The sequence below is a fragment of the Diabrotica virgifera genome, chromosome 5 (assembly GCF_917563875.1).
Source record: "Diabrotica virgifera virgifera chromosome 5, PGI_DIABVI_V3a".
NCBI lineage: Eukaryota > Metazoa > Arthropoda > Insecta > Coleoptera > Chrysomelidae > Diabrotica > Diabrotica virgifera.
The window spans coordinates 264,174,505-264,246,593 of record NC_065447.1 but is presented as its reverse complement, the minus strand read 5'-3'; the positions used below and the strand labels follow the sequence as shown (position 1 = coordinate 264,246,593).

At 33.4% G+C, this 72,089-nt stretch overlaps 3 protein-coding genes across 3 annotated transcripts; 1 reads left to right on the top strand and 2 right to left on the bottom strand.

The window, feature by feature from the left end:
- Positions 1 to 8,632: 8,632 nt before the first annotated feature.
- LOC114330009 (junctional adhesion molecule C-like) lies at positions 8,633 to 18,715 on the bottom strand. The gene is made up of 4 exons (XM_028279303.2): positions 18,319 to 18,715; positions 13,570 to 13,701; positions 10,118 to 10,229; positions 8,633 to 8,943 (listed from the first exon to the last, which is right to left on the bottom strand). Exons 1-4 carry the CDS (start codon positions 18,580 to 18,582, stop codon positions 8,768 to 8,770), a joined length of 684 nt encoding a protein of 227 aa, XP_028135104.1. The 5' UTR covers positions 18,583 to 18,715; the 3' UTR covers positions 8,633 to 8,767.
- A 6,811-nt stretch (positions 18,716 to 25,526) lies between these two features.
- Positions 25,527 to 47,127, top strand: LOC114329988 (beta-hexosaminidase subunit beta). Its single transcript, XM_028279284.2, has 9 exons — positions 25,527 to 26,084; positions 36,643 to 36,871; positions 39,302 to 39,417; positions 39,527 to 39,732; positions 41,386 to 41,498; positions 42,221 to 42,419; positions 43,609 to 43,825; positions 46,390 to 46,534; positions 46,625 to 47,127. Exons 1-9 carry the CDS (start codon positions 25,905 to 25,907, stop codon positions 46,837 to 46,839), a joined length of 1,620 nt encoding a protein of 539 aa, XP_028135085.1. The 5' UTR covers positions 25,527 to 25,904; the 3' UTR covers positions 46,840 to 47,127.
- A 445-nt stretch (positions 47,128 to 47,572) lies between these two features.
- Positions 47,573 to 68,182, bottom strand: LOC114329999 (alkylglycerol monooxygenase). Its single transcript, XM_028279293.2, has 9 exons — positions 67,791 to 68,182; positions 57,941 to 58,068; positions 56,888 to 57,039; positions 56,511 to 56,614; positions 56,295 to 56,457; positions 54,724 to 54,875; positions 52,917 to 53,051; positions 49,540 to 49,653; positions 47,573 to 48,014 (listed from the first exon to the last, which is right to left on the bottom strand). Exons 1-9 carry the CDS (start codon positions 68,007 to 68,009, stop codon positions 47,745 to 47,747), a joined length of 1,437 nt encoding a protein of 478 aa, XP_028135094.2. The 5' UTR covers positions 68,010 to 68,182; the 3' UTR covers positions 47,573 to 47,744.
- Positions 68,183 to 72,089: the final 3,907 nt, after the last annotated feature.

The following is a 72,089-nucleotide window of genomic DNA, read 5'->3' as shown; positions in this document are numbered from 1 at the left end:
GATCCCGTAACTTCCTCCTGCTATTGCTGTTACTTCCGTTGCCTTAGGCAAGGCAACTCTTCTTCTTATCGTTTCAACTAAAATATTTACACTTATAGCTTCCAAAAGCTGCAGGTTTCAAATACTTAGTGATTCCATATAAGTTTCATCATCTTCATCATCACGTAGCGCTACAACCCTGGGTGGGTCCTGGCTGACTTTCTTCCAACTTTCTATACAACTTTCTTCCAATTTCTTCGGTCTTCTATCAACCTAGGGTCAAATGGAATGTTTATTTTCCGGAGATCTGCTTGGATGTTATCTCTCCATCGCATTCTGGGACGTCCAAGTGGTCTTTTGCCTGTAGGAATCTCCTCCCATACCAGTTTTACAAGTCTTTCGTTATGAAGTCTGTGCACGTGGCCTGCCCATCTTAGTCGCTGTGATTTAATTTCTTGAACAATATCGGTGTCATTGTAAAGTGCTTTTAATCCGATGTTGGTTCTGATCCTATACTGGTTTGTGTTAATGTCGTGGTGAGGTCCGAAAATTTTTCTAAGTATTTTACGTTCAAAACGTCTGAGTTTTTCTTCGTTTGATTTAGTACTGGTCTGACGATGGATTTATAAATTTTGATCTGGGAACTTCTTGTAAGATTTTTTGATTTTATAAGCTTATCCAGTGCGAATAGACAGCGATTTGCTGATTGGATTCTGTCTTTTATTTCTTCAGTAACATCGTTGTCACCTGTGATTACGGCCCCCAGATACTTAAAACGTTGTACTCTTTCGAAATTAAAGGTGTTGACCGTCACATTTTGTCCTATCCTGTCTCTTCGTGTCGTTCTATTTATACAAATATATTTCGTCTTCTCTTCATTAATCCTCAGCCCTACTTCGCTTATTGCTCCTTCTACCGCGTTGAAAATGGCTTTTGTTGATAGGATGGAGTCTCCAACGAGATCAATGTCATCTGCGTAAGCTAGTAATAACTTGGGACCTTGAACCGATAGCAGTTCTGTCCTTATTTCGGCCGACCCCATGGCTTTCTCTAATACAAGGTTAAAAAGTAGTGGAGATAACGCATCACCCTGTTTGAGTCCACTGTTGATTTCAAAGCTGTCAGACAGTTTATTATTTACACGTATTTTTGATATTCCACCCTCCATACATACTTTAGTCATCCGAATGATTTTCTTTGGTATTGAGAACTGCGCCATGGCATTCCATACTTGGCTTCTTTCTACGCTATAATATGCCTGTCGAAAGTCTATGAAGAGATTGTGTATGGATCTGTTATACTCCCATCCCTTTTCTAGAAGCTGTCTCAGCGTGAATAGTTGATCTATTGTGGATCTGTTTGCCCTAAAACCGACTTGATATTCTCCTAGGATATTTTCAGCATAGAGGGTTAGTCTACTAAGAATGATGTTTGAGAGGGTTTTATATGCCGTGTTTAGGAGTGAAATTCCTCTATAATTCGCACATTTTGTTTTGTCCCCTTTTTTGTAGATGGGCATTATGATGTTTTCCTTCCATCTTGCTGGCATCCTTTCTTCTAACCATATTTTTGTTATTAAGTGGTGGATTTGGCGATGTAGTGCGTCTCCACCATATTTCAGAAGTGCTAGTGGTATCTCGTCCGTACCCGGCGCTTTGTGATTTTTCAGCTTATTTAACGCTTTTCGGGTTTCTTCAAAAGAGGGATGTTCGACGGGCATGTCCGCTGTGATATATATCTCTTCTTTGTGCTGTTCTTCCTGTATGATGTTTAGAAGGTCCCTGAAATACCCTTTCCATTCTTCTGTTAGTTTTTTATCGTCGATTATCATATGACCTTGATTGTCTCTCAGTTTATAGATAGAATTGGTTCGATGTCCTCTTTTCTCAGTGGAAATTGCTTTATAGAATTCTCTGGAGCCTGGTTTGGCTCGATCTCTCTCCATAGCTTCATATTTTTGTTGTTCATAGTTTCTTTTCTTTGTGCGTAACATTTTTCTTGTTTCTTTTCCGCAGTCGTTGTATTCCTTTTTACTTTTGTCTGTTTGTAGTTGTATCCATGTCTTCCTTACGATTTGTATTTTTTCCAGCTGTTTCCGACATTCCTCGTCATACCATGTTTTTGCCCTCTTCTGCCTACTCCTTCCAAAGATCTTGTCGGCAATCTTGGTTATTATTTCGGCAGTCGTTTCTCACAGCTCTTCTATATCATTGTAAACTATTTCAGAGTTCAAGGTTTATTCAAGTTGTTCTATATATTTTTGATGTTTCTATGTATTCTGCATTTTCGTCCATGTTCCATTGTGGGTTCGTTGTTGTTTTGTTGTATTTGTGGCTAGATATTCTGGATTTGACTTTTGCTCTGACTAAGTAATGATCTGTGTCTCCGTCTATTCCTCTGAGGCTTCTTACGTCTATAATATTGCTCCCATGTCGGGCATCTACAATGATGTGGTCAATTTGGTTTCGCGTAATATGGTCGTTTGAGATCCAGGTTTGCTTATGAATGTCTTTATACGGAAACATAGTTGACTTTATTAACATATTATTAGCTGCTGCAGTTTCTGTGAGTCTTAAGCCATTATCGTTGGATATATTGTGGAGGCTATGTTTACCGATTGTTGGGTGTAGGCTAGGCTCTTTGAATATTTTAGCATTAAAATCTCCGCAGAGTATGCGCATATCTTGTTTGGGCATCGTATCTATCACTCTTTCTAGGTCATCGTAGAAGTCATCCTTGATATCTTCTTCCTTCTCTTCTGTTGGTGCATGAGCTGAGATGATTGATATGTTGTATCGTTCTCCCTTCATTCTGATGTAGCATATCCTTTCATTTATAGGTTTGAAATTTAGTATATTCTGTACTAGACCGTCTCTAATTACAAAGCCCGTTCCAAATTCATGTTTTCCGTTTTTGTTACCGCTGAAGAAGATGGAGGATTTACTTATTTTTATATTTCCATCGTCTGGCCATCTTATTTCTTGGACTGCTGTTATATCCATTCATATGTTCTCCAGTTGTTCCACAGCATTTGTGGCAGCTCCAGGCCTGTACCAACTCTGGACGTTCCAAGTTCCGATATTCATATTCCTTTTACATTGCATTGTCGTTTTTTGTGTTTATTCGTCTGGTTCCGAGGCAAAGTTGCAGTTTTCATAACTAGCTTCTTTTTTCGAGGGTGGGTAGTTAACCCTCCGCTCAACCCTCCTCTTTTATCCGGGCTTGGGACCGGCTGCACTAAGGTGATTTCCGAGCTACTCAGTCCACCCGTTCCTCACTCTACTCCAGGCAGAGTTCCGTATAAGTTTGGTTGAGTACATTTTACACCTATTCATCGTATTGTAGAGCTTCTCCAAGTAAATTAGAAAGTTATACCTACTGAAATTATGGCATCTCCTGAAATAAAATATTCCGGGAGCAAAGTAAGCCTCCAAACGGATTTCAGGTGGAACACAGTCTTGTCATATAGATAAGAGTGTGGAGTAGTAGATGCTCTTAAAATTAGCAAGTACAAATTGAGGGCATGCAAAAGACGAAAAGTACAAAGGACAAAAGATCTAGGTGAAGGATGCAAATTGTGGTATGAACAATAGATACTGGGACAAAATTTTAGGTAATGATATAGGAGATTATCCAACTATGGATATCCTAGGTACAGGGGTACCTATTCGTCTGGGGTAGAGAGTGAGACAGAGGAATATACAGCACTCTTTTCTCCCAGTCTTTATCATAGCATTTCCTATGAACATTTACCATCTTGAAGTAGGTCTTCCTCTCTGTCATCTTCCCGGAGAGTCCCAGTCCAACATTATTTTCGGCCACCTATACTCTGATATTCTTAGTACACGTCTGTATCAGTGCATGGATCTATTTTCCAAATTTTTTGTGACTGAGCATTCTACTTCCATTTTCTTATGTGTTGATTTTCATTCGTTATACTTCCGCTCCACCTAGGGTAATATTCATGACTATGCTCCGAAAGATCTTTTTGTTTTTGTTAATTAGTGTTTCAAATCACTCCATGGAGTGCTAGTGCTTTCGTGGCTTGTTTTCCTCGTGTTATTTTCATTTCTATATCTTTCAAGCTAGCTTCATATATACCTACTTAAAATCAAATCAAAATTTAAATTAGTACTCGTTTGTTTAAATTTTTACATAATTTTCGCATCCTCTACTGTATTTAACAACAATTGAAGTCGTGTTAATGATACAATAACCACATTATAATAATTAACATACTGCATGCAATCGATACAAAATAATATAATTTCTTACTAACACTCAAAACACGGCGAAGAACCTGACCTTGCTCCTGGCATCAATATAATCAATGCAAAGCATAATGTGTAAGTCGTAAGTCAAGTTCAACGGCGGTTAATCTTGACCAGTATCTCGAAGGCTTGTAACTAACGCCTTATTAAAGAAGCTTAAGTGCATGTAACTCATTGCAATAAACCTACCCTTTAAAATTATTAAAATATCAGGGATTATGGTTAAATAAAAAAATTATATAGTCCATTCTTTCACGGTTTTTGCTCTAAATTTTAAAGAACCGCTTGGATTGACATGAAATTTGGCATACGTATAGCTTACATGTCAAAGAAAAAAGTGATATTGTGCTAATGTGTGCTTTTGCCCTGGGGGTGATTTTCACCCCCTTTTGGGGGTGAAAAACTATATGTCCAAAATAAGTCCGGAAATCGATAAACTGACTAATTTTAAGTAACTTTTGTTCTATAGATCTTTTTCGCCAAGTCAACACTTTTCGAGTTATTTGTGAGTGAATATGTTCATTTTTCAACAAAATAACCACATTTTTAGACGGTTTTTCGCAAATAACTCAAAAAGTAAGTATTTTGTCGAAAAAAACGTTCGTAGCAAAAATATAGCCTATAAAAAAGTAAACAAAATGTTAGAGTTATAGCCAATGAAAAATAGATTAATATTCACTAAATTTCAAATAAAATATTTCGACGTGAAATATCCAAAAAATTTAGCACTTTTTGGGAAAAACTCATTATAACTTTTTTAAAGTGTTTAAAAAAAGCTTTATTTCTGTTTTTACAAAAAGTTTCTAGCATTAAATTTAAGCAAGTTACGCTCAAAATAAAGTTGGTCCCTTTTGTTTTTGCAAAAAAAAAATCCGGAAAACCACCCTCTAATTAGCAACTTAAATGAGATTAATCGTTACCGCTCCACAAATTATTTTACTTATGTTGTGTTTATATGATCTGTAAGTTTTATCGATTTAAAGTGCTTATTTTGAAAAAATTTGGTTTCAAAATAAAATTTTTAAAAATTTAAATTTTGAAAAATATGCTTTTTTTCAAAATAACTTAAAAATTATTAGAGATACCAAAAATCTAGAAAAACAAAAAAGTCAGATTTGCTTTTCTGAATATCACGTACTTTTTTGTTTTTCTGTTAGAAAAAAATTGATTAAGATTTGGTGTTTCTAAATTTGCATACATTCGTGATCAGTGACTCGTTCAACACCTTTTAACTACAGCCCTTTCAATAATCAGGACTTTGAACCGATCAAACTTACAGATCATATAAACAATATATACAGGAGTCAAGAAACTTGTGAAGTCGTAACGATTAAGTTCATTTAAGATACTAATTAGGGGGTGATTTTCTCGATTTTTTTACCAAAACCAAAAGGGACTAACATTATTTTGAGCGTAACTTGTTTAATTTTGATGCTAGAATTTTTTTTATAAAACAAAAATGAAGCTTTTTGTAAACACTTTAAATAAGTTGTAATGAGTTTTCCCCTAAATGTGCTTCATTTTTGGTTATTTCACGTTTGGAAGTATCCCATTTGGAATTTGACGAATATGAACCTACTTTTGATTAGCTATAACTCTGCTTCTACTAAGTGTAGAGACGTGATATATACACCATTTTTTTTAAATATTTTATAGGCTATATTTTTTCTAAAAATGTTTTTTCGACAAAATAGTTACTATTTGAGTTATTTGCAAAAAAACCGTCTAAAAGCGTGGTTATTTTGTTGAAAAAATGAACATATTAACTGCCAAATAACTCGAAAAGTATTGACTTAGTGAAAAAACTCTATAGAACAAAAGTTACTTAAAATTAGCCAGTTTATCCATTTCCTGACTTTCTTTGGACGAATATTTTTTCACCCCTAAGAGGGGGTGAAAACCACCACCAGGGCAAAAGCACATATCGGCACAATATCACTTTTTTTCTTTGACTTGTTAGCTATGTGTATGCCAAATTTCATGTCAATCCAAGCGGTTCTTTAAAATTTAGAGGTTTTGCAATATTTTACCGTTAAAGAACGGACTAATAATTTATACAAAAATTAACAAATACTGTTCACCTGTATTAGGCCTGGAACCCGCGTACCAAAAAAAGTTTATTAGTAGCCAGCTGAAAATTTGTTAATAGCTTAACGGTGTCTAGTTGGACAAACTTTGATGTATGGGAACACTGGAACAGTGGAAGTTTTAATTGTCGAACGTGATTTTAATTCTAGGACTTGTCATCCTGACAAAGGGCCTAGCCGGGTAAGATGGTGAAAAGTGAAATGATGGTGAAAAACCCAATTTAAATTCCATATAGGCCACTTTTTAGCACATATAGAGGAACTCACTTTCTGAAATTTTTAGCCCCCTAGGTGGTCACGTGACCCCCCTAGAGCCTAATTAGGCTTTTTACGTTTTTATTTTTTCTCTCAGCCGCATCAAGAGCTAGCTAAAAACTTTATTTAAAAAAGTTGTAAGTTTTAAAAAGATCTAGATGAAAAAAAAATCTTTTATTTTTTTGGCGGGAAATTCGAATTTTTAGAACAATTTTAAACTTTTAAATAACTCTGAAAAAAAAACTAAGACACTCGTTTTTACGAAAATTAATTATAATGTGTATTTTTGAACAATATTTCACCCTTAATTTTTTCAGATTTTTAAAATTGGTGAAACGTACCTTTAAAAATAAAAAACCGCATTTTTTCGGTTTTTTTTCGTTTTTTGATACAATTTTATACATATTTTTCAAAAAATTTAACACCGTCACTAGAATAGGTAAAAAACTGAAAAATAATTGGGGTTTGCTTAATAAAAATTTTTTGTAACGTTATCCATTTTCAAGATACAGGGCGTTCAAGAAAACAAAATTTTACATATTTTTTACGATTTTGCCGAAACTACTGGCAACATTGTAATAAAACTTGGCGGATTTTAAGAGGTAGTTATTGTGCATGTTTTGACATACAACTAAGGATTTGATATTCATCATTGGCGCGCATAGGGGTAATGGTCTGAATTTTCAAAGAAAAAAAGATAGTACGCCACTGACATATTTCAAATTAACAATCATTTTTGAATTCCTCGTTCAATTTTCAATAAAAAATCTATCTTCTCATTTTCTCATACGACGCGCCGTTTTGCTGCAAAAAATAAAATATCTTAACGCTTCCAAAGTATTCGAATTAATTTTGATAATAATGGATGTACAAGTTTATTATGTAGATGTAGAAAGTACTAGAAGTTCGAATACTTTGTAAGGGTTAAGATCTTTTATTTTTTGAATAAAAATGGCGCGTCGGATGAAAAAATAAGAAGATACATTTTTTGTCACAAATTGAACGAGAAATTCAAAAACCATTGTTAATTTGAAATATGTCAGTGGCGTACTATCTTTATTCTTTAAAAAGTTCAGACCATTACCCCTATGCGCGCCAATGATGAATATCAAATCCTTAATTGTATGTCAAAACATGCACAATAACTACCTCTTAAATCCCGCCAAGTTTTATTACAATGTTGCCAGTAGTTTCAGCAAAATCGTAAAAAATGTGTAAAATTTTGTTTTCTTCAACGCCCTGTATCTTGAAAATCGATGGCGTTACAAAAAATTTTTATTAAACAAACCCCAATTATTTTTCAGTTTTTACCTATTCTAGTGACAGTGTTACCTTTTTTGAAAAATATGTATAAAATTATATCAAAAAACGAAAAAAAAAAAACCGAAAAAACGCGGTTTTTTATTTTTAAAGATACGTTTCACCAATTTTAAAAATCTGAAAAAATTCAGCTTGAAAGATTGTGCAAAAATAGATATTATAATTGATTTTCGTGAAAGCGAGTGTCTTAGTTTTTTTTTCAGAGTTATTTAAAAGTTTAAAATTTTTCTAAAAATTCGAATTTCCCGCCAAAAAATAAAAAAAAAATTTTTCATATAGATCTTTTTGAAACTTACAATTTTTTTAAATAAAGTTTTTGGCTAGCTCTAGATGCGGCTGAGATAAAAAATAATAACATAAAATGCCTAATTAGGCTCTAGGGAGGTCACGTGACCACCTAGGGGGCTAAAAATTTCAGAAAGTGAGTTCCTCTATATGTGCTAAAAAGTGGCCTATATGGAATTTAAATCGAGGGGGGGGTGGCACTTTTCACCATCTTACCCGGCTAGGCCCTTTATGATTGTGAAAACTAGCAGGTTGGTAGGAACAATTAAAGCTTCCCATCTTCCAATGTTCTCATTCATTAAAGTTTGTCCGACTAGACACCGTTAAGCTATTAACAAATTTTCAGCTTGCCATTAATAAACTTTTTTTTGGTACGTATATTATTACGTTACACTAAAGTTGTAATGTGTTGGTTAGCATTAGAGTATAGAGAAATAAAAAAACTAGATTTATTAACAATATTACTAAAAAATTTCCATGCTAATACTAAACATTAAATATTTTTTGATAAATAAACAACTTCACAAAAATATTTTAAATAGGTATCTAAGTCAAATAAATAATTTCAGTTTAACTATTAGTCCTTTCCAGGATACTTTTAAAATCAGTACTGACTGAATCTCCATCTATAGGGTGCGAAATAGTTCTTTCTAAAATTATTCTTCGAGGACTTCTAGAACGGTTTAGCCCAGAAGTTGTTGGGGACCTATAGATTTCTTCAATGCTTTCGCTTTCGTCTTCATGACCTGAAATTAAAAAAAATCTTAATAAAGACCAATTAAGACTATGTGTTAGTGATATTAGTAGACGAATATAAATGAATTTTGAAAAAATTAAAACACAGGTTTAGCGTAGGTACCTACCTAAACTATAACGTGCTAAAAATAGATGGAGAAATATATAATAATATGTAGGTACCCCGGAACAATTGGATTATAAAAATAAAAATGGGGATAGCCAATCTGGTAATGGAGCAGAGGAACAGAAGACAAAAGGGAGAAAATAGAGTGAAAGATCCCCAGGAAGCGAAATACAGCAGATACCAAAAGCAATAAGAACTAGCAGGCACCAAAAACTACAAAGATAAATACGACAACGAAAATGAAAAAGGGCAATGGAAATAATTCAAAGGAAATAACATTAAAAGGTACTTGAAATATCACAAGTTTTTATGGTAAAGAAGTCGAATCGACAGAGGAAATGACAGCATATGGAATTGACATTCTAGGACTGAGTGAAACGAAGAAAAAAGGAAAAGGAAATATGAGATATGACGATGGTTATAATCTTTTCTACTCAGAGGTACAAGAAATGGAAAGAGCAAAAGAGGGAGTGGGCTTTATAATCAAGGATGATTTAAGCAAAAGAGTTGTGAAATACCAAGATATAAACTTTCGAATAATTAGTTAAGTCTAAAATTAGAGGAGATAATTAGCATAATACAAATATATGCGCCAGTCGAGGGCACAGAAGAACCGAAAATGACTCAATTTTATAGTGAACTCCAAACAGCGTTAGACGAAGTTAGTGAAGATAGTGCTAACATAATTCTTATGGGGGATTGAAATGCAAGAGTTGGAAATGACATCAACAAGGGACTTGGAAGTGTTGGGCAGTATGGGGAAAAAGTTGAGAACAGAAACGGTAAAAAGATGATACAATTCTGTGTAACTAATGACCTAAAACTTGGAAATACATTCTGTTATCAAAATATGGAGGACTGAAAATACTTTTGAAGCACAAAATGTCCTTTCGCATACCCTACTCTGATGGTTGGTCTATTATTAGATACTAACACTTTTAATGGATTTTAGACTGCGATGGAGAAAGCAACGGGAAAATACTCCATTATTCTTCCCTAGTATAATTGTCATGACAATTAAAATACAAGATAAGGCTACTCTTCATAAAGGTACTTACCTAAATAACTTGGGTAATAATATCGTTCTCTCCACATTCTAAAAATGACATAGCCTCCAATAGCAACAAGAACTAATGTCGCAACTATGATTAACACCCTTATTAGGTTAATCTGAAAAAATATCAAACGGCACAATTAAAACTGGGCAATTCTATATCTAAACCCATACATATAAGAAGGGGTGTTCGACAGGGATGTGTACTTCCCCTCTTTTATTTAATATTTATTCGGAAGCCATATTTCAAGAGACTTTCGAAGATGCAGAGATGGGATAATCAACATAGTCGATCTTCAGCAACTTGTCACTATAATCGAAGAATAAAGCAAGCGAATGGGATTAGAGATTAATACCAAAAAGATCAAATTCATGATCATCTCCAGAAACTTGGATGCACTTAAAACTCCACCATAAACACTGAATACCAAGTCCATTGAAAGAGTGAGCAAATTTAAATACCTGGGAACGTGGCTTTTTGAAAACTGAGCATCGGACAGGTAAGTAAAATGTCGCATTGAGCAAGCTCGACAAGCTTCCTTAAAACTCAGGAAGGTTCAGAGTTCAATATTCAACTAAGACTAAGGTTTACTAATGCTATGTATGGCTAGTGCTACTAACGTTGGACTGGGCACTCAAAACGAAGGATATAAACAGATTGGAAGCTTTCGAAATGTGGCTTTATCGCTGTATCCTAAAGATACCATGGACGGCGAAAGTCGCAAATGTAGATGTCCTTAAAAGAATCAATCAAGAACGCTAACTTTTCGAAACCATCAAGAAAAGGAAAACGGCGTATCTGGGTCACATCATGCGAAATGAAAAATACCAGCGCTGAGAGACATATTTAGAAGCAGTATACCGATTTAGTCCAGAAAGCCACACCGCATCCGCTAGGAAAAATATTCTAATTCGGATTTTTTGCACAATCTTACTCAAAAAGGACCCCTTTTAACAAATTTGCATGTTGCCAGGACCAAAAGTGGGTCAAAAATTTTTTAAACGTTTTTTTTTTGAAGTTATACTTCTTTACGGGCGTAATGACGGTGAAATTTTATATGGGAAAACCTAGCGACCGGGCGCATGCGCATTATAACTTTGTTCTGATTGGATGTTCAAATGACATGACAAAAATTATCCAATATGGCAGCTGTGGCACAGCTGTGGGACTGTGCATGGTTTGGTTATAATGTATGCTTGTTGCGTTTTAAAATTTGTAGGAAGAGAAACAACAAACAAAAAGTTAGTTAATGGTTATACTGCCTTTTTAAATAGTTTTCATATTATATTTTTGGACTTATTTACATAGAAGAGATGATTGTTGCATGCCAATGTGAAAGCTCATCAAACTGTGCCTAGTATGAGTGCCGCAGATCTCGCTTATTCAAAGCTAAATAATCTTTCACTGGTAAGTGTTTTATAAATAGTTGATCAAATTTTGTTATGATATTTGAACATAGCCACTTCGCACGACGCAATTGATTGCGAAATTTATTAGTCGTTATACGGGCTCCGATACCTACCTTGAACCTACCAAAATACATAAGTAGTATGTAATACTTTTATTTTACACCTTAATATTCACCTAATATATTGTCTTCTTACCCTATGTTTTGTTGTATTTTTTCAATTCTAAATCATTTCAATTCAAAATCAAAATAATTTGATTTACATAAGTTAAAAATGTCAAAAGGTTAATCTGTTTAGTTAGACGATCTTCGCACATAATGACAAGCTGTGTCTGTAGCGCAGTTTTAATGCGGGTGAATCCCAATACAACGCAAATACCAGCCGCGTGGTAAGTTGGTTCGAATCCCAATAGAAACTTTTATTTTTTTTATACATTTTATGATTGTAAGTATATTTATTATATAATTTTATTTTCAGAAAATACGTATTTAGTTAAAAAATTTTCCGACAATTAATGTTCAGAAATCATTTGTGGCATTTTTAATGTGTTTGTGTGTGTTTTATTTTTTTATTATTTTAATTTTTGGCACTGTTTTAATAAAAATGTTTGAGAAGTATTAAGTATAAATTAATTTAATATTTAAATAAAATATAAATAAAAAGTATATTAATTTTGTTTATAATCATATAATCATATAATCATATAATAGAAGTATAACTTCTTACGTGCGTACAAAGTACACACACATTCTTTTTGTTTCTTTCCTAAAATTATTTTTTTTGCATGGAACAATTTTTTTTAGGCTTTTTGGATCATTCCAAACAGAAAAGGTCTTTAGTGACTTTTCTCTAAAGTTGATAGTTTTTGACATATAAGCGATTAAAAATTGAAAAATTGCGAAATCGGCCATTTTTAACCCTCAAGGGCCTCATTTAAAAAATCATCGATTACGTCATCACGCCCAGATGGATGACGTCACTAGTATACTATATATGCCACAATATCATAACTTAAAAATGAAAACCGACCTGTTTTGGGATTTTTCCTTAAGGTCATCGGTTTACGAAATAACGAATTTATTCCTTTCATTTGTACCAATACACATGTAACGGTGGAAAATAGTGTCGCGCACGCTTGATTGGCAATTAAAAAACAAAGGGGTTTTTGATATTGTATTGCAAAAAACTCTTCGGGATTTCATCAATCGATGTTTAAAGAATATCTACCTACCTTGGCAACATTCATATTTTCAGTTTTTCACATAGTTTTTGAGGGTTAAAAATGGCCGATTTCGCAATTTTTCAATTTTTAATCGCTTATATGTCAAAAACTAACAACTTTAGAGAAAAGTCACTAAAGACCTTTTCTGTTTGGAATGATCCAAAAAACCTAAAAAAAATTTGTTCTATGCAAAAAAAAATAATTTTAGGAAAAAAACAAAAAAAAACGTTTAAAACATTTTTGACCACCTTTTGGTCCTGGCAACATGCAAATTTGTTAAAAGGAGTCCTTTTTCAGTAAGATTGTGCAAAAAATCCGAATTAGAATATTTTTCCTAGCGGATGCGCAGTGGCTTTCTGGACTAATTAGTTTAAACGAGTATTTGAACAATGTGTGCTACCGGTAATGACATATGGAGCAGAGACACTAACTCTAACCAAGGCAATAGCGTCGAAAATAAGGGTTGCTCAAAGGCATATGGAAAGATCCGTGCTGGGTGTAACCCTACGGGATAAAATAAGAAATGAAGATCTCATACAAAGAACCGGTATCACAAATATTATAGAACGTGTCACCAGCTCAAATGGAACCAGGCTAAAGGATTCAAGATGGACGCGAAAGCTAATGGAATGGAGACTAAGAGAAGATAAACGCGGTAGAGGAAGGTCGCCTACACGATGGACAGATGATATCAGGCGGATTTGTAAAAACTGACAACAATCAGCACAAAACCGTGAAGTGTGGAAACAATTGGGGAAGACCTATGTCCAGCAGTGAACGTAAATTGGTTGGATGATGATGATAATAAATTAATCTTAACTTACGTTTGAATCATGTTCATATACATCTTCCCAGTCTTGGTCTACAATTACTTTGATTCTTTCCACTCGTCTCTCACCTGTTGCAGCATTTCTAGAAATACATGCATAGAGTCCTTCTTGTTCCTTTGATATAGTCTAAAATATCAATTAAAACGAATGAGATTTTATGTATACTCGTACATACATATGAATTATTTTCTTTCCTTAATTTTACACCTTCATAATGACTTTTTACAAGTGCTGAGATACATAATACATTTCAGCCTTACACACTTGGTCGAAGGATTTCTGAACGTCTAAGAAAACTGTCTATAGAGAGTTTTCTGTTCCTCGAGCGTCGAGTCACCGAACTGGACGTAACCCAGAGCGGGAACTCGGCGCTCAAGCAAGCAATTACAGATCGAAGATAAGTCACTAAAGATAGCGGGAATAGAGCGCCTCACGCTGGCCTGCATTGATTGGGGTAGGATTTCATGTGGGAGTCCGTGTACCCAGACAAGACCGAGACGGTACGGTTGCACTAGACGGTACTTATCGTGTCTCAATATGTGGCCTAAATTAATATTCGAGTTTTTTTTTGTTTAATTGCGCTCACGACTCCTTTCTCTTTTTCGATTCTGTGGATTACCTATATATGTAGTGATATGTTCGGTCCAGGATATACTAACAATGCGTCGGTACGCCCACATTTCGAATGCTCCTAGTTTTTTCGTGAGCGTCTCTGTCAGCGTCCAGGCCTCCACACTCCACACCATATAGTAAGATCGGAAACATGTAGCATTTAAATAGACGTAGTTTTAGGGGAAGGGCAAATCATTGCTTATACACTCGTTCTATTCTCGCCTTAATTTCTGTGCCCTGTTCCCATTTTGCATTTACGTTGGTGTCAAGGTAAGGATAAGATTCTACATGGTCGTGGTCAATTAGTATGTTGTTTATCCGTAACTGTCAAGCAGGTTTTTGCTTATCAGCATCCATTTTGTCTTCTTAAAGTTGAGGCTTAGGCGTATTGAGGCCATGTTAGTATTGAAACGATATAGACATGTTATTATTGAAAATTTACTGACAGGAAATAACAAACGTAACTATTTTTATCTACCCTGTCATATTATGTGTAAGTTTTTAGTTTGTGAAAACTGTCATTAGAGATAGCAGTGCGTGAAGTGTTTAAAGTGTGCGTGAAGTAACAATGTATTTTAAAGGGAACTTACTTTTTCGCACTGTTTTTGACACACTTTCATATAATTAAATATCCTTTTTGCACGATTGATCATTTTTGACTGTTTACCGTGACAGATTTTACGTCAGTAGGTGACATTTACTAGCAACTCGACGGTAAGTAATCCAACTCGACGGTAAGTACTCCAACTCGACGATAAGTAATTCACTTACCGTCGAGTTAAAAAATCTCTTAATTTTAATTTATTTTTTGAAAGAATAAAGAAAACTAACGAATTATTTATTAATATTGAAACTTATGCTACAATTTGTTAAATTATTTAATGAAATCCCACTTGTTTGGGCTGTGGTTTCACTTCTAACAGAAACTCCTGCAGAATCGCATACATTAGTAGTATTACTAGTATTAGAATAATTGCGGAACACCCTTCTTCCCAAGCCCGTTCAATTTCTTCAAATTCACTTTCGCTCATATTTTAATTTATAATAATCAAAATTGTACTTAAACTTATTGACAACTAAATAAAAACTCAATTCTCCATTGTTGTTATGCACCCTAGTTACTACCTAACAACCAAAGTATCTATCTTGATAAAATGAATGATAGTTTCATTCATAGTCAATATGACGAAAATGTTTAATTTTATAATTTATAATGGTATCAATCGTGCAAAAAACGTTATAAGCATGTCGAACGTTAAGTTAAGGGTAACCGATCTCAGACAATAATTGGAGTCGTCGCTCCGCTCCTCCTCCAACTACTATACTACTCCAATATAGGTACTATAACTTTCGCGTTGTCATGGTGATGACATAATGAGCAATAAATTACGACAAAAGTTTTGAGAATTATGTGGTTTGAAAGAAGTTACAATTTTAAAATGTCAAAGTTCAAGAATTGTAGAATAGAAATAAATTCCAGTGACGAAGAGTTGCAGTTTTTTTATTTGTTTATGGTAGAGTAGATAAAATATTGTATGAATCTGTGCGTGAAGTACTTTTTGCGAACTTACGCGATGTATAGCACTCGCGCCGCTGTCGCTCGTGCTCTAAATATCGCGTGCCTTCGCAAAAAGCATACTTCACGAACTGTTTCACAAATAACTATTAAGATTTAGTAAACCTATGTCATTCTTAGCAAAGAAGATTTTTTCGATTTCTGTCTATAGAATGTGTTGTGGGCAAAGGCAGATACATACTTATTTGAATATAGTGCATCTTTATTAGTGAGATAGTTACGTAATATATGTTTACATCAAACCATTTAAACAATCAAAATACCACAATTAATATAAAGCAAATCATAACATTATAATAAACGAAGCAATAAAATCAATAAAGTCATGTCTGCTATTAGCAGCCAAGGATATTCTCCAATTACATGTAAAAAAATTATAAATCAAAATGTTTTTGTTAATATTAATAGATTATTAATATTTCATTATTAGTCTTTTAAATCATTTATTTACAGTTTTACAAAGTTTACAAATGTGGCAAATCAACTAGGACTTGTAAACGAGGGAAAATCAAATTTTGGTTACTAAAAACCTTCAAAATGTTCCACAGACAAACCAAATTAACAACAATACCTTTGAGCAAGTCAAAGAATTCTTGAAAGACAGTTTATATTTCATTTCTGTTCAGAGATGATCATCATCCTCTTATTATACATTTTACCGTCTCAGAGTCGTAGAGGGTAGCTCATTATAGCCTCTCTTAAGATCCGTAAGAGGGTGAAACATAAATTGTCATTCGTTTTCATAGTTTACTCATATTGTGAAGACACGGAATCAACGACGAATTTTTGCCTAGACGAATGGACGAAAGGTGACAACCTATTGTAGAATCTCTTTCGTCTGCTTTATTCGTCGTCTGTTTGCTTTGTAAATTATAGAAAAAAGAGATTGAGGGTGTACAGGAGAAAGGAACGATAGCTAATAAGACAAAACATTACCATAAGCAATCATAATTTTGAGGTGGTCAAAGAATTCAAATACCTAGGAACAACAATTACCAGTGACAACAGAGGAGCACGGGATGTTGAAATACGAATACTGGCGGGGAATAAATCTTTCTCTGCCGTTTAACATCTAATGAGGTCAAAGCTTCTATCAAGACGTGCTAAAATCCAAATGTACACAATAATAATATGACCAGCGGTAACATACGGAGGTGAAACATGGATATTGAGAAAGAAAGAAATCAATAAACTATTGTTATGGGAACGCAAAATCCTGGGAGTTAGATATGGTCGTTGCAGCGACAGTGTGACAAATGATATTATATTCAAGAAATTAGAGACACTCTTCGGGCAGGGAAACATCTTGAGATACATAAAAGCCAATAGACTAAGATGGGCAGGCTACGTGGTACTGTGGTATGGAGTGATGACGACAAACTGATTAAAAATGTGTTTTGGGAAAGACCAGACTGTAGAAGACCGACAGGACGGCCTAGAAAAAGGTGGAAAGATGCAGTCAGAGAAGACCTGGAGAAGATGAAAGTGTGACCATGGGAAATAGTACCACAGGATCGGAACCAATGGAAGACAATAGTAAATGCGGTAGAGATGATGATAGCTTTTAAAAACATCTATGAAATAAAAACCTAAAACGTGCAGTAAAGCTTAACTTTAAAAGACTTTTGATATATGAGACTAAAACAAGGAGTTTATCCCAAAACGAAGATAGACTAGTTAGCATCTTAGTAACGTTTAAAGAAAAGAAAACTTTTTATTACATTTTAAGTATAAGAGAAATCCGATATTTTATTTCTGGTAGTTAAATATACATATATTACAAAAAAAAATGGTTGAGAAACTAAAACGAAAAGCGACAGAGGTGGGTCTAAATATAAACAACTATAAGTAGTAAAACCAAGATTATGACAAGCCAAGAAGACAAATTAGAAATAGTAGTCAAAGAATAAATTAGAGCAGGTGGCAGAATGCATATACTTAGAACAGATAATAAAGCTGAACAGGGACAATCAAACAGAAGAAATAAAAAGAAGAACTAGATTAGCATGGGCATCATTTGGTAAACTATAATATTAATCTAAAAAATTAAAAGTACCCTCAATATATGCGAGCGAAAGTATTCAACCAGTGCATATTACCAGTTATCACATAAGGCTATCACAAACATGGACTTTTACAAAGGAGAATATCGACAGGATAACCAAAACACAAAGAGCAATGGAAAGACAGATGCTGGGTATAGGTCTTAAAGACAGGAAAAGAATCTCATGGATCAGAGAAGAAACAAATATTAACGATGCATGAAGACAGGTAGCAAAACTGAAATGGATCTTCGCCGGTCACACTCTGCGGCAAAAAGATGAAAGATGGAATAAGCAAATTCTACGCTGGCGACCATGGGAACAGAAAAGAAAAAGAGAAAGACCACAGATGAGATGGACGGATGACCTTAAGAGAACTGGAAAGGACTGGATGGAGATCACCCAGAATAGAGACCAATGGAGATTACCAGGGGAGACTTATGCCCAGGAATGGGCGTTTAAGTCTGATTATTTAGATTAGATAGTTAAATATATCAGATAATACCTACTTACCCGAATAGTTAAGTTTCCTGTAACAGGTTCCAAAGAAAACGTTTTATTATCAAACCTAGGGTTAGCTATACTACTATTATCTATTATCACATTATTATCCAAAATCCAAGAGTCAAAATTGTAATCATGATCACTACTTTTACATTTTAATACTGCAGTTTCCCCAACAGGCACTTCCTGGAAAAAATATTCAGATCTATTCACGCTCCCGATACATTTACGTAAGAGGACACACACAAAAATAATCAGAGATATTTTCAACATGTTCTAATATTTTTAAAACTAACATCAACGCACAGAAAATGTATGATTTTCTTAATGTAAAGTGAAATTGTTTGAAAGCGAATGAAAAGCGTTTCAAGGGTGTCGCTGCAACTGATCAAAGTCAAAGTGTGTCCTGATTTCAGAAACGCGTGCCACGACGACGTCATGATTTTCAATTGTAAAATTAGTATCGCTACGTCACTGGACGCTCCTCTCAGATTTTACGAAATCCAGGATCCAGGTATTGGATACGCAATGTAAAATGTATTTAGGTATAATGGATGTAAACGGACTAATGCGTTTTAATTAATTATTGTGGAAAAACATTTTTTTAGTATACAGGGTGCAGCATTAGTGCGAGGAAGTTCACTTACTCATTTGTCGTAAAAGCTATGAAAAATTTTAAAAATATTTTCAAATGTACAGGTCCACCCATACAGACAGGACAGGGAGGAACAAATTTATTTGTTTTTAATAGAACACCCTGTATATTTTTGATTTTTAAATTCTCCTTAATATTCTCCTTTTCGTAGTAATATTAATTAACACACTGTAGAATTGTAGCACAAACTATAACAAGTAACACACTGTAACAAGTATCATGGACACAGTTTGGATTCCGCGATGCCTTTGGATGAAGATGCAGAGATATTAACTGTGACGTGTATATTTGTTTTATCAACTACAAAAAGGCATTTGATAGAGTAAAAACATGATAAAGTCATAAATATCTTCAAAGAAGCGGGATTAGATGATAGAGGCTTAAGAATTATATATGATTTATATTACAACCAAACGGCCAATATTAAAGTGGATGACCAATTGACAGAGACAGTCTCCATAGATAGAGGAGTGAGGCAAGGATGCATTCTGTCCCCGGTGTTGTTTAATATATATTCTGAATATATTTTCGAGCAAGCGCTGCGAGAACTACCATAGGCGTAACCAGGATGATCCTAAGGGGGGGTTACAACTACTGGAAGGTCTCTGAGGGGTATGGTGTTAAGCGTATAAAGCTCAAAGTACATCCCAATGGGGGGTTATAACCCCCAAACCCCCCTGGTTACGCCTATGAGAACTACAGGAAGGCGTATTAGTCAACGGAGTGCGTCTAAACAACGTTGTATATAACAACGACGCACTAGTTTTTTAAGATAGTTTGGATGGATTACAAACAATAATGTCGCGCATATCAGATACATATAAGTAAAGAATATGAACTGGATCCGAATTGAAACTGCAAGGCAAGCATTTATAAAAATGAAGACACTGCTTACAAACATAGACCTTCAGTTGCCACTCAGACTGAGGGCTCTAAGATGATACATATATTCTATATTACTATAAGGAATGGAAGCTTGTACATTGAAGAGACAACACATAAGAAGAATAGAAGCGTTCGAAATGTGGTGTTACAGAAGAATATTGAAAATTCAGTGTGTTCAAAGGATTACCCATGTTGAAGTGTTACGACATTTAAATAAAGAGTTAGAAATTATGAACAGTATAAAAACAAGATAACTGGAATATTTGGTCACATTACCAGAGGAGAAAAATATGAGTTGCTGAGAATTATTATGCAAGGAAGGTTCCAAGGAAGAAGAAGCATAGGAAGAAGACGCATCTTCTGGCTGAGGAACCTTAGAGAATGGTTCAACTGTAGTTCATTACAACTGTTAAGAGCAGAAGCCAACAAAGTGGCCATGGCTATTATGATATCCAACCTCTGATAAAAGATGGAACTTTAAGAAGAAGGAAAAAAACAAGTACATGGTAATCAGTAAGCGAGATATATTGAATACACAGCTTTTGGTTAACCGACAACCAATTGACAGAGTGGATAACTACACATACCTTGGTACCAACATGAACAGTCAATGGAACATTCTTCTTCTTTGCGTGTTATCTCCGCGACGGAGTCTGGCAATCATCATGGCTATTCTGATCTTAGACGCTTCTGCTCTGAATAATTCGATTGATGTGCATCCGTAAAATTCCTTCAAGTTACGCCACCACGAGATTCTTCTCCTTCCTATACTTCTCTTGGTATAACTCGTGTTTGAACCCTATAGAGGTTGAACCTTATTCACCATATACCATTGTCGCATAATATACCCTGTCAATTCATTTTGAACTCGTAGTTGTGCTTCTGTGTGTCATGATGGCTTGAGCTACACAGATACTAACCACCATCAACAGTTATTTCTTATCCAACAAACTAGTTTTAAATGAAGAGAAATCAAAGTATATGATTTTCACGTCAAATAATTTATTAAACCATCAAGCCACTATACAAGCAGCAATAGATAAAACAGACTTCACGAAGTTTCTGGGGGTCCTGTTAGACAGTAATTTTAAATGGTCAAACCACATTTCTAATTTGAAATCCAGATTAAGTAGCGCATGTTATGCATTGAGAATTCTTTCATGTCTCTTTAATACATCAATATTAAAAACAGTATACTTTGCCCATTTTTACTCAATAGCCATATATGGCATTGAAGTCTGGGGTTGTACCTCTGAATTAGAGCAGATATTCGTACTTCAGAAAAGAGCTTATTAGGATAATTTATAAAATGAAATTTAGAGATTTTTGTAGAGGCATCTTTAGACAAAACAATATTCTTACTATTCCTGGTCTGTATATATTTTCGTGTATAATGTATTTACATTGCAAAATTTATGAATTCAATAAATTTCAATTTAACCATGTTTATTCAACAAGATTCAGAGACAATCACTTTATGCTTCCACAACATCGTTCTGTTTTGTTGGAAAGTAGCACACATTATGCAGCCATAAGTTTTTTTAACAAATTGCCAATAGATATACGAATGAATTTACATCAGCCAAACTTTCGGAGGTGTGTACATCAATACATTTGTGAGCTAGAGCCATATTCTAAAAATAACTTTTAAGTACGTTTTGTCATATTTATTAATTTATATACTTTTTTATGTCTGTAACTTTGACTTGTCTCATACATGTACTTTGTACAATGGCGCATGTGATGAATAAATTTGCCTTGACTTGACTTGAACTAACTTTACCAATTTCGTTGGTACATATACCAAATTCTTGCATAATTACATAATATATTTTATCTCTATGTATGTTATCATGGGCTTGTCGAAAATCTACAAAGATTTGGTAGATATGATTTTTAGGATTTGTAGCACCGAAAAGATACCAATTGAAACAGGAACTAAAAAGGAATTTATGTTTTAAAATAAACGCATTTTATTTGAGCATCAGTTTAATTTTACTCAAAGTACCTATAAAAAGCTGTCCTGAACAAAAACTAAAATATCAAAGCAATTAAACTGTCAATACCATGTAAAATATTTAAACGATGTAATTTTTTGTTCATAGTGGTGTGATTAATGCCTTTTAAACCTTCAGTTGACATCACAAGAATTAATTTTTAAAAGTAGTTCTACAATTAAGGGACAAGGTTAAACACACATTTCAGTACACTCAATAATCAATCAATAACAAGAAATCCATAAAAGGAGTTATGCAATATAAATTCAGTTATATAATATAGGGCTATACTTTATGAATGAATAATTTCTTATAAACCTATTCGTAATCATCTATCTATCTATCTATGTAGCCAGTGTTATCCACTTTAGGACGTAGGCATCCCCTTCTTTTCTCCATTTGTGTCTCTCCTGAGCGTCCTGAGAGTCCTTATCCATCTGGGACCGGCTTGCCTCTTCAAGTCATCAACCCATATCACCTGTGGTCTTCCTCTACTTCTTTTGTATTCGTATGGTCTCCAGTGTATTTCCTTGTTCCATCTGTCGTCTGTGTGTTTGATGTCGTGCCCCGCAAATTTCCATTTAGATTCGGCTACTTTTTCTCTTTCATCCTTCAACTTGGTAATATTTCGAATCCACTCGTTTCGTTTTTTGTCCTTCAAGTGGATTTGCAATGTCTCTGTCTTTTCATTGCTCTCTGTGTTTTTTAAGTTTATTCATATTATTTTTGGTTAGTGTCCAAGTTTGCGCTTCATACGTGATTACTGGTAACACACACTGGTTGAAGACTTTAGACTTAAGATGTTGCGCAAATTTTTTATTCTTCAGGATGTAGCTCAATTTGCTAAATGTCGCACATGCCAAACTTATACGTATTTTAATTTCTTTTGTTTGATTTTCTGTGCTCGCTTTTAAAGTTTGCCCCAAATATATTTATTCTCGTACTTGTTCTATTTCACTTCCTGGTATATATATATATTTCACTTCCTGTGATAGCAGTATGTTGTTCTGTGTTTGTCATCGTTTTTGTTTTGCCTCGATTCATTCTTAAACCTACTGTTTTTGACTGGTGTTCTAATTCTTCGAGCAAATCTTTCAGTTCTTCTTTACTGTTGGCTACCAGGACGATATCATCGGAATATTTAAGGGGACTCAAATATTGCCCATTTATTTTGATTCCTTTATTTTCACATTGTAATTTCTAGCAAACGTCTTCTAATACCTGATTGAATAGCTTTTAGACCGGGCAGTATCGTCGCCCCCGCTAGCGAAATTATTCCGATTCGATTTTTTTGCACGAACTTACTCAAAAAGAGGTTCTTATAACATATCCGCAGTGTGCCGGGCGGTGACGTGGTCAAAAAATTGTTTAAACAATTTTTTTTAAACAAATTCACAACAATAATTTTTTCATTTCGAAAAATATTTTTTTAGATAATTTGGGTCATTCTGAGCAAAAAAGGTCTCTTGTCATTTTTCGCTAAAATTGATTGTTGTCGATTTATATGCGATTAAAAATTTGAAAAATGCGAAAATGGCCTTTTTTAAGGCTTAATAACTCGATTAAAAATTATTATTATAATATTCAAAAAGTGGCCAAATCAAGTTTCAAACCCTTTCTTCAAGGTCCTGAGGAGATTTTTGTCATTATTTTATTACATTTTTAATTATTAACAATTAGTACTATAGTCCAACTGTATCGTCGCCTCCGTTAGCGAAACTACTTCGATTCGATTTTTTTTGCACAAATTTACTCAAAAAGAGGTCCTTACAACACATCCACAGGGTGCCGGGCGGTGCCGTGGTCAAAAAATTGTTTATACAATTTTTTTAAACAAATTCACAAAAATAATTTTTTCATTGCGAACGATTTTTTTTTTAGATAATTTGGGTTATTCTGAGCAAAAAAGTCGCGTGTAATTTTTCTCTAAAATTGATTGTTGTCGAGTTATATGGCCATTTTCGCATTTTTCAAATTTTAAATTGCGTATAACAATCAATTTTAGAAAAAAATCACAAGAGACCTTTTTTGCTCAGAATGTCCCAAATTATCTAAAAAAAATTTATAATCAAGTATATTCAAATGGGAAATAAGCCACAATTTTACCTAAAAATGATTTTATTAACGCAACTCATCAATATTGGCAATATCATTTTAAAGTCGTCTACTTTAAAATGTATAATACGTTTCTGAATTGCCGATATAAATGAGTCAGATTAAATAAATTATTAGAAGAATTTTTTACTAAGCAACAACATTTTTGTTTATTTAGTATTATTTTGTATTTTGACAACGACACCCGACTTGGGCGTCGAAACGTTAATAAAATCATTTTTAGGTAAAATTGTGGCTTATTTCCCATTTGAATATACTTGATTATAAAAATGCCACAAGAAAATAGCTTCAGAACAACATTAAAAAAAATTTGTTCGAAGTGAAAAAATATTTTTTGTGAATTTGTTTAAAAACATTGTTTAAACAATTTTTCGACCACGGCACCGCCCGGCACCCTGTGGATATGTTATAAGGACCTCTTTTTGAGTAAGTTTGTGCAAAAAAAATCGAATCGGAATAATTTCACTAACGGGGGCGACGATACCTCCTGGACTATAGCGCTAATTATTAATAATTAAACATAACAGCTTTGTCATAAAATAATTACAAAAATCTCTTTAGGACCTTGAAGAAGGGGGTTGAAACTTGATTTGGTCACTTTTTGAATTTCATAATAATTTTTAATCGAGTTATTAAGCCTTGAAAATGGTTATTTTCGCATTTTTCAAATTTTTAATCGCATATTACTCGACAACAGTCAATTTTATAAAAAAATGACAGGAGACCTTTTTTGCTCAATATGAACAAAATTATCTAAAAAAATATTGTTCAAAATGAAAAAATCAATTTTGTGAATTTGTTTAAAAAAATTGTTTAAACAATGTTTCGACCACGGCACCGCCCGGCACCCTGTGGATATGTTAGAAGGACCTCTTTTTTACTAAGTTTGTTCAAAAAAATCGAATCGAAATAATTTCGTTAGCGGGGGCGACGATACTGCCCGGTCTATTTGGCGATGAGATATGTCACCCTGTCTTATTCCTGCGGATCATAATATAAGCGAATTACTGATTACAGTACACACTGTAAAGTTTTCGTTATAATTAACAATAATTACTTACTTGAGATGACTGTAACAAAGATATAACTAGTCAAATAAAAATATCCAGATACATAAAAAAGAAAGGAATAACACCAGCATTCAGAACTAACAACAATTTAAGCAAATATATTAAGAACAATAAAAGCCGAAAGAGAAAGCAACTACAGAGTGGTGTGTACAAACTAAATTGTGGTGACTGTCCGAAAACGTACATCGGTCAAACTGGCAGAACTTTTGACAAACGGATAGCAGAACACAAAAGGGCTTTCAACAATAGAAAAACAGAGACTTCTACATACGCACTTCACCTTCTAGATCATAATCATTCTTTCAATGAAGAGTTTCAAATTCTGCATATCCAAAATAAAGGCCTTAAGCTATCTTTTTTAGAATCTATAGAAATTAATAAACTGAAAAATACAGATATAATTCTGAATGACCAACTCGAGGCAAACAGCTCCCCACTCCTCAACCTCTTCAGTTAGACTTAAAAAGGCAAACACATTGTAAATTATATCACTTGAAAAAGGCACTCTGCCGAAACAGCTGTAGTCAGATAGTTGTAAATAATAAATTTTGTGGAAGTATAGAAAACAAAAGGTTTCAGTGTTTTATTGTGAGATAAAATGAACTTCCATCAAGTAACGGTCGAATGCATCAATTAAATAAAAATATAAGTACTTAAAATTCTCAGTATCTGATATCAAAAACAACAAACTTGTTCAGTATAATTAATTCTACATATCAAAATACACTCAGAATAAATAAATAATAGCTTATCAAACAAAGCAATGACTATGAATAAAGTCACAGCCACATCAATTGTATATTTATACAATCTTTTGATCAAATCTTTCAACATATATGTTCAGTTTTTCTCGAAACGTAAGATTCATTTCTAATGATGCAGAAGTTAATTATACTTTTGTTAACGCTAATATACGTGACTTTTGTGCAGTGTTATCTAGAAGAACCGGGTCCTAGATATCCCCCAACTAAAGGAGAATTATGGCCAAAGCCGTCTTATCAGATAAAAAATGAAAGTTTCTTTATACTTGATCCTCGAACTTTTGAAATAAAGGTAAGGCATTTTTCTTTATTTTCGTACTTACTTGTAATTTAGTATTATTGGTATTCTGAGCAACAAAAAAAGATTCTTTGATCAAATGAAGGGGACCTACCTACCTACCTTTACCTTTGGTCAGGGCCTATTTTTCCACTAGGCCCGTGAGGCACCTGTCTCGGTCTCGTATTTGAACGGGGCCCGGAAAGATCCCCAAACAAAATATGTTTATTACAATAACAAAACAAACTTTCAAAATTCTTTCATTTTACGAACAGGCAATGATAACCATAAGAGTGGATAGGTAATAATTAAGTGGATAGGAGCAAACTTTCGGCTTCAATGCTCTTTAAATGCATACATTTTTTCGAATTCGCCAAAAAGTAATAAATATTTTTAAAAAATTTAGACGCAGAATGAAAGATTACATTTTTACCGAGGGCCGAATGTCCCTTAGAATAAATAAAAAGTTTCTTTTGAATAAGATATTGATGTGATCTTGATTATTGATATGAGATAATAATTTTATATGTCATTTAATTTAATCAATGCTTTAATAATAATCTAATTAATTTACCAGATCACATATCAATATGTTTTCAATCTCAGGGCTTTTTATAAAATTAATTACTTACATACGTGGCTTCTAAGTATTTCTCAATGGTTCCTAATCGGGATAGGAAAGAAAAGAGTAAAATAATAACACATATGGGTTACAATTGTAATCAAAATATTGTTTATTTTATTTAAATGGCAATCACTGCTTATTATTTGCTATATCTTATTATTCTTAAAAATAACATTTACACATGGGAATCTTATTTCCTTTTGGTTTCTAATTGAAAGTTTTTATTAACATTTAACTATTATGATTTATTAGCAACAATTCTATTTAAGTTTGATGAAGCTTTTCTGATATTATTGACTATGTTTCTTCAATTTTAAATGTGCTATTTAATACGAAAAACCCATACATTCATGTCCAAACAAATGAGACTGACCTTTTTCTGGTGAACTGAGAATGTCTTCACACAAAACCCGTTTCCTGCTATCCTTGGCTGCAATCAAAACCTCGTCCTGGCTTCCAGTAATGTTCTCCTCTGAAACTAGCTCGTATAGCTCTCGTTTCCTGCTTCTGTCGTGATGCTGTGTTCTACCTTTTTCGAAACTGCAATCAGCTACCGGGAACTCTTGGCTCAAGGAGGTTCTTTTACTCTCAACCTGGCCTACCTCTCGTTCCGCGATAGATACTCCACACTCACGGAACTACACGGCTTTCTCACTCTCCGTACACTACCGTCTACTACTCGACTTCACTTCTTGACAGCTCAAAACATTCTGCTCTCTATTTGTCATTCATTCCCCTACTTTCTAAATATCCCTTCCAGATTCACAAATCAAAATTCCACCACCAACTCTCATTCGCAGTATTCCTCAAAACCAATTTTTAAACTTTCTAAATATGCTTAATGGATTTCAAAGAAAATAGTTAATTCCCATTCTAAAATTACTTTCTACTATATACAAATTTTAATGACCTATTCTCTATTTCCACTTAGTCTTATTTAGCATCGGCTAATGATCGATCCTTCCGCGAACAACGATAATTACCTATTATCGATTTCACTTGAGTCTTATTTAATCACTTCTTAAAATTAAATATAACAATTTGTTGTATACAGGTTGTTCTAAATTTATATGCCCGTGGTTGAGAAAATTGAAAATATTTTATATTAAATTGAATTTTGTCTATAATTATCAAATTTTAATTTTCATATCAAATAGAAATATAACAAATCCCCGCCTTGTATTCGATAAAATTTATCTGCATTTTTAAATAAATTTTCTCGAGGCAAAACCAACTCCCTGTATATTTCCTTACTTTAATCTACGTCTTATATCCTAACTTACTATCTACTTCATGTAATTCTGTCTTTTATTCGTGATATTTGTATACATCGTGAATATTATAAATTCCTCGGATCTTTTCCGAGTTCCTGTGCCTCAACTCATAACTATTTATCCCATTTTCATTATTCACGATATACGGGCCTTCGAAAACAGGCATCAACTTTGCGCAAATGCCCCCAGGAAGATTTGATACTCGTAATGCCCTCACGAGTACTTTTTCACCCTTTTGGAAAGTCACTGGTCTTCTTTTTCTATTTTGTTCCTGTCTTTGGATATATTTTTCGTTGCTTCGCCGTAATCTTCTCTGTACGGTTTCAATCACCTGTTGATATTCTTTTGGCTCTTGGTCTTCCCATGGCCTTATCGGCAGTACACCCTTCATGATGTATTCTGGGGTCTCTTTTGTTACTGTGCTCGGAATTGTATTTAGATACCTTTCTATTTCCGCCATTTTCCTGTCCCAGTGGCGATGTTGACCATCTGTTGCAATGCGAAGAAATTTCGTCACTTCCTGTATGAATCGTTCCGAAGGATTACTCTGTGGATGCCTGATGCTGACAAAATTTGTCTCTATTCCTCGTTCTCGAAGTTGTCCCTTGAAACGATCATTTCGGAAATACGTTGCATTGTCCAGTAGAATCTTTTTTGGTGTTCCTACTATGGCTATAAAATTGTCGATTTTTCTTAATATTTCTTCCCCCTTTGTGGTGCGGCAACTATATAATTTTACGTATTTTGAAAACACATCCACCATTACCAGAATATGTTTGTTCCTTTTAGTGGTCATAATTAGATCGCTTAACATATCTATTGCTACAATGTCTAGTTTGTTTCGGGCTTCAATATTTTTGGCAACATTTTCGTTTTTGAAATTCCGACTCTTATATTTTTGACATACATCGCACTTCTGGGTAATTTCCTTTGCAATGCGGTAATCCTGTCGGCTTATGTAATTTTCCCTAAAAACGAGCCAAACTTTTCTGCTACCGATATGCCCATTGTCCTCATGTAATTTCTTTATTATCTTTTCGGCCAATGTCTGTGTCACTAAATATAGTTCCTTTCCGTCTATTCTCTTAAAATATATGTTATTTTCTACTTCCGCTCTTCTTTTCTCTCTTTCCTCTAGGTCTTCCTGGTTTGTCCTTATCTCATTTAACGAATATATCCCTTCTTCTTGTATTAATCTATTTAGTCCCACCTGTAGAGTAATTGTTTCCTTTTTTCCGGTGTCCTCATCCCGTGTTAGAGCGTCGGCTATTATGTTGTCTTTTCCTTTTATATATCGGAACTCAAAATCATACTCCTGTAATAACAGAATGCCTCTATGTATTCTATTATTTACTAATCTATTCTTCATGATATGTACTAAAGCTGCATGGTCTGTTTCGATTGTGAATTTTGCTCCCAATAAGTAAAACCTCAATTTGTTTACGCAATATAGTACACTGGCAAACTCCAATTCTGTAACACTATATTTTCTCTCATGTGTTTTAGTCACTCGAGATATAAAACATATCGGTACTTCTTGGTCGTTTTGTATTTGAGACAGAACTCCTGCAAATTTTTGTATGGACGCATCAGTTCGGAGTATAAAAGGTAAATTGTAAATGGGGTGGTATATTTTCGTTCCTTTTGCGAATTCTCGTTTTAATGTTTCGAAAGCTTCCTCCTGTTCTTCTTTCCAATTCCATTTTATTCCTTTTTTAAGCAATTTTATCAGAGGGATTTCCTTTTGGCTCAAATCGGGAATCAGCTTTTTAAAATAATTTATCGTGCCAAGAAAACCTCTCAATGTTTTCAAATTCGTTGGTCTTGGGTATTCATCTATGAGCTTGACTCTGTCTTCGGCTAATCTTACTGTTTTGGTGTCCAATTGAAAACCCAAATAAATGACTTCTTTTTGAAAAAATTGACATTTTTCAATGTTTAATTTCAATCCCGCTGTGTCCAATTCTTTCAGAATTATTTCTATGTGTTCCAGATGACTCTGAGTATCTTGTGAAAAAATTAATAAATCATCGATATAATGAACTATGAAATCTTCATGGCGATTCAAAATGGTATGTAGAGCTCGGACGAGTGCAGCACAAGCACTCTGCAGTCCAAATGGCACTACCTTAAACCGGTAGACAATACCATCAATAGAAAAAGCGGTGTAGTTTCTACACTTTTCAGCTAACGGTATCAACCAAAAACTGTGTTTTAAGTCAATTTTCGAAAATATGTGTGACCCGGTGATTCTTCCAAAAATGGCCTCGATGTTTAGAGGTGATTCATATTGTGATACAGTGTGCTGGTTGATATTCCTGGCATCTAAACATAATCTCAATTCTCCATTGCTTTTCTTTACTATCACAATCGGGTTAACATACGGTGAATCACATCTTTCGATGATTTGATCTTCCAACATTTTATTTATTTCTTCTTTCACCTCTTGTCGATACTTGTATGGAATCGGGTAAGTCTTTGATCGAAAATTTCCCAAGTTTTTCACCTCAAATGAATGTTCGTACTTTTTCGCCACTCTGTTTTCCTCATTGATCAAATTTTCGTAGTTTCTTAACATCAACCGCAATTCCTTTTCTTTCCCTTCTCCACATATCAATTTTCTGTCTTTTTTTTCAGATTCTTCACACATGTTTACCGTGCGTTCTGCATCCTCGTTTGCATATACCTCCTCTTCAAATACGACTGTTTCAATCATATTCTTTTCACTTTCATTTTTTTGCTTTATTTCTTCTTCTCCTGAGCTCGTCTCTTCTTTTGAGGAATCCCAGGTTTCCTTTGTTTCTGATACTCCCAAATTTTCTTCTTCTGGGCTCAACTCTTCTTTTGAGGAGCCACAGGTTTCATTTTCTTTTATCTTTTTCTGACCTTTTCTCCTTTTTTTTCTTTGTCCTTGCTTCGCTGCCAAATTCATTTCCACTGTTTGTTCTTTACCTGATTCGTCCGTATTTTGTTTCTCATGTTCCTTGTCCTGTTCTTTTTCTTTTTCTTCTGTTAGTTTCATCGTATTATTTTTAAAATCTATCACTACATGTTTTTCTGCCAATTCGTCAACTCCTACTATCATGTCATGTGACATGTTTGGCATTATTACACATTGTAGTGCATACATATTCTTACCCAGTCGTACCATTACTCGTATGCCTTCATTTATAGTTGCCAATGTCCGTTTGTTTGCGCCCACTAAATTTACCCTAGGTATTTTGTAAATTAAATTTGTTAAGTTAACTTCTTCTATTAGTTTTCTGTTGACCAATGTTATTTCAAATCCAGTGTCTATCATAATTTTAATTGGTTTCTCGTTGATAAATCCATCCACAAATTTTAAATTAACTCCATTTTTCTTTTCGTTGTTTCCTGCCAATTTAATAAACTCCTTGGGGTGACAAAAGATTCCTGTTTGATTTTTGGTTTTTAGTGAGCGCCGTCGTGAAAAGACGCCGGTTGCTCATCGTTGTTTATATTTTCGTCATACTGTCTCTCTCCGTCATATTCATCTGTCTGGGTATTATTTACTTCTCTTCTATTTTCTCTTGGTCTGTCGGATCTGTTTCGGTTTTCTCGATATCCCTGTTCATTTTGTCTACCATTATTTCTGTTTTCTTGATTTGAGCGTGTGGTGTTTCTATTCTGGTATTCTCGATTTCTATCCTCATTCCATTGCCTATTTCTTTGTTCATAATTTCCTCTTCCGTTGTCTCTATTTTCGTTTTCCCTTCTGGGATTAAAATCTCGTCTTGTATAGTCCCTCCTATTTTGATTTCTATCTCTGTAATCTTGTGTTTCTCGGGGCCTGTAATCTTCTCGCGACCTTCTTGATTTTCTTTCTCTTAGACGTGATTCTCTTATTTGTAGGAATTGGCATAAACTATCTATGTCTTTGTAATTTTGCAATGTGATATGGTCTTCCAGCGTTTCCTCGAAATGTCTTGCAATCAGTTCGACTAATTGTTCCGATGAGTAATTATATTGTAAATGCTTTGCATTATTGTAAATTTGTAAAGCATATGTCCTTTCTGATACCCCCATCCTATCATTGTATTTCCCATTTTGCAATTCCTTGTTAATTTCCAATTGTTGGACTTTTCCCCAGAAATAATTCAAAAATTTTTGTTCAAATTGTTGCCAATTGCTGAATTCTTCTTCTTTACTATCGAACCATAGGCTTGCTTCATATTTGAGATGGTTTCTGATAGTTTCTTTTGCTGTTTCGAAATTTCCGATGTGCTGTATTTTCTTTTTCAGGCTATTTATGAACGGCACTGGGTGTAATCTTCTTACATCCCCGCCAAACCTTATCTTCACGTCATCTGTGCTATGTATAACCATTTCTCTTCTTTCTCCGACATTCTGTTGCGTCCTGTTTTCGGTGACTTGTTTTTCTATTTCTGTGATTCTTTTTTCCACTTCTTCTCTGTCTACTTGAATAGCATTTTCCAACTTATTTTCCAAATTTTCTAGTTCCTTTTTCTGGCCATTCGTTAACTCCTTTATTTTATTTTGAGTTTTCATTTCTTGTTCTTTCATGTGATCCTTCAATCTCATTTCTTGTTCTTGCATGTGATCTTTAATTTTCATTTCATACTTTTCTATGCGTTCCTCCATTTTCTTGTTGTTCTCTTCTATGGCTTGTTTTGTTTCCTTCTGATTTTCTTGCATTATTCTTTTTGTTTCATCCATTTTTTGATCCATTTTTTGTTGTGATTCATCCATTTTTTTTGATGTTTCTTCCTGATTTTTATCCATTGTTCGTTTTGCTTCATCCATTTTTTGTGACTGGAGTTGCATAAGTTGTAATATCTTTTCTAATTCTGACAATTCTTTTTTTCCTGTTTCCATGATTGTTGTGTCTAAAATATCTTCTTGGTCTGAATTTTCCTCTTGATTTGAATGTTCTTTTTGTTTTTTATTGTCTTTGCTTTGGCTTCTTGTCACAGACATTTGTTTTCAAGAAGTACTGTCCCCGCCAAATATGAAATTTTACTAGTATGTTACCAAAACGAATTTTTCTCACCCAAATATTATAAATTGTCAATAAATATATCAAATGTAAATATCGTAAAATAAAATATCAAATCAGTTATGTAAAATTTGTACCTAAAGAGATCTAAAATTTTATGTTATCAAATGTAAGTATCTCACTTTTTACCACAGGCATATAAATTTTCAAATACCGGCTTTACTCTTTCTATCCTTCAAATTTGCCACTAGAAATACTTATCAATGCTTTCCACGTTGGACGACAGTTGATGTGATCTTGATTATTGATATGAGATAATAATTTTATATGTCATTTAATTTAATCAATGCTTTAATAATAATCTAATTAATTTACCAGATCACATATCAATATGTTTTCAATCTCAGGGCTTTTTATAAAATTAATTACTTACATACGTGGCTTCTAAGTATTTCTCAATGGTTCCTAATCGGGATAGGAAAGAAAAGAGTAAAATAATAACACATATGGGTTACAATTGTAATCAAAATATTGTTTATTTTATTTAAATGGCAATCACTGCTTATTATTTGCTATATCTTATTATTCTTAAAAATAACATTTACACATGGGAATCTTATTTCCTTTTGGTTTCTAATTGAAAGTTTTTATTAACATTTAACTATTATGATTTATTAGCAACAATTCTATTTAAGTTTGATGAAGCTTTTCTGATATTATTGACTATGTTTCTTCAATTTTAAATGTGCTATTTAATACGAAAAACCCATACATTCATGTCCAAACAAATGAGACTGACCTTTTTCTGGTGAACTGAGAATGTCTTCACACAAAACCCGTTTCCTGCTATCCTTGGCTGCAATCAAAACCTCGTCCTGGCTTCCAGTAATGTTCTCCTCTGAAACTAGCTCGTATAGCTCTCGTTTCCTGCTTCTGTCGTGATGCTGTGTTCTACCTTTTTCGAAACTGCAATCAGCTACCGGGAACTCTTGGCTCAAGGAGGTTCTTTTACTCTCAACCTGGCCTACCTCTCGTTCCGCGATAGATACTCCACACTCACGGAACTACACGGCTTTCTCACTCTCCGTACACTACCGTCTACTACTCGACTTCACTTCTCGACAGCTCAAAACATTCTGCTCTCTATTTGTCATTCATTCCCCTACTTTCTAAATATCCCTTCCAGATTCACAAATCAAAATTCCACCACCAACTCTCATTCGCAGTATTCCTCAAAACCAATTTTTAAACTTTCTAAATATGCTTAATGGATTTCAAAGAAAATAGTTAATTCCCATTCTAAAATTACTTTCTACTATATACAAATTTTAATGAACTATTCTCTATTTCCACTTAGTCTTATTTAGCATCGGCTAATGATCGATCCTTCCGCGAACAACGATAATTACCTATTATCGATTTCACTTGAGTCTTATTTAATCACTTCTTAAAATTAAATATAACAATTTGTTGTATACAGGTTGTTCTAAATTTATATGCCCGTGGTTGAGAAAATTGAAAATATTTTATATTAAATTGAATTTTGTCTATAATTATCAAATTTTAATTTTCATATCAAATAGAAATATAACAATATGTATTTAAAATTAAAAATCACACTCTTTTTTTTCACCCCTGCAACTTATTAAAATAAACATTATCGAAGATTTTAGGGACTTTTGGCCCTGGGTAGTGACGTAATCATTCATTCTGCGTTTAAATTTTTCAAAAATACTTATTAGTTTTCTCAGGATTCGAAAAAAAAAAACGAATGCATTTAAATAGCATTGAAGCCGAAAGTTTGCGCCTATTCCCTTAAACAATGTTTAATTGTTTAAATATAAATTTTATTTATTGTTAATAAAAATTTTATTTTCTTGTGCAACTATATTTCTATTAAATAATTAATACATTTAAAAAAATTATTATTATTAAATTATATTTAGGGGCCCGAAAATTGTGTAGTGCCTCGGGCCTGATTTGAAGTAAAATAGGCTCTACCTTTGGTAATTTTATGTACATTTCTAGCTCTTGGTTCTAATGTCGCCATTCTTTTGCCGTCTTCAATAGTTCTTTTATGTATTCTGCCCATCTATTTAAGTATTTTCTCTGCACTTTCAATTATTATTTTGTTGTCTTTGCCCTTTATATTTTCAATACTTCTGTTTGTCTTCTTCTTTACGTACCATCTCCTCGACGAAGGTTGGCAAGCATCATTGCTATTCTAACTTTTGACACTACAGCCCGAAAGAGTTCAGTTGAGCTGCATCCACCATTCTCTGAGATTTCTCAGTCAGTCTTCTACCTATGCTGCGCCTTCCTTGAATCTTTCCCTGCATTATTAATTTAAGGAGTTCATATATGTCACCACGTGTTATATGACCCAAGTATTGCAGTTTTCTTATTTTGATGAAATCCAGTATCTCCCTGGTGTTCTCTATTATTCTTAGTACTTATTCATTGGTTATTCTGTCTGTCCAGGAGATTCTCAGCATTCTTCGATATATCCACATTTCAAATGCTTCCAATATATTGAGACATTGTTTATTAAGAGTCCATGTCTCCACACCATACAAAAAAACTGAAAATACATAACACTTAACTAATCGTTTTCTAAGATTTAGGCTGAGGTCTCTACTACATAATATTTGGTTTCATATTATAAATGCACTCCTAGCCTTTTCTGTTTGATTTCTTTGGTATAATTGTTTGTTTCACTAATATTTGTCCCTAAATAGTTATAATTCTTCTGGACTAGTTCTATCGTCTTATTATTTACGTGTAGATTGATATTTCTAAAAAATTTTCTTTGATATAGGTAACCATGAATTTTGTTTTCTTTATGTTTAGTGACAGACCAAATTCTTCACTGGTTGCAACAACCTTACCTAAAATTCTTTGTAGATCTGTAAAATTTTCTGCTATTAGTATTGTGTCATCAGCGTATCTAATTTTACATATGGGTAGACCATTTATTTTTATGCCTGCTACTTCATCTTCTAATGCTCATTTTTGTACATGCCAGCTATTTCTTTAATTTTTCTGTATATGTTAAAGATGTCATATTGTTTTTCTAATCTTCCTATTTCTGCACATTTTTCTGATAGCCATAATTCCTTCCCTTCTTCGACTTTTTGTTTGATTGTTTTATTTACGATTTTGTATTGTTGTTCGTTTCTATTCTTGTATTTTCTCGTTTCCGATATCAACTTTATTTCTTCTGTTATCCATTGTTTGCTTTTAGGGGAGGTATCACCTTCTAGTTGTTGTATGATGTTCCTCAGGATCTTCTCTTACTCTTTCCATTTTTCTGTAACGTTAAGTTGTCACGGTCTTTCTATTTTCTGGTGTTTCTTGTGTATTTGTTATTTGATCTGTTGGCAGAGATCAACTTTTTTTAGTCTTCTTAGATTAATTCTTGGTGTTTTGGTGTCTGTTTTTATTTTCTTTAAATTGAGTTTCATGTCTGATGGTTGTGGTTGTGGAACAAGGTTGTGGTTACTTGCTATAATGCTCCTAGGTAAGCTTTAGTCGATACTATGGCGTTACAGTATAGTATCTTTGGTTCATAATGATGTAGTAGTCAACCTAGTTTCTTATCTATAATCTCACCGTCATTTCATCTCTATGAGCTTTCTACTAGTAGTTTGAATATTTATGATAATTTATTATTATAACATATTTCTTGTTTTACAGACAACAAGTTATACATGTTCACTGATTAAAGATGCCATCGTGAATTATGAATACCTCATTACAAAAGGTGGAGTGTCAGAAAAGAATAAAATAAAGGCACATGGGAAAATATTCGACAACACGTGGTTGCAAGATCCAGCTTATTTGGGAATTTTTGATAAACTCGAGGTACGACTTGATACGCCATGTGATGGAAATGAGTATCCATCAGAGAACATGATGGAAGCTTGTAAGTGTTGATTTTTAGTAACTAATTGTTAATGTATAAGAAAAATAGGTGTTATCCATATAAATCAGCGACTATATTGTGTTCTTCTTCAGTTTCTTCAGATGCAAATTCGCTAATGGATGTTAGCGATAACATTTTCCATTACCTCTGTTTCTTGCAATGTGTATCAGAGATTGTATGTTGTTAACCCCTGTCCATTGCCTTACGTTTCGGATTTCGGACATTTTCTTGGGTCCTATTCCTCTCTTGCCTTCAATAATGTTACCCTCGATTATAAGTTAAAGGAACTGGTATTTTTCGTTTCGCATGCTGTGACTCAGATATGCTGTTCTCCTTTTCTTGATGGTTTCGAAAAGTTTGAGTTCTTGGTTGATTCTCTTAAGGTTATCTATATTTGTGACTTTCGCCGTCCATGGTACTTTAGGATACGGATATAAAGCCACATTTTGAAGGCTTCTAATATGTTTATACCCCTCGTTTTGAGTGTCCCGCCCTCTACGCCGTATAGCAGCACCGTCCATACGTAGCACTTAGTAAATCTTAGTCTTAGTTGAAGATTGAACTCTGAACAGGTCAGTACCTTCCTGAATTTTAAGAAAGGTTGTCGAGCTTGTTCAATGCGACACTTTACTTACTTGTCCGATGCTCAGTCTTCAAAAAGCCACGTTCCTAGGCATTTTAATTTGCTCACTCTTTCAATAGACTTGGTATTCAGTGTTATGGTAGAGTTTTCAAGTGCATAAAAGTTTCTGGAGGTGATCATGAATTTGGTCTCTTTGGTATTAATCTCTAATCCCTGTATTCTTTGATTATAATGACAAGTTGTTGAAGATCGACGATGTTGTTACAAATTAAGACATCATGATCAGCCGCATATCTTATGTTGTTAATCAGAACTCCATTCATCAGGAGGAAGATACGAATGTATTTTTCAATGAACTCAAGATAATTTTTTTATCTTTTTTAATGTACTGTTATGATCTGCTTTTTACTACTTTCATATCAATTAGTCTTTATTTGATTACTCCAATTAATTATTCAATTAATTATCCAATTGTTGCAAATCATTAAAAAAAATTAAGAAAAAATCTCAGGGTGCCTTTTTTATAATACAAAAAAATATCTAAATTATTTTATGTTATACTTATCTTCTCTCGTGGTTTCAGTATCTCTTAGTTGATTCTTATCGGGAGAAAAATAGGAAAGGGAAATAAATAGAAATACATAAATAAACATACAGAAATATCTTTTATTATCAAAATCAATACTCTAAAAATCGATCAATTAAAACCTGTGACATAGCTGTCCGAATGAAATTATTACCACTTAAATTTATTCTAGTTCAAATAAAAATTTATCGGTTTGTTCCCGATGACTTTGATATAACAAGCTAAACAAACAAATTTAGGTATTCGCAAAATTACTTATACTTCCTATTTAATTTTTGAAATATTGGAATCTTAATTCAAATGCTTTTACTCAAAATTTTAGTTTCCGAACATAAAAAAATCTTTCACATAAATTGACTGACCTTTTGCTTCACTCACAATGATGTCTCCTCTTGACCCAAACAGCTCTCCCTTGTTGACTATTTAGGCTACCCATCAAAGCCCTCTCCGTGCTTAAGCTTCAATCCAGCAGCATACCAGCACTAATTCTCCAAAGAAACAACGAGCCAAGCCTCTTTTAACCAGTACTTGATTCAAACAACTCCAAAATTCTCTCCTCTCCTTCTCACAATAATACAGAATCAAAGAGGTATTTCTTCTCAATTTGATCTGTCTCTCGTTCCACTTTTCAGCTCCACTCTCCACTATCAAACAACCACTGGTACTTGCTTTTTAACTATCCACGAAAACGTTGACTGCTCTTCAGCGATGCCGATCACATAATAATTCCTCTTTCCAAAACTATCTGAAAATTCAACCTTCTCTCCTTCGCATTCCAAATTACCAAACCAATCAGAGACATTTCTTCTTCCCCATTCTTTATTTCATTCGAAAAAACCCACGCATTCTTTCAAAAATATTCCTACCATCATAATAATTACTTTCGGGAAATTCTACAAAATTTACTCGGGGTTAAACAAAAAGATATTAAAAATTCCAAACTTTCTTTTACATTATTTTCTAAAGATATCATTACCTGTGGCTTTTGGCCTCGTGCATAACAAAACACCGTTATAATCTCCAAATACCCTGAACAATTATTGTCTATTCATATCACTTTCTTTCCTAATGTCTTTTATTTTTCAGGGAAAAAAAATCATTAACGATAACCCACTTCTTAAAAACTACTTATAATAAATGGTTACAAATCAATATACAGGGTGTATCAAATTTATGTGCCCGCGTTATATTAAATTTAATAAAGTTTTTATTCTATCTTTGATTGATAAATTGATACACAATAGTACATATTATTTTTTAGATACAATTAGGGTGTCTGAACATGAAAAGCTAATTAATTCATCTTCAGTTTGGGGAATTCTCAGAGGTCTTGAATCATTCTCCCAAATGGTATATATAGCCGATAAGGGATTGTCAGTAAGTTCTTTTATTAAATTATTTTATTTTATTTATATTTTATATTTATTTTATAATAATTTAATTTTTTAAATATTTAATTAATCTGATAATTGAACTTACTTTTTAGCTGAGAATTAACAGAACTTTTGTGGAAGACGTTCCTAGATTCTCTCATCGTGGACTTCTTTTAGATACATCCCGGCACTTCATCCCTCTAGAGAGTATTTTACTTACAATTAACGCAATGTCATACAATAAAATGAATGTGTTTCATTGGCATATAGTAGACGACCACAGCTTTCCTTACAGCAGTAAAAAATTTCCAGAACTAAGGTGGGTAAAATTCCATAAAAAAATAATGTGCATGCAGATTTATTTGACTTCTTCTTATGGTGCCGTACACCTATAGTTCGCCAGTGTTAGTTCTGCCTGACTAGTTCTTTATATTTCTCAGCCACGACATTTGTTTGCGACCTACTCTACTCTTGCCCTCAATCTTTCCTTGGATGATAAGTTGAAAGATTGCCTATTTTTAACCTCTCAGGATATGGCCCAGGTATTCAATTTTTCGTGCCTTAATCAAGAGCAATTCTCTCTCAGTATTTGCTCTTCTTACGACTTCTTCGTTTCGCTTTCGCACCATATCTGTCCATGGTATGCGGAACATTATTTGCAAGGTCCACATTTCGAAGGCCTCCAACTTATTAACGGAAAACATTTTCAACGTCCATGTCTCCATGCCGTATAACAATATGGGCCATACATAGCACTTAACCATTCTGTATCAAAAATTGAAGCAAAGATTGCAGTTACAAAGTAGCGGTTTAAATTTAATAAAAGCTTGGCTTGCTTATTCAATACTGCATTTAATTTCTTGTTGAGCCCAATGGTCATTGACCATCATTCCCAAGTATTTGAATGTGTTCACTTGCTCGATTGGAGCATTATCTACTTGCAAATGTACTCTGAAAAGTGCGCCCTTTCTTATTGCCATGCATTTGGTTTTTCCAGTATTTATCTTCAAGCCATATGTTTTTCTTGCGGTATTTATTTTATTTAGCATCAACTGCATATCATGTTCGTTATCTATTATATCTATGATTATCGCAGTATCATCGACGTAACGAATGGTATTTATCGGGTAGCCGCTGACCTTTATACCACAATCAGTGCTTTCAAGTGCCTCTGCAAAAACATTTATCCACATAGAGGTTGAACAGCACAACAAATCAACGAGCACAAAGGAATTTCAAGAGGGATGCGATAGGTGTGTATTTTATTTGTTCAGCCCCACTCGTGCACGTTTATTCCAATAGAGATTCTGGATAACTCGTATATCTTTCTCATCAATATTACCATTGTGTAGCATTTTTAGCTCTTGCATCGTAATGTACAGGATCAAAAGCATTTTCAGAATCGAGGAATCTGATCTGATATCTGATGATTATATCTTCTTGTTGGTCCATGCAGTTTACTGCTAGGTTTTTTTTACTAGGATTTCTAATTAACTTCTCTCGGTTAATCTGGGTTTTTCTACTTATCCAAGAAGTACTTTTTGGGTATTCTTCACGTAGATCTTGCAAAATATGTACAGTTACGTTTAAATTCAGCAACCATTCTTTTTAATGTTCTAATTGGAGATGACTTTTTCATCTAGCTTTATCTTATTCTAGGTTATTTAATTTAATGTATGTATGTATCGGTTTTAGAACGTCTTTCGACGTTGTCCGATGCCTAACTTCCACGTCCTTCTATCATCCCATTGGCCATCTCTAAGATCGCTTGCACTCATTGCTTTGGTTACCCCTTCTTTCCATGTCTTTTTGGGTCTTCTTCGTTTTTTGCGGTTTGGTGGTACCCACTGCATGATCTTTTTGGGCAATCTTGTGTCTTCCATTCTTTGAACATGACCATACCAAATCAACTATTTCCTCTCAATGTCTGTTGTATTGTCTAGTATTTAATTTAATACTATTCATATTTCAGTGAGAAAGGAGCATACACCCCTTATCAAGTATATTCAGATGCAGATATACAGGTTATAATAGAACATGCTAGATTAAAAGGTGTTAGAGTCATTCCAGAATTTGATACACCAGGTAAGAAAATATTTATATAAATTTAAGTTTTTAAAGCATCATTAGCATCATGATTCAATAGGGCTACAGTTCCTGTGGAGCTAGGCCTGCTCAACCAGCTCTTCCAATTTCCAATCATCTATCTCCTTGGTTGTGAGTCGTTATCACCTTACGCCTGAGTTTTTGGATTGCCCAGAAGACACCTATTTTCTGGTATTTGCTGAAACATATTCATTTGCAGATAGATCATCTGACATGCCTTTAGATGTCTCAACTATTTCATTCTAGCTATTTTTACGTCTGCTGCAGCCTTGGATGTCAAAAAATTTCCAAAAAGACTTTCCTGGCCAAAAAATTTTCTAGCATTAGCATTATCGTCTACACCTACACCATTCTTTCATCTAAGTTTTGTCATACCTCTTCATCTACATCCCAATAATTATGACAAGGATTTGTGTAGGAGGGTTGTTCTGTTGTAATCTTGCTAGATGTCCTGCCCATCCTAGTCTTCCTATTTTTATGAGAGATATTACGTCTCAACTACCAGATATGTTTGTACTTGTGGTAGGTATATGTCATAGTTGTACCTCATCCTCTAAATACCGTTGTCACAATTGCCACCGAATATTGGTCTCAGGATTTACGATTATCAATAACAGAAATGAAATTTTAAATAGTAAAACTTTATACTATAGACAGAAATGTTTAGTCTTAGGAATCAGTAGTAATTAATTTTCTTTTAGGACATACAAGATCTTGGGGTGTGTCTCACCCCGAACTATTAACTGCTTGTGGAGGAGAACTTACAGGAAAATATGGACCCATCGATCCTACTATAGATGCGACTTATGAATTTCTCAACGATCTATTTATAGAAATTCACGAAACATTTGCTGACAGATATATTCATATTGGTGGTGACGAAGTAGGTTTTGAATGTTGGTACGTACTATATATTATTCATAATTTCAATATAGGAACGCTCGTCATGTGGAAGTAATTTGCAATTTTCTACTTTTAAACAAAGTATAAAATAATGTGTAAATACCATACTAACAGGAATATTCAACCTTCACCCATATTCACACATTCACCCTTCACCGACCTTCATTCACAAACAAGACAACAGGAATGGCCCGTTTGTAGTCCTGAAATGAATCCATTAGAACAATTATGTGACATTTTAGGAAAAAAGATCAAAAAGAGGCAACCATTGCCAGAAACGATTAAGTTTTCGAACGATGTAAATTGTTTGCGTTACTTATTTCTTGGGTTACTTATTTTTCCTATTATTATTTTTTTTGTGTTTTAAATAAACGATTTCTGTTATTGACTTAATGTTTACTTCCTCTCCATTCAAGTCACTAAATCCCTACTTCTTCTTCTTCTAATTCCATCTCCACTATTGAAGGTTGGTTATAACCATTGCAAATTCTTCTCTATCTTAAGCTTTTCTTAAAAGTGTCTGTGTGTTTAACCCGGTCCAGTCGCGACTATTTTTCAGCCAGGATATTTGTCGTCTGCCAGGACCCCTTTCTCCTTCGATTTTAGCCTTACAAACAACTCGTACTTATCATTTCTAAGTAGGTACGTATGTGCCCCAAATATGCTATCGTTCGCCTTTTAATGGTGTTCAAAGTTCTCTGTCTCTTCCCATTCTGTGCAAGACGATTTCGTTCGTCATATGATCGGTTCATGGTATTTTCAATGTTCTCCTAGAAAGCCACATCTGAAAAGCTTCCAGCTTTCTCATTGTCAACATTATCGGTCCAATCTTCGACTCCATAAAGAAGAACAAAGTGAATATAACATTTTACCATCCGATGTCGGGTTTGCAAATAGAGTCTTTGCTTACTCAGAAATTTCCTTATCTCCAAAAAGGCTGCTATTGATTGCTCTATTCTTGATCGAATTTCGGATTTAGATCTTCCGTAATCCAGACTCCTAAGCATTTCATTTTGACCACTTATGGTCTCAACATCTTCATTTTTTATCAAGATCCTTGTAATAAATCTGCCACTTCTTACTGATAACCATGGTTTTTGTTTTCCTACAGAATTTAAAAAAGCATATAAAATACTAGTGTTCACATTTTTTAACCAGGAGTGTACATAAAATTTTATATTTTTAGGGGAAATACCTCCAAAATTGTTGACTACATGAAAGAAAAAGATATACAAACTTTTGAAGATTTGGAAAGTTTTTACATTAAAAAAGTTATTGATATGATAGATAGTTTAGAATATCAATCTATTGTGTGGGAAGAAGTATTTACAAATGGCGTTGAGCTACCTAAGGATACAGTTATTCAAGTATGGAAGGATTTCTGGAACGAAACAATGCTTAATGTAAGTATAACAATTATGGTAATGGTACATCAGGGCAGGGCCCATTTGTGAGCCCTTCAGACACTTACACCTCCTACGGTGGGTTCATTGTATTTCCCCTGTATTTCCCTTGTATTTCCCAGGCTGCACCGGGCTACCATGTCAGAATCAGCAGGGTTTGCAAATCTGCCAATGCCACCCCGAACGTCTAATCCCCCAGAAACCTTATGGTCTCACAGAAAGCCACAAATCTCTTAAAAGGCAACTCCTTCTCCTAGCTCGGCTGCCTAGATGCCGATCCTAGGATCTGCCTCCTCGGATAGGCCAATGCCGGGCATTCCCAGGACATGTGAGGAGGTTTGCCAGTCCAAGCAGATGAAGGTGCCGTCGGAGTCTACAGTGGCCGGTGAGCATATTGACCACCGAGAGCATCTTCTACGATCTAGAAGAAACAGTTGGGCTGAGACTTTTGGATGGTTCCATTAAATGTAGCCTAGCCTGTCTCAAACCTCCACAACTGGCGCAGGAGTCCTGGAACTTCCGTAGAAGAAGCTCCCTGAGACTACCGGACCAGTACTGAAGGGCACTCCAATCACAGGTTCGGCTGTTGATCAGAGTAACATCATCTAGTGCTCTCCTGCACTCAAGAACCAGCTTAAGAGCTGATCTTGGGCGCTTCCAAATCCCTCAGCGTTGCGTGTGGCTGTCAGAGCAGATGGAGATGGTCCTGCCTGAGCAAGCCCTGTCTGTAATATCTTGAGCACATACCAGGATCGCAAAGATCTCGGCCTGAAAGACTGATGCATAAGAGCCGAGAGGCTAGCTAGACTCAAACTCGACTCCATCACCATACATTCCAGCACATACCCGCTCGTCCATTCTGGATCCATCTGTAAACCAGGTGAGCCCATTCCGACAGATTAGTATTGGTTTATTTTTATGCATAATATTAATTTAGTTCAAATTCCTCCATGAAGATACAGTCGAACCCGCTTATTAGAGTACCGCTTATAGGAATATCCCGGTTTAAGGAATGGAATTTTGAGGTCCCGAAACGTTTCTATTTACTCCTTAATAAATTGAACTGCTTATAGGAATACGTTTTTGTAAAATGGTACCGCTTATTAGAATAGATTTTTCAAGTAACCAAAAACTTTTTATGTACAATTTCTCACGAATTTAAATGATTTCTGGTTTATAGGACCTGTCGATAATAAACACTTTATTACTTACTTTATTACGGGCACCAATTCTAACTTCCGCCAAACATTTACCGATCATAAAGTAGGTACTTTTTCATTTGTGTAAATATTCTTATTGCTCACCCACCACCCACGTCATTGTCTGTTTAGATTTTTAGAAACAGTAAATTTAAGAGTCATAACCGCTTGAATATAATAACCGCTTTATAATATGTATTATATGAAGTTTTCTGGAGGGTAAAACCAATGTCAATTTTTTAATTATTATATTTTAAAGCAACAAGTGACTAATATTTTAGGTAACAAAAAAAAATTAATCTCAGATTACCGATTATTTTTTCAGAAAAAAAGTAAGTCTGTTGTGTGTATGTTAATAAGAAAATATGTATACCTATATCTACATATTCTTGCATACATTTCATACTTATTTGTGTATGTATGCACAGATAATGTAGTTTGGGGTTTTAATAAAATAAGCAATAGTTATACTAAGTACTGTATTATTGACATAAAAAGAAATAAAACCATATACATGTAGGATTGTAAATATTTTATCTTAATTTTTAAGATACCCTGTATATAATATTTCTTAATTATTAATACGAGAACGGGATAGAGTCTCACACATATGTACCTACGTGGGCACAGATGGGTGGAACGAATTGGGGATTACGGCGACGGTAGCGGACTACTTTTAATTTTTGTATTATTGGGTTATTGGAAGATGTCGGTATATGCTTTGAACTAATTTTAATTGGGTTGTTTCACAGGAAAAAGGAGATTAGCCTAAGACGGTTGGTTTTAGCGTAGGGTAAGAGGACGAATACAGGCAGTCGATGATAACACCATAAACGCGACGGACCTATGTTCTTAGGTTAAGGGATAATACTTAGACGGGTATTATATTGATTAGACGCAAATTATTTATAAATACATTTTCCTTTTGTAAGAGTAAGAACATGTAAGATTTTTGGTCGCAATTACACAAGTACTTTTATATTTCGATAATTTAATAGTAACAATAATTTAGACATCTATTTTATTAATTAAAACTATTAAACATCAAACGGACTTTTATTACGATCGTCTTTAAAAGAAACCTACATACATATGTACATACTTACTACGTACGTGTACATATATGTACAAAGTGGGTTGTACTATTATGACGTATATTCAGTAGATTTATTTCTACTAGCCATCACTGATCGGTTATTAGAATATCCCGGTTATAGGAATATTTTTGCTTGGCACGAAGGCTATTCCAATAAGCGGTTCGACTGTATCGGCTACTAATGCTAATAGTTTAAATGAGGATGAGTTCATATCTAATCCAAAATTTTGTTTTTAACAAAGGAAGATCTCAGATAAATATTTTTTTAGGTTACAACTTCCAACAGACACGGCATCCTTTCTTCATGTTGGTATCTAGACCATCTCCAAAGTGGTGGAGATTGGTTAAAATTCTACGATTGTGATCCTCATTCTTTTACAGACGATCCTATATTACGGTCTTTGGTAAAGGGAGGTAAGTAAATTTCAGTATTTTCTAGAATCCACTCAACTTGATTGTGTAAATTAAGCAATAACTACTTTAAAAATATTTAAACATTTATAGGTGAAGCTTGCATGTGGGGAGAGGTCGTAAACCAATACAATGTAATTTCAAGAGTATGGCCAAGAACTTCTGCTGTTGCTGAAAAACTTTGGTCACAGTGGGACCAAAAATACGACGAAGATGAAGTAAGACGACGATTGGAGGAGCATACATGTAGAATGAACAGGCGAGGCATAGCAGCTCAGCCACCCAATGGTCCTGGTTTTTGTTATTAACATCTGAATTTATACAAAACATTAATGCCTGGTTGCACCAACAGATCTTTTCCGAAAGCTCACTTTCCGAAACATACGAGTTGTACCATTGAGTCTTAGATCAATGTTCAACTTACCACAATGGATGGCATTTTGATCAATCGAAAATTATGGTGCAACGTAAGTGAGAATTAAAGCGGCTCTATCTATAAGCTGAGTTGCGCTAAGCTGGAGCTTAAGATTTGTTGGTGCAACCAGGCATAAGTTTGTTACTTTTTCAAATAAAAGTTAAATGTTTTCCCTAAAGAATTGTGAGGTTTTTGTGAAAAACACGGTGAAACGCGATGAACAAACAGAGAGCTAGAGGAACTATATAACGAACCAAGCATCAGTCGCTTCATAAAGGCACAGAGAGTGAGATGGATGGGATATTTCATAAGAATAGAAAGGAAGAGAAAGATGATTCTAAAACGGAGCTCAATCACGAAAAGAAGGAAATGACGACCCAGGAAAAGATGGTTTGGTAGCGTACAGGACGAGCTTAGAAAAGAAGGACTTGATGGTTGTGAACAAAGAGCAGCTAACAGGAATTAATGGAGGAGACTAGTTAGTCAATTTATTAGGCAAGAAGCATGATTGGACAAGAAGCCAACACCTTCAAGGCCTGTTAGCTTTGTAAATAAATAAATAGCAATATAAAGGATGAAATATTGACACCCAAAAAGCCATATTAACTAAATATATAAAATTTAAGTAAATTGAAACATTTGTTTATTACCATTAAAATAATAAATAATACAATTTGTAAATTGATACAATTTAACACTAGACAATAATTACTTTTGAAGTATATCACTATAAACTTAACACCTACATCACAATTAAAATCAGTCATAACATTTACAGCAGTTTACAAGTAAAGAATTCTACTTAACATTCATTTTTAATACTTGGAGGACTTTTATACTTTGGAGGAACCAAAATAGCGCTGACAGCAAGAAAAAAGCTTCTACGTATGTTAAGACATCGCTGTCGACTCTGTTGAAATTGATTCGTTGTATTGCAGTTACAAGTAGCATGCATCTTAGCAGTTCCAGGATACAAGCGTAAGGTTTGTTGTCGAAGAGCATACCGATGGTTGTGAGGGAGGCGATAATATATATCACGAACATCAGAACTGATAGTGGATTTATAGTCTGAAACAAAGAAAAGTAAAAATAAAACTAATGTTTTAATAACAAAGTACGAAATGATATTAAAATATGAATCCAAAGCTTTTTCTGACACTATTTAGGTCCGGTTTTACCAACAACAAATAAATCAATTAATAGCTATTCGCCGAATACAATTTATTAGACATTTATATTTTGTTTCAATATAATTTTGATAATTTAAAGTTAAACTGGCGAATTTACTTGCTTATAAATATTTACAGCGATATTAACTTGTCAATTTATTCGAAGAGTAAGTATTTCTTTGATAAATAAATAATATAAGTCTTATTTGACATTAGTAAAATGAAAAAATGTCAGTTTGTTGGTCGAATAACTTTATTCATAGAATAAATTACTATTTGTCGTTGGTGAAACCGGCCATTAGGTATAAAATTTAACATATAATATTTAACATATAATTCTTCTTTGTATGGCTCATCCTTTAAGGACATAGGCGATCATCACGGCCTATTTTACTCTGTCTGCAGCGGTTCTGAAAAGTACTATTGTATTTTTTCCACTCAACTGCTCAGGAGTGCGTCGTGCTCCCGGCTCTCGTTTCCTCCCACTTTCCCTTGTATAACCAACCTCATCAACTCATATTTTTAATTTCTTAGTATGTGACCAAATTTGCTCATTGTTCTTTTCTTCGTTTGAGTGTTTCGTTTAAGAGTGAGATACTTCATAGTGTTGAGAATAGTATATTATGTAGCATCCGAATATTCTAGTTCTAATTTCTATTCTCAGTTTTTCATTGCATAATACTGCTTTCATCTTATTGAAAGCGCTTCTCACCAACCAATGCGTCGTTTTATTTCAAGGCCGCCGTCCCATTATTCATTTAGCTCACATCCCAAGTAATTGTATCTCGGTACTTCCTTTTAATGTAGATTGTTTGGTCTTCAATCTTATTCTTACTGACAATCACGATTCTTGTCTTTTTGTGTTCAGAGCCATTCCATACCTCTCGCAGTACTGCGTAGTGCGATCAACTAAAATTTGCAGCAGCCCTTCTTTGCCCGCGAGGAGTATTGAATCGTCTGCATATCTGAGATTATTCACTCGTGTTCCGTTAATTGATACGGATTCATTGATGTCTTCTAGTGCCTCTTTAAGCATCTCTTCTGAGCACATATTAAAAAGTAGAGAGGATAGTCCACATCCTTGTAGTACTCCTCTTCTTATAGGTCTCTCTTTAGCTTTTGTTGATCTACTCGTATTATGACTTTCTGATATCGGTATAAATTTGTAATGATTCTTACATCCTGATCAGCTATTTTTGTATTCCGCAATATGTTAGCAAGCCTTGTGTGTTGTATTTTGTCGAAGGTTTTCTGAAAGTCATATATAGACACATGAATATGTCACAGTTGGCATCTCGATACCGTTTTATGAGTGTTTGTATATTAAATAATGCCTCTCTAGTGCCAAATCCCTTTTCTAAATCCCAGTAGGTTTCCTGATTCTATATATAAAGTCTTTATATTTACATGGAATTGGTACGTACCATATGAAGAGTCGCTAAGTACTGATATCCATAAACTACCAAAGAAAAATGTAAGAGAAGGTAAGCATTGCACCAAAAAGGAAGACTGATATTATATTTTTCTCTTTTGGTTACCTGAAAAAAAGTAAAACAATGTAAGAAATAAATGTAAAAGTAAAATTTCTAGGATAACAAAAGAAACAGGGCTTTTATAAAAAAATGCATATCGATCATCCAAAACAAAAAAAAATATATATGAGGTCATATTTGCTGATTACATATCCTAAATTCTGATTCTGATTACATATCCTATGATTTATTCCGCATTCAATCATTTGTCTAACCTGACGCTGCCATAGACGTTGCAATTTAGCCAATAATACCAAACGTCTTGGTGCTCATCTAATTCCATATCGACATCGACCCTCCCAACTAAAACTGTTGTAACTCATTTTTTTTAGTTTATTACCATATTATTACCAAGTTATTACCATAAACGCGTTTCATAATACAGAAATTTCGTTAAGAGAATATTATAACAAATGATATCTTAATGTAGGCAACACAATGCGCATTAATATAAATATCGTATCTCAATCTCCTCTTCACGTTACCGCGAAGAAAATAATATTATGGAGTTACGACAGTACTCGTTGGAAATTTGTAAGGAAGAACAGAAACATGAAACAATGTTCTTGAATACACGTGTCTAGTCGGGCAAACTTTGATGTACGGGAACATTGAAAGAGGGGAAGTTTTAATTGTGGAACAGGTTACAGGTTTCGAACATCAAACTACGAAAACGTCCCATGTATTTTGTAGGACAAAACTTCCAATTGATTTGTTACCCTTTCAGTAAACTGTCACGCAAATATCAGACTGCTATTTACAACCAACATAATTCCTGTCATTTGACATGTTCTCGTGTCAGTTATTAAAATGACAACAAATTTGTCGAACAAACATTTTTCATATTTTATATAGTTTGCTATTGAATACCTAAACTTAAAAACAACCGGTTAGTTTTCAGTAGTAATAACCCAAGGACATTGATAATTGTTCGAAAAAATTTTATAACAGATTTCGAAAGCTTTTTGCTTGGAAACAGACCGACGCCGTAGGCGGAGGTCTGTTGCCTGTAAGCAACAAGCTTGAGAAAGTTGTTAAAAAATTTTTGAGCATTTATCAATGTTCGAGGGTTATTCGGATAGAAAATTTTTTGCTGGTTATGAAAAAAAAAAAAAAATACAGAGCAGAAACAATTTATTTAAATGTGCAATTAACAATTCTTCCACCGTCCGATTTCCATCTAATTCATATTTTCTATCATTGCAAAAGTCCATAACCGCTTTCCATACAAATTTTTTACTGTAAACAGTATTCTTTGGTATATTTGATTCGATAATTTCATTAATATTCTCATCAGTATTACAACCAAATCGTGACATTTTGAAATATTGAATATTTGAAATGTCAAAATCGAAATGAAACGAAATGTAGGTATCCATAGCTACATGATTGAGTGAAAACAGCCCATGGGATCTGTTTTCAGTATAATGTTGGTTTTATTGGTTGTATTCAATCAGATGACCACAAATTAATTGATTTCATTGGATTTCTAATTGAGCAAAAAATTTTCACAATCATAAACTTATTAGTCCAGAAAGCCACTTCGCATCCGCTAGGAAAAATATTCTAATTCGGATTTTTTGCACAATCTTACTCAAAACGGACCCCTTTTAACAAATTTGCATGTTACCAGGACCAAAAGTTGGTCAAAAATTTTTTAAACGTTTTTTTTTTTTGTTTTTTTCCTAAAATTATTTTTTTTTGCATGGAACAAAATTTTTTTAGGTTTTTTGGATCATTCCAAGCAGAAAAGATTTTTAGTGACTTTTCTCTAAAGTTGATAGTTTTTGACACATAAGCGATTAAAAATTGAAAAATTGCGAATCGGCCATTTTTAACCATCAAAAACTATGTGAAAACCTGAAAATTTGAATGTTGCCAAGGTAGGTAGATATTCTTTAAACATCGATTGATGAAATCTCGAAGAGTTTTTTGCAAGACAATATTCAAAACTCCTTTGTTTTTTAATTGCTAATCAAGCGTGCGCGACACTATTTTCCACCGACCGCAAATGAAAGGAATAAAATCGTTATTTCGTAAACCGGCGACTTTAACGAAAAATCCCGAAACAGGTCGATTTTTATTTTTAAGTTATGATATTGTGACATACATATGGTATACTAGTGACGTCATCCATCTGGGCGTGATGATGTAATCGATGATTTTTTTAAATGAGAATACGGGTCATGTGCTGGCTCATTTGAAAGGTTCTTCAATTCTCTATTCAGTAATATAAACATGTACATAATTATTTATACAGGGTGTCCAAAAATTTTTATTAAATTAAATCATTTGCCAAATTGACAAAAAAATTAAATTATTGGACACCCTGTATAAATAATTATGTAAATGTTTATATTACTGAATAGAGAATTGAAGAACCTTTCAAATGAGCTAGTACACGACCCCTATTCTCATTTAAAAAAATCATCCATTACGTCATCACGCCCAGATGGATGACGTCACTAGTATACCATATATGTCACAATATCATAACTTAAAAATAAAAATCAACCTGTTTCGGGATTTTTCCTTAAAGTCGCCGGTTTACAAAATAACGAATTTATTCTTTTCATTTGCACCATACTGCATACACATGCAACGGTGGAAAATAGTGTCGCGCACGCTTGATTAGCAATTAAAAAACAAAGGAGTTTTGAATATTGTATTGCAAAAAACTCTTCGGGATTTCATCAATCGATGTTTAAAGAATATCTACCTACCTTGGCAACATTAAAATTTTCAGTTTTTCACATAATTTTTGAGGGTTAAAAATGGCCGATTTCGCAATGTTTCAATTTTTATCGCTTATATGTTATCAACTTTAGAGAAAAGTCACTAAAGATCTTTTCTGCTTGGAATGATCCAAAAAACGTAAAAAAAATTTGTTCCATGCAAAAAAATAATTTTAGGAAAAAAACAAAAAAAAAACGTTTAAAAAATTTTTGACCCACTTTTGGTCGTGGCAACATGCAAATTTGTTAAAAGGGGTCCTTTTTGAGTAAGATTGTGCAAAAAATCCGAATTAGAATATTTTTCCTAGCGGATGCGCAGTGGCTTTCTGGACTATATCAGAATGGCATGTTCCACAATTAAAATCACGTTCCACAATTAAAACTTCTCCTGTTCCAGTACTCCCGTACATCAAAGTTTGTCCGACTAGACACCGTTAATCTATTAACAAATTTTCAGCTTGCTATTAATAAACTTTTTTTGGTATGCGGGATCCAGGCCTATAAAGGATATAGTTTACGAAAGGTAATACTTACTTTTACTTTATCCTCTTCCAATCCCAATCGAGGTTTACCAGGTTGCCAGCTTGGACCGTAAAATATAGCAGCTAATTTATTGTTCCACGATTTCATGCTGTTGAATCTTTCAATTACGTATCTTGTGTAAAAACTCTAAAATAAACAGATATAGTTTAAATAAAAATAGATCAGTATGCCATACAACAAATAATAATTTGAAAGAGAAATGAGAAGATCCAGATCTAAATAATAAATCTGTAAATTCTCATGGAACCACTTTCTGGTAATATCATTAATCTCTGACTTTTGCTTACAATTTATAAGGCAAGGAGGCGATGAATAAAGGAAACGAAAGGGACACTACAATATCACATTTCGTCTATTCGTCTAGGAAAAATTCCAACGAAAGTTTCTTCCGTGGACTCATAATATGAGTAAAGTGAGAAATTAAAAACAGCTTATGTTTTACTTCAGTTCAAAGATGGTCCACCATCCCCATACGTCCGTTCCGGTCTCTCCAGACCTCTTCAGTGGGGCTACGTGAACACCTCTGAATCGAATCGAAACGAAACCTTTAAGCACAAAATTATAAGAATAATTCTGCGTATCGGACGCTGTAGCGCTAGCGAATTTTATTAATGAGAAATGAGACATCCTAGATCTAAACAATAAATCTGAAAATTCTCATGGAACGTGCAACCACTTTTTGGTAACATCCTTAATCTCTTATTTATAAGGCAAGAAGACGACGAATAAATGAGACGAAAGGGAATCTACAATATGTAGCCACACTCCGTCTATTCGTCTAGGAAAAATTCCAACGAAAGTTGATTCCGTGTAATGAAATGTGACTGCATATTGTAGTGTCCCTCTCGTCTCCTTTATTCGTCGTCTCCTTGCCTTATAAATTGTAAAAGACAGAGATTAAGGACGTTGCCAGAAAGTGGTTCTACGAGAATTTTATAAATTTATTGTTTAGATCTGAGACTTCTTTTTTTTTAATAAATGTCGCTACAGCTACAGAGTCCGATACGCAGAATTGTTTTTATAATTCTGATTAGATAGACAGCTTGGCTTCGTTTCGATCCATGTAACCCCACTGAAGACGTCTGGAGAGACCGAAGCGGACGTATGGAGATGTCAGTGTCTTCTTAACCCTCTTCTTGGCAATGTAACAAATTTGTAACATTTTCATTTTAAGTCCTAGATGAGTTCTAGGTAACTTAGGTATATTTTGTTAGTCATATTTTGTACTAATAATATGAAACTATCCCTAAATGGCAATAGTTGGCTTATATTTTTATTATGTATTACCGATTTCTGATCATTTCTAATTGATGCCATCTGTCATCTGTTGGATATATTTGATAAATTTTTGAGAAGGACCTTGACTGCATTTAGTAACTTTTATTTTTTTGTAAGAAATAGTGTGTTTTTTTATTGTGGTGATTGTTTCATATTGTGCAATTATCCTATAAATAGAAAGTGTAAATTTTAGTTGTTTTTTGTTTCTTGAATTATAAAAAATCGTCGCATATTTAGATATGTAACAAATTTTTAATAAATTCAAATTTGATACTTAGCAATAAACTAAAGGTAAAATTTCTATTTCATGAATTTTTAAATAAATCTAGAAGGGCATTAATAGAAAGAAAACACACTTTTCACATTTTTATTTTGGTTTGCCAAGAAAAGAGTTAAAGCAGTATATATACAGTTAGGTAATCAATTTTTTTTCATCTACCACCGACTGACGTCTTATTGAATTAAGAAGTATGATACATAATAAGTACATATAAATGCATGTTATTACTATTGACTTTACCTGAAGATGAAGTGGGTTAAACGATGGTTGATTAAAAACAAGACCATAAATAATTTCCTCGTCTTTCTTCTCACTGGCAAAAGTTCCAAATAGACGATCCCAAATGATTAAAACGCCTCCAAAATTTTTATCCAAACAATAAATGTTACTTCCTAAAAACCAGAAATAATCATAAGCTTTGTGGCCATTATTTTTAGATAAATTTGGTATAAGTTTTTAAATGAGTTTGCAACAATCTTAGCAGACTAACGTGGTCCAAAGTGGACGTATAGGTAACAATGTTAAAGTAATCTTTAACATAACAATAAGTCTTCACATGTTTCTGGAAGTAATCGATTATCATCGACTTTGAGGGACATTATTTTCACACATTTTTAATGTAAATCAAATATTTAATTCAACCAATGTTTGGTTTTGTGACTATTTAGCAAGGACACTGAATTCACTGAAGATAGACTAATAAGTCCGAAAACGTTTTGAACAAGCAATGTACTCCGTTTGGATTTTTTTAGAATTTTAATTCTTAATTAAATTTTATACCACACAAAAAGTTTTTAATTTACTTTAAAAGTAATTTATTTTTTTCTTAATATTATTTTAAAACAGACTAAAGTGTTTAAAATTTCTAATACATCCATTGGTCTTTCTTCGTTCTTTTTGATACATTGTTCTAAAAAAAATGTGATTCTTCTTCTTTTTCTTCTTATAGAACTATGATCCAAGGAGGGTATTAGCTGACTGTACAACCCCCTTCCAACTGGAACGGTCGTCCATGATAGTTGAGTCAGTGGCTTGCTCCATTGTTTAATCTGACCATGTTATCTCTCTATCACATTCTTGGACGTCTTAAGGACCTTGTCCTGCAGGGGCGTCCTCACAGATCAACTTGGTGATTATATTATTAGGGAGCTTGGATAATCAGGCGATTATTAGGGAGCCTATGGACATATCCAGCCCATCTTAGATCAACCATTATAACAACAATTTCATGTTTTTTAACATATTATTCTATACTTGTTCAATCTTCTTCTTGTGGTGCTGTTTCCTTTCCTTTAGTGGAGGTTAGCGAATACACTGGCAAATCTGTCTCTGTCCAATGCGACTTTAAACAAAGATGTTGAATCAAGGCCGGTCCAGTCTCTGATATTTCTAAGCCATGAAATCTGGCGCCTACCGGGAACCCGTTTTTCTTCAAGCTTACTTTGGATGATGTGTCCCAGGTAGCTAACTTTTCTAACCTTGATGATCTTTAACAGCTCCCTATCTGTACCTATTCTCCTCAGAACATTTTCGTTGGTGGTGTAGGTTGTCCAAAGTATTTTCAAGATTCTTCTATAAAGCCAGAATTCAAACTCTGGTTATTTGTTCAAAAAAACCACTACTTGTTAAATATGACCGTAAAATTCTTCAATATCCTTGTCTTCACTCTAAGCTATATGTGTTTCAACTTGTAGAAGCCCATAGTTCAATATTATTGCATTTTCAAGAAATTATCTGCCGTGTTTGAAATTTAGAATAGACAGATCAAAGCAACTTATTAAAAAGGATTAACAAAACGAAATTGCTCTTACCATGATGTACTCTATGGTGCTGTGGAGTATTAAATATATACTCTAGAGGTCCAAGGGTGGTGACAGTTACTGTATGGATCCAGAACTGGTACAGTAGGTTGAACTGTTGATGAGTCACAAAATGTGCTGGTGGTATAACAAACGCCAAAGGTAGATAGAACAACTAAAGAAATATAAATAAATAAAATGTAAATTACTATTATGTAGTTAACTTACAAATCCACACCATCCATGAAAGAGGGACTGTCGCAAGCCTACAGCCAGGTTAAATTCTTCTGAACTGTGATGCACTTGATGTTGAGCCCATAAAATATGGACCTCTGAAAAGAAAAATAACAGTTATAATAGATAATATTCAATAATTTTGCAGTATTAATAGGGTTATTGTGTAGTATTAATATACCTACACCATTGTATGGTAGAAAGGATATGATTATAAATAAAAAATTCAATAATAAAAGCAAAACACAAATTTTAACTTAGAGAAGTCCTAAATAATATAATTGGGGGTTTCTAAACAGAAACCCTCAATTTTCATTGAAAATATTTTTATAATATTGAATTGCTAATATAAAAAATAAATATGTACCTACCATGACAAGCTCTATGGACCCAGTAGTAACAAAAATCTACTCCTAGTGCTGCTAAATACCATGTCATCGAATTGTTCCAAGGAAGATTTATAAGGCAAAAATGTTGATGTATGTAAAAATACAAATAACTCTCACTGCCTCTAAATATTAATCTGTAAAAAATAAATACAATAAAAAACGCTTGTTAAATATACGAACAAATATAATTAAAATTATGCTGAATTTAATCTTTTGTTCGGTTACGATTTTGTATTTTCTGGGAATTAAATGGTACTCCTCTTCTTAGTGTGTCCCATTTTTAAGAAACTTGGCGATCATTAGGACCCATTTAACTCTGTCAGCAGCAGTTCTGAATTATTGTTTTTCCACTCCACTGCTTTAAAATTTCAATCAAGAAGTGCGTCGTCTCCCCGGTCCTCTTTTCCTCCCATTTTCCGCGATTGTATAACCAAACGCATCAACTCATGTTTTTCATTTCTTAGTAGGTATGTGATCAAAGTAGCTCATTTTGCGTTCCTTCCTAGTGTTGAGTATGTTAAGATGCCACCATCTATTCAACATGTGAACAACTCAATTTGGGCTCAAATGGTACCCTGAGCAGAATACATGTGATATTTTGTGCATCCATGTTCAATTTCACAATTATAATCAATGTTTCAATGGCGGATCAAGTTTAAAGGGTTTTTACCCGAATATTTTTGTATTTTGGTGGTTAGCATGTCAGCACTGAAGATGATTTGTTATCAGATCGAAAACTAGTTCTGTGATCTAGCCCTTTTTGAAGAATTTTAATAAATATACCTTTTATAAAGGATTGTACTTGTTTTTTGAGTATGTTTTTTTATTTTCTCATTCATGATATCTTCCACAATCTTAGATAACACTACATCTCAAAGCTGGCAAGGCCTTTTTCAGTTGCGTCCGTAATTGTCCAGGCTTTAACTTCATATAAAAGTGTAGAGAATACATAGAATTCTCATACTTATTTATCAATTAATTTTACTTATCGGGTAGGTAAATATTGTTTAAGATAAGCAAAACAATGTTACTTACTTTCCGGAGTGTTGTATTAAGCCATGAGAAATACTGGTTAGTCCATCATTAAGTCTATAAATCGGCTTATTTTCCATAAATAAAATTATATTTTCGATTAACATGAACAACAGGAAGTAGGGCCAGGCCTGAAATACATAAATTATTGAATTATTAGAATTATTTGTTTTTAATTTACAATGCGCAGAAATAGAAGAATGCCAGAAAATACAGATAGTTTTAACAAACATAAAAAAATTAAAGTAACACATCGATAGAAAACGGGCATGCCGAAAAATACAAATGGCAAACTAGTATTGAATCAGCATCAGATACCCCGATGATACATCGATAGTAGCCTAAATCCTGATCTAGAAATAAAATCGAGAATAGAACAGGTCAGAAAATCTTTCGAACAAAATCAAAAAACTGCTTTGTGATTCTCGAATAAAACTCGAAATTCGACTAAGCTTATCAAAATGCTACGTCTGGTCGACTCTTCTCTATGCAGTTGAGATGTATAGGCTCTGAGCTTCGCTGGTGTCGCTCCTAGCGGACTACTAATTCAACTTTCACCGGTAATTTTTAAATTTATTATTTAATTGTTATCGCTTAATATTTACAACGCAAAAAAGTAATTAAATTGTATTCGATATTTTTAAGATTTTGCTAATCATTTTGACGTTCTATTGATAAAATATGAATTTCTTACTTCGGATACTTTCACAATTATCGTGTAGATGGTGCTAAGATTATTAGATTAATTTATAATTATATATTACGGAACATTAAAAAAAACTTAAATTCAGTATTTAAAACGTAAGTATATTTAAGGTAAAAATATATACCACAGCTTTGACCAACTAATATTTTTTATAATTAATGTTTTTAATTTTAATTTTAAATTAATCACTTTGACATTTATGTCAAATTTCCGGTAAAGGTTTACAGACTTGTCACTACTGGCGCTCGCGAATTTGTAAATATTCCCCTCTATGTACGAGCTCACAGCGTATACGGGTCATTCCACTTCAAATCACTCAATTTTGGAGCAAAAAAAATTTTGGACCTCCGATTTGTCTGAAAATTGGTATATAGCTTTTGCGGGACGTAAAAATAAGATATTTAACGTCAAAAAATCTTTTTTTCTCAAAATGTTATTTTATGCGATTTTACAGTGATTTGGTGTTTATTTATACAAATTTGCATTTTCTATCGTAAAGTATCAATGGAAAACATTATATTTTATAGAAGGGACTCAAAAATGTCATTATATGGCATTATAACAAGTTACTTTGATTCAAAACAAGCTTTTGATCAAATTTTATAGTGTAGAAAACGTTAAAATACCGTGTTTTACATTTTTCTCCATTCCCAAAATACATCATAATCGATTTGGCTGAAAATTTGCCCACAGATAGACAAAACACAGAACTTTAAACGGTGAGAAGGATTTGAATTATATTACAATACCAAAAAAGTTACATGCAATATTATAGTTAAAAATATAGGCGTCTACTGTAAGTACAATTAACTCGAAAATATCGACCTCACGACAAAAATTGTTAAAAAGAAAATGTAATATTTGTAAATACGATTTATTTGGAACAATTTCAGTTCCTACCATTTTTGTCGAAAAGTTAAAAATGTCGGAGATATTGAGCAAAACAGGTTCTCCTTTAAAATCAAGATGGCGGCTAACGTAACGGAGGCATTCATTCGTGATTTTAAATTTAGGCTACTATTGACTCCCCTAAAGATCAAAAAAATAAAATTTTGGGCAGCTCGGCATTCAAGGTCAAATGCTATCCCGACTGGACTAATATATACTTTTGAGTCTGATATTACTGCATGTAACTTTTTTGGTATTGTAATATAATTCAAATCCTTCTAACTACTTAAAGTCATATCTTTTGGATATCTGTGGGCAAATTTTCAGCCCAATCGATGATGATGTATTTTGGGAATGGAGGAAAATGCAAAAAACGGTATTTTAACGTTTTTTACACTATAAAATTTTATCAAAAACTTGTTTTGATTCAAAATAACTTGTTATAATGCCATATAATGACATTTTTTGAGTCCTTTCTATTAAAATATGTTTTTCATTGATACTTTACGACAGAAAATGCAAATTTATTTAAATAAACACCAGATCACTGTAAAATCGCATAAAATAACATTTTGAGAAAAAAAGAAGAAGAAGATTTTTTGACCTTAAATATCTTAGCCACTTTACACGATGCAAGTAATTGCGCAATTAATTGCACAATTTCTTGCGCAAGAACTTTTGCAATAAGTTGCAACTAACTTTCTCCAATAAAGTGATTACACGGTACAAGCAATTGCATAAACTGACATGAAATCGACAGAAACTTTGACAAAATAGCATAAATTTTAGGTTATGTTGTTTTTATAAATTAAATGTAATTTTTTGAGTAGAGTTATCTGGGCCCAGAGCACGCCAAATAGAATTCTATTTTGCTGACATCACAAAATAGAATTTCATAATGGGAGAATCGACGGTTGCTAGGCAGAATAGAATAGGCTAAAATAGAATTCTATTTGGCGTGCTACCGCACCAGATCTTAGATTAAAAATGTTAGATTATAATTTGAGAAAATTATAATGTACCTATTATAACCAAATCAATTAATACCTAATGCAAGTATACCTATTTATTCATTTACAAAAGGAAACAAGTTGTAAGAAATACAAATAGAAAATAGTTTTTTTAATCCCTGTGTTCATAATTAAAGTTATCCACCAGAATAATGTTATGTATGCAGCGTGAAATTGGTAAAAAGTTTCTTTAGTTTTGTTAAAAAATTGTTTAGTTTGAAATTTAGGATGACAGAATGTCAATGTAGTAAAAACAAACAGTGTAGCCTTAAAAGTTACTAAAAATATACCCAAATTGCAGAAAAAATTGCATGAAAAATAGGACATGTTCTATCTAGCTGCAACTTCTTGCAGCAAGAAATTGCTGCAAGAAGTTGCAGCTTTTCTGTGCAATTCGCGTATGACACGATGCAATTTCTATTGCTGCAAGAAATTGTGCAATTAATTGCGCAATTAGTTGCATGGTGTAAAGTGGCTATTATAGCTCAAAGATGCATGGATGTGCGTCTTAAAGAGAACAAATTGTAATAGATAACGAATTCTGAAATTGAAATCAGGACAGAGAAGGCTGAGCTTAAAGAAGAAGATGCAACAGAACAAATTATACGCTATTTTGAACACGTTTTCCAAGAGATGGAAACAAGACGCTGAGGGTTTTTATTTATCTATACAATGTTTTGAATCTATTCCTCGAAAAATCCTGACAATTTGATATGCTATTACTAAAAACATCCCAAAGTTAGTTATTGATGTAACCACTTACACTATCCTTGTTTAGATAATATAACATTGCAGAAAACTAAATATATTAATGAGTATTTTGATAGCTTTATCGGTCAATAAAATATTTCTTGACTAATATAGTATTCCAATATGTATCACGTTCAAAACAAATAACTACTTAAAGTGATAATAAATATTTATTAGTTAAACATAATATAATACACTTTCACTTTTTCCTGTTATAAAAAAACGCATAAGTGCAAGTCAGTATTCCTATAGCTGTTATTAAACAATTAAACATTAATAATAAACCTGTTTATCAGTTTGAAAAAAGGAAAATCCTCAGACGGATTATGGGCCCGATAAGACTGGACAACGGAGAAATGAGAAAAACAATGAACTATAAATTAAGAGACATAATGAAGGGGGAAGATATAGTTAGATTTATTAAAGCACAAAGACTGAGATGGCTAGGACACAGAGAGAAAAAAACGACCTACTGATTAAGAAGATCACCAGATGGAAACCAGAAACTGAAAGACCAAATGGAAGAGCCAAAGAGAGATGGGAGGATCAGGTCATGAAAGATATCAAAATCCGGAAAGTAAGAAACTGGAGGGAACTTTGCACATATCGAAATAAGTAGAAGAAAATTGTAAGGAAACCAAGTCACAAAACAAACTTTGAGAACACACAAATGACTCACCGCAACAGGCGAATCAGAGAGCTCTAAGTAAGAGCGGCCAGAGCGGCAACGGCAAATATTCCATCCGAAATGAATAGCCTTGATGATGATGAATAAACTTGTTCTGGGATTGAATTTAAGAAAAAAACAATATAGGTATGCAAAATTTAAATTTGGTGCATTTTAAGGAAGACTACAAAAAGCTTTTATAGATGACAGGACAGGACACCAGAAAGATTCTGATAGGCAAAATATGGTGAATCTCATATTGTATAAAGCATTACATTTTTATATTTCTCCATAAGTTTCTATCTTGGATCATATAAATATGAATCCCCTGTACCGACATGTCCTGACTAGGTGTCTCTCCCAGATCTTCTTTGGTGTGTCTCTCCTACTCCTTCCATGAACCCGCAGATCAGCAATTATACGTATTGGGTGATTAATGTGTCGACATTGAACATGACCGAACCATCTTTACCTATGCTGTCTCATTTTGGCAACATTGGTGCCCATCGCTTCTTCTTCTTCTTATGGTGCTATCCGTTCCGGATATTGGCTATCCTAACTTTGCTTTCTGCTATTCGGAATAGACCGGTTATCGAGGTATTGAACCACTTTCTCGGGTTTTAAAGCTAAGATATTCTTATCCCTAATCTTCACTTTCCAAATACCGTATCCTGAAGAATTAATTGCAACAAGCATATCTCTGTTCATTCCTCACAACATGGCCAAGATATTCTAGTTTGCACTCTGATTGTGTCAATAATCTCGCATTCCTTGCCCATTCTACGTAAGATCACAAAATACGGAAAGTGTCCAGGCCTCTACTCCATATCATACCTAACGTAAAACGTGCCACTCCTAGACTTCCCTTAATATCTATCCATCTAAGCATTCTTATTTCCGCCACATGCATACGTTATTCTTCTTTCTTTTTAACTATCCAACATTCAGTTCCTTTACCTTGCATATTGAGCAAGTTAAAGCAACTGAGTCATTCTGAGTAGTAGTGCAATAAATAGTGGATTGATATAAAACTAGTGTAATGAAGAGTGTAATGTTTTGGGACAGGAGATTGAGACCCCGGAAGATCTAAAGATGACGTCAGAGAAGACGTCGAAATATCGGACTTTAGTCCAGAAAGCCACTGCGCATCCGCTAGAAAAAATATTCCGATTCGGATTTTTTGCACAGTCTTACTCAAAAAGGACCCCTTTTAACAAATTTGCATGTTGCCAGGACCAAAAGTTAATCAAACATTTTTTAAACGTTTTTTTTGTTTTTTTCCTAAAATTTATTTTTTTTGCATGGAACAACGTTTTTTTAGGCTTTTTGGATCATTCCAAACAGAAAAGGTCTTTAGTGACTTTTCTCTAAAGTTGATAGTTTTTGACATATAAGCGATTAAAAATTGAAAAATTGAAAAACTTAAAATTTGAATGTTGCCAAGGTTGGTGGATACTCCTTAAACATCGATTGATGAAATCCCGAAAAGTTTTTTGCAATACAGTGTTCAAAACTCCTTTGTTTTTTAATTTCTAATCACGCGTGCGCGACACTATTTTCCACCGTTGCATGTGTATACAGTATGGCGCAAATGAAAGGAATAAATTCGTTATTTCGTAAACCGGCGACTTTAAGGAAAAAACCCGAAACAGGTCGATTTTTATTTTTAAGTTATGATATTGTGGCATATATGGTATACTAGTGACGTTATCCGTCTGGGCGTGATGACGTAATCGATGACTTTCTTAAATGGGAATAGGGGTCGCGTGGTAGCTCATTTGAAAGGTTCTTCAATTCTCTATTCAGTAATGTAAACATTTACATAATTATTTATACAGGGTTTCCAAAAAATTTTTATTAAATTAAATCATTTGACAAAAAAAGAAGTAGAAGGACACCCTGTATAAATAATTATATAAATGTTTATATTACTGAATAGAGAATTGAAGAACCTTTCAAATGAGCTGGCACACGAGCCCTATTCTCATTAAAAAATTATCGATTACGTCATCACACCCAGATGGATGATGTCACTAGTATATCATATATGCCACAATATCATAATTTAAAAATAAAAATCGACCTGTTTCGTGATTTTTCCTTAAAGTCGCCGGTTTACGAAATAACGAATTTATTCCTTTCATTTGCACCATACTGTATACACATGCAACAGTGGAAAATAGTGTCGCGCACGCGTGATTAGAAATTAAAAAACAAAGGAGTTTTGAATATTGTATTGCAAAAAACTCTTCGGGATATCATCAATCGATGTTTAAAGAATAGCTACCTACCTTGGCAACATTCAATTGTTCAGTTTTTCACATAGTTTTTGAGGATTCAAAATGGCCGATTTCGCAATTTTTCAATTTTTAATCGCTTATAATATAATATAATGCATTATGTCAAAAACTATCAACTTTAGAGAAATATCACTAAAGACCTTTTCTGTTTGGAATGATCCAAAAAACCTAAAAAAACTTTGTTCCCTACAAAAAAAACGTTTAAAAATTTTTGACCAACTTTTGGTCCTGGCAACATGCAAATTTGTTAAAAGGGGTCCTTTTTGAGTAAGATTGTGCAAAAAATCCGAATCGGAATATTTTTCCTAGCGGATGCGCAGGGGCTTTCTGGACTACCTGTGAATATCGACGCAGTCCAATCCGGAATCCTGGTGAGTTTAATTTTAATTTTTATAATAAAATTAATCTTAGTTTTAGATTTTTATCGTGCGTAGACCACGATAAGAAATCTATGTTTCTCCTACTACCGGAGTACCACATCTCGTTTTGTCTTAGAAATTCTTATAATAAAAGGTAAAATAATTGCTTTTTATGGCATTAACAATATTTTCGAATATCTCGCACACACTTTCCTTATCATATTAGATACTACATATTATCTTTATCATATTAACTTTAATATAAATTATACAAATAATAATATGTATGTTATGTTCATAATTCATAATCATAACAGCGTAATTATCTTTATTTTAAAGTGTTACATGTTTGTATTAATGTAAACACTTTCTGAAAACAAAATGATAAGATTTAAGATGGTTATCTCATTGCTAGACCTTCAAAGTTAACTGTACAAATTTTAAAATCAATATAAATTTACCACTTCGTTCGCGTCCAATGACGCCAGTTTCAGACGCCTGATTCGTGGGTTTGTCGTGTCGTCGGCGTCGCATCTTGTCATTGGTTAGAAATTAAATTAAATTTTAGAGATCAATTTCTAACCAATGGCAAGCTGCGACGACACGACAAATTCACCGATCAGGTGTCTTGCTTACCTTGGAAGCGTACGAAGTTTCTTAAACACTTCACCAAGAAATTAACGCACCACCTTAAAAATGGGTCATTTTTGATGTCTCGAATTTCCTAAACCTGTTGCCGAATATCACTATAAATACTATAATAATATTATCGCTAGACAAGTACCTAATTTGTCATTTTATACCTGGTGTACCCTGTGACCCTGTGGAGTATTTATTCTAGCATTTATAAAATACTGAAATTAAAACCCAACTGTAGCCTCAGGTTTTCTTAACAATCTGTTTTTTGATTCATTCGCTTATGATGAATAATAAAAAAGGGTTCTAGGTCAATTGCTCGAAATCAATTGCTCGAAAATCAATTGCTCGACATGAAAATTGCTCGAATAAAAAAGAGAATTATAATTATATCTAAAATATTTATTCACAATAATGCAAAATAATAATACATACCCAATAAAGAAACATTGGTAGTGGGTAAACATGTTAATGGGTATTTAATAATTTTAATCTTTCCCTAATACCTGGAAATTATTATAATCCCTAATTATCATAACGAGAGAAAATCAAAACCATTATTTTTCTTATTATTTTAAAATTTCAAAGATATTTTAGATTTGTAATAAATACTTTTTCGGCATAAATTAATATACGATTATATAGGTACGTGGAATATTACATAATTTGTCCTATTTCAAGAATCTTTCTTAAGTCTATATTCTGTATTGTTGTGAATAAATATTTTAGATATATAATTTTCTTTTTTATTCGAGCAATTTTTATTTTGAGCAATTTTCATTACGAGCAATTGATTTTCGAGCAATTGAATTCGAGCAATTGATTTCGAGCAATTGCATTCGGACAATTCACCGGTTACCATAAAAAAGTTAGGTATTACCTACTTTAACAACTAGCCTTGTTTTTCATCAATACAGGGTATTTTTATATAAGTATGGCAAACTTTCAGCGGCAATTCTGCACGAAAAACTAATGACAGTTTGTTTTATAAATGTATGTCCGCAAATGCTTCGTTTCCGAGATAGGGGGTGGTTCGTCCACATAAGTAGGAATAACAATTTTTAATTTTCTTGTTTTTGTAAAGAATATTTTAATTCATTTTCTTTTCAATATTATGGGACACCCCGTATATACGAGTAGGCCAATACCTAATTCAGTGAGTATGTATTAATTTTTATCATTATTTTCAAGTAAAAACCTTAAAGTTTTTTGTATGTAATTACCTGCCTACTCGCCTCATTTTTAAAAAGACAATTCGCCAACCAACTCTCTTGGTTAACAGTCACTTACAATTATTCCGAAAAGTGTATAGAAACTCAATATAGTCCTCGCGAGTGATTTATACTACTCAGCAATAGCAGTACGAAAAATAGCAGGCCTGCTCCAGCTTGTGCAACGAGAAATGACAAGGTAGGAAATATTTTTATTACAATTTACTTTAAGGTCTGGTTTTTTTACTGTTATTTTTTTTATTCTATTTTAAATTCACCCTATGCTAAACAGTCCACTAATAAAGCTCTCAATGAGTTAGTAGTCTCCTCCAAGATGATTTAGGGGGTGTTGAAATGTTTCTCACAAACTGACGTTTTTTTTATTGTGCATTTTTTGACATACAATTAAGAATTTCATGTTCACCATTAGCGCACATAAGGGTCATATTACCTGTATGCGCGCCAATGGTGAATATTAAATTCCTAATTGTATAACAAAAAATGCGCAATAACTACTTCTTAAAGCCCACCAAATTTCATTTGCATATCGCATCCGGTTTAAAAGCAATAAATAAATCGTCAGTTTGTAAGAAACATTTCAATGCCCCCGTATCTCGGAAACGAAGCATTTGCGGACATACGTTTATTTATGAAGCAAACTGTAATTATGTTTTCATACAGAAGAATTACTCCTTAAAGTTTGCCATACTTATTTAAAAACACCCTGTATTGATGAAAAACAGTATTTTATACCTCCTGGAATATTCTACAGGGTGTGGTGAACTTTGAGAAAAAATCACAAATTGATTGGTACACCCGGTATACAATGACAATTTACCTGTCTAGCCACGATATTTTTACAAAGATATTGTTAAAGAATAAGGCTATAATATGTTAAAAATAAAGAAATTAACAAAGAAAACAAATCGAAAAATAGGTTAAGGAAATTCGAGGCATTAAAAATAAGCAATTTTTAAGGTGATCCATATCAATTGTTGAGCACTGTATATTTGCTGCAAAACATGGAAATTATTATTATTTGAAATGTTTTCGTGTTGTCTAGTTCTTTAAACTGTAGGTACCACTATTTTTGCATTTCTGATAAAGTTAAGTTCAGCGACATCAAAATATTATTATTATGCATTTGTTTATAAATAACCACGGTACGGTATACTTTTTATTTCATTGACTTACATTGTTTAATATTTTCAAAATCATTGCGTTTCTCCACTGAATGAATTAGTATGTATTAAAGGAATTAATTGTTTGTTTATGTACATAAATCTTGAAATAAAAATAATAAAATAAATAAAAAAAATCGCTTACATTTTGGAAAAATTCTGGCACAGCCTGAGGGTCTTGGTAGGTGGTTTCAGCAGGATGCACTATATAGAACATTCGACCTAAACCTTTGAAAAAGTCCTTAAGCATATCTCGATCAAACGGAACATTATCGACGATATCCTTATCCAACAGACGGATGTAAACGGAGGTGATAGTCGTATCAGAACCATTTAGGTTTTGCAAAAAAGACGTCGAATTCATTACGATGTATTTTTTTAACTGGGAACTAAAGGAAAAACGACTCGTTGGTGAACATCAGTTGGATTCACTCCAATCAATCGGTCTACAAAAATAGGCGAAGTGTAACAAGTTAAGATAAAACGTGTTATATTTAAGTTCAATGTTTTGCTTTATATTAGGTGTAGAATGTAAACAGAGCGGGTGGTGGGGACCGAGCCCGGACTGGCCCACCGGGCCGCGGAGACCGGGAAACGAAACATTTTTTAATAATCGAAAAATTCACGGGTGCCGTTTTTCAACTGGAATATCTGGTAGGAAGTGAATAGCAAAAGCGTATCCGTATCCCATGGGTATCGAAATTTTTACTTCGTCATGGATTTTTATTAACATTTAGGCCAAAAATGCAACTGTTTTCCTTCATTTCAATTTCGTTTTGTGAAAAAACTACGCATTAGGTACATATATGAAAACTTGCAACAAACGACTTTTTTCAAAATACTTGCTGTAAAATGAGATTTTCGAAACTAACGAATGTTCATAAATAAAAAAGTTGCTGCAAATTAAACCTGAAAATTAACAATTTTTTTATTGTTTATAATTATTAAAATAAACAATAAAAATACATATTGCTAATAAAACATATAATGGACTCATTAAACATCTAAGATCTAACAACATCACAAGAAAAACCAAATGCAAAATATACAAAACCCTGATAAAACCGCTCCTTATATATGGATCAGAGACATGGACACTGACGAAAAGCGATGAGAACTTATTAGGTACGTTTGAACGAAAAATCCTTAGACACATATATAAGGGGGTGAAAGAAAATGACGTATGGCGCAGAAGATATAACTTTGAACTATACGCAGCATACAACGAACCCGACGTAATAACATCCATAAAGATCTGACGTCTGCGATGGATGTGCCATGCTGAACGGATGTTGGAGACCGAAACACCAAAACACATATTGAAGCAAACACCAGTAGGGAGAAAGTCAAAGGGAAGACCCAAACTTAGATACATGGAACAAGTGGAACAAAATCTGAAAACACTTGAGATTACCCACTGGAAGAACAAAGCAAGGAACAGAACAGAATGGCGGAAAATCCTAGAACAAGCCAGGACTTAAAAATCGTTGTCGAGCTACTGATGATGATGAATAAAAATACATATAATCTAAACAATGGAAATATTTCAAACACATTTCATAATGTGAGTTTATCTACTAGTGAGTAACAAATTCTATTTCTTTATCCCATTTGGAAAAAATCATTTTCAAATGTCTTTACAGGTGCTCTGTTTATGCTTAAAAGGGTTTTTTCTGGAGAACTCTCCTGGAGACTCCAAGTATTCTCTTTAAAAAACTCATACAGAAGTAAAAACTTCAACTTGTATTCTGGTATAAAATCGTTTATTAAAAAACTATCTAAAAAGGCATCCAAATGGATTGCAAAACGTTTTCGTTCTAATTCAGAACATCTTCAGTGCATTCTACTGAGTAGTTTGAAACTAGCACACTATTCAAAGTGGTAACCCCATAATATATGGTTTAAATATCTTATGTTAGCAAAACATGGTGACTACAAGTCGATGTTATTAGATATAATAGAACACATGATCAAAGGGCAACATGGTTCCCTGCTCGAAAATACTAGGTACTTGCCAGTTCAATGGACACAGACCAACAACCTATTTGTATTTTTTTTTATTATATTTTTTTTATTCTCTTTTCTTTAAGTATTTCATCTCCACAGCCTGTATTCTCGAAGCATTCTGTTGGTTTAAATTATCCATGATTCGCTCTTATAGACCTTCAACTTCGTCTGTCTGATTTCCTTTTTATTGAGCAGAGCCTTCCCTAAAGCATGAAAAAGGCTTTCGGTGTTTCTTATTTTGCTGTCTATTTCTGTTTCAATATTTCTATTTTATATAGGAATAAAAGGCAGGTTTTGAGCATCTAGTTTATTAAATCTGGCCCAAGTATACTTTCGCTAACTTAGCATCATCAGGGGCATTTCGTCAAATTAGGAAGATATCCCAGCAAAGTGCAACATTGGCAAGAAATTTTAAAAATTTGAAACTAATAAATACATATAACATACACTGGACAAAGGACAATAAACAGATCAAAATTAATTAAATGAAAATTATGCTACATCTTAGCAAGTCAAAATGAAAGAACAATGATTCATTGTTCATTCATTGTTCTTTCATTTTGACTTGCTAAGATGTAGCATAATTTTTATTTAATTAATTTTGATCTGTTTGTCCTTTATCCAGTGTATGTTATATGTATTTATTAGTTTCAAATGTTTAAAATTTCTTGCCAATGTTGCACTTTGCAAGGATATCTTCCTAATTTGACGAAATGATGATGCTAAGTTAGCGAAAGTATACTTGGGCCAGATTTAATAAAACTAGATGCTCGATATCTGCCTTTTATTCCTATAGATTTCATATATTCGAGCATTCAACCTACTTCTATTTTAATTTCCATTTTCGTTAAGAGGCTACAGTAGCGATCAACAGGTAGCCACAAACGCGTTCCAAGATTGCGGATCTAACTTTAAATATTTTGTCGAGATATTTGGCACACATATTCGTAATATAATAAAGAATGGCAGTACAGAGCCCAAGTTCAGAAGTATGTTAGTACGTGGAAATTACTCTGTAACTAAATAAAATATTGAAAAAAGGAGCCTGTACCGCCATTAAGAAGAAAGAAATAATAAACTTTCTTCACATAAACTTTTTTATCCCATGCCTAGATTTTGTGTAATCTTGGAACTACTAAAATTTTTTATTTCTAATAAGAAATCGAACATATTATAACTAAATAACTAATTAGGCAACATAGAGAAATTATCACTGTCATTTTGACAAACCTGCGTTAGATTTTCTCTAATCTGTTCTGTCATCTTTATCTATATCTGTTCAGTGCAGTAGTGTGTTAATTTAAGAATTCGTTATTGTTGTTTCAGAGGAAAGAAGTGTTTATTGATAGTTAATTTATTATTATATTTGTTGTTGTATAAGTTGTTGGCCTCTTTGAAAGAATAGATTGTTGTTAAGTGTGAGTTTTAGTTATATGTAGGTAGGTAAGTATATTTTACGTAAAAATATTTCGAATTCTAATGCGAGTATATAAAGTTTAAGGAGGATTTTTTATTCTTAAAATATTATCAATAGTTTAACAAAATGGAAAAAGTAAATCAAACAAAAAATAAAGTGAAACCTTCCAAGAAAAAGTCCATTAAAAACCGTGCCAAAATTATGCGAAAATCGAAATTTGTTTCGCTTCACAACAAAAAATGATTATTTATTTTTGTTTTATTATTAGATATTTCATGCACATACCTTTCTAAATACCTATATTAACATAAAATTTTCACCCATTTTGGGTTATTTTCATAAATATGTATTTATTAATAATAAAATCGTTTTCTATTACTTCCATTTAGCGCGACTATGATATTGTCAAAATATTAATCTTAGAAAATGTCAAAGATTACCACTGTTGCCAAAGTTTATGATACTATATCCCGAAGTTATATTTTGTTGCCACCTGTTGATTGCTACTGTTTACTCTTAATGAACCCTACTAAGTATTTTGAACCATGACACTTGTTCAATTGTTTCATAGTCTATTCTGATTTGGAAATGCTGTTGATACGGTATACTAATCACTTGTGTTTTCGTGACATTTTTTATTAGTCCTCTGTCTCAAAATAGGATTCAAAAAGATTTGATTTAAAAAGTTTAGAAGAGGGGGTCTGGTGGAGCTTCGGTTTAGAAGTAAAGTTGGCGCCTTTTTTGAGCCGGTCCGGCACTGGCGGGTACATTGAATTGCACATAATACATACACATGACATGTGTAAACAGATATTGTACTTAATTGGTATTAGAGAATGGGATTTGTTTTTTGCCGGCGAAAGCGTAATTTTAATGAGGTACTACAATATTTATTTGTTTACAATATTATAGTACTAAGAATTAAGAAACCGGTAGGTACCTTGTACGAGTAAGAATTATTCATAATTTTTTATAACTGATTATCTTTGATAACCTTGATTTTTTGCAAAAAATGGAGTA

Excerpts from the sequence above, each read along its gene's own strand:
- LOC114330009 (XM_028279303.2), bottom strand. The coding sequence starts at position 18,582 with ATGTTGAAAATATCTCTGATTATTTTTGTGTGTGTCCTCTTACGTAAA. Across the intron at positions 10,230-13,569 it reads TATATGAACATGATTCAAAC|ATTAACCTAATAAGGGTGTT; the intron begins GTAAGTTAAGAT and ends ATATTTTTTCAG. Across the intron at positions 8,944-10,117 it reads TTATTACCCAAGTTATTTAG|GTCATGAAGACGAAAGCGAA; the intron begins GTAAGTACCTTT and ends TTTTAATTTCAG.
- LOC114329988 (XM_028279284.2), top strand. The coding sequence starts at position 25,905 with ATGATGCAGAAGTTAATTATACTTTTGTTAACGCTAATATACGTGACT. Across the intron at positions 41,499-42,220 it reads TCCAGAATTTGATACACCAG|GACATACAAGATCTTGGGGT; the intron begins GTAAGAAAATAT and ends ATTTTCTTTTAG. Across the intron at positions 46,535-46,624 it reads ACGGTCTTTGGTAAAGGGAG|GTGAAGCTTGCATGTGGGGA; the intron begins GTAAGTAAATTT and ends AAACATTTATAG.
- LOC114329999 (XM_028279293.2), bottom strand. The coding sequence starts at position 68,009 with ATGAATTCGACGTCTTTTTTGCAAAACCTAAATGGTTCTGATACGACT. Across the intron at positions 58,069-67,790 it reads TGCCAGAATTTTTCCAAAAT|GCCTGGCCCTACTTCCTGTT; the intron begins GTAAGCGATTTT and ends TATGTATTTCAG. Across the intron at positions 49,654-52,916 it reads TGGAAGAGGATAAAGTAAAA|GTAACCAAAAGAGAAAAATA; the intron begins GTAAGTATTACC and ends ACTTTTTTTCAG.